The following is a 72,089-nucleotide window of genomic DNA, read 5'->3' as shown; positions in this document are numbered from 1 at the left end:
TTTGAAGTAATAGGAGGAACCCTGTCATTCAAAATGTGCATCAGCTGTGGCATTACTTATTACTACAGCAAAAAAAAATAAAAAAAATTCCATGAGAAAAACTATTCATCCCTGAACACCATACAGTTCTTGTAGACCTTATTATAATTATTGTTATTGTTACCATATAGACAGTTTTGACAAGCTGAGGATCTTAAATCGAGAACAGCAATATCATGCTACTCCTCTCTACAAGAGAACTGTCAAAAGACACTTCATCATGTAGTTTAGTGCCACTTAGGATGCCCCAATCAACGCAGAAAAAGGTAGAGTAAAATAACTTGGTTATAATAATAGTAAGAATAACTTGGTTAAACAGACATTGTTGCGGTGGACCGCTGCCACTTTCTGCTGTTTAATGTGTTTTACACTTATAGACACGTGTGTGTATATGGGCACACTATTCTCTCACTACTGTACTGTACTGTATCACTTAATGGCACAGATGTACTTGTCTAAATAATAACTAGGCTGCAACATTGCTAATTCCCATTAACAAGCATTATCTTAGCTGTCCACATGAATAGTTACTAACACACGAGAAAGTTATACAACACACCAAACATGAGCTCATTATTCAAAGTATGATGCACGTAACGAAATTACATCACTGAACATTAATTGCAGCCGACTACGGCCGTAGATGTTACATATTAGTGGCATCGATTGAGAGGATAATGTCCCAACTGACGGCAGACATGACGTGAAAAGAGAGACAAAACGAGCAAATAAGCACACGATACTTTAGTGCACTTCTCTACTAATGCCAAACATAAGAAAGAGAACACGTTCGTGTAGTTAAACGGTGTTTGAGACACTTAATTTGTTACGGAGCGGACTTTAACGAGGTGCACAACGAGCTGTCAATCAAATCGACGTCGAAGCTTAAGGCACACAATGGCAAACCAGTGCGACAAATAAACACAATATAAAGTAACTAAACGCTATTTAGTGTCACTGTGGCATCTCACTGCATAATAACCGCTATGCAACAAGTAGTGGACGTGACCCAGAATGCAATGTGTGCGTCACGAGAGGTAAATATAATGACATTACTCTACTCTTAACATGGAACTAGACAATATAATAATGACAACTGTTAATATTTGGAACCTTTCTAACAAACATTATTTACTTAATTAAGTGAAAATGTGTGTGATTCCCTCCCCGAGTAGTTCAAGTAGCGAATTAGCTACTGGGTGTTAGCCTACATGCTAAGCTGAACACACCACTGTTAGCTAGCGGGGATTCAATGCAAGGCAATGCAGCTCCATTCATATAGTGCATTTAATACACAACATAATTCAATGTGTTTAGCTTATCATGGTGAAACGATCGGCGGAGTCTCTTCTCTTTTAACTTACCTTCGAAGCATGTGTCTCTTGCGTTGTGTCCGTGGGCGCGTGTGTGTGACCGGCTACTGTGATACACGGCATACACTACTGATTGGTTCTGGCTCTTGCACGGCTAACCAATCAAATGCTGCTATGGGCGTTACATTGCTGGAGTTGGACTCCATAACAGACAGAGACGCTCTGGGCTGCATTCGAAGCGAAAAGACGGAGTTTTAAATGGATCGCTCATATCGGCCGTCAGATTAATAAAACAGACCGATACCGATATGTACCAATATGTCAAATATCGGCCCCGATTATCGGCCCGACCGATTATCGGTCTATCTCTACTTTCAAGTTTGGTTTTAATTGACAGCTAAAGCAAGCCAATGACAATCCGGATCGGGGTGGGTCGGGGGAGATGCACACTCTGAAGACGTGTACCAGACAAGTCTAGTTCCAGGTTAGCAAGCAGCACACGTTCGCCCGCCGGTCGACTGACCGAGCAGTGAGCATGTCATCCCGCTGTCTTTTTGTCAATTAAAAAAAGTGATGCAAAGCAACGTATTGTAATTTGTGGCACCAAATGCCAAACCTCGATTCAGGCTAACACAGTTGACATCGCTGGGAATTCTGAGTCCAATGTTCACAAGTGAGTGGCAAACTTATTTTAATCAGTCAAGCCACACAGCATACATGGACAAATTATAAGAGAACACACAGTAATAGTAAGTAAGTAAATAACATAATAAGAATATACAGCGCTTTTCACAGACACAAAGTCACAAAGCGCTTTACAGGGTTTAAAACCGCACACATTCACATCCATGCACCAGTGGTCGGATGCTGCCGCTGTAACAATCGGCAGTGTGGCACCGCGCCACGGGGTGGCGCTGCTTTATTTTTGTGGAGATAGGTAGTTTTGCTTTTTCCTTTTTTGGCGAGGAAATTTTTGTAGGCTGGGAAGGGCTATTGTAATGCACGGTTTTCTTCTTCTTTTTTTTTCTTTTTTTTCTTCTTTTTTTTCTTCTTTTTTTTTGTTTCTTTTAAATAAACGTTAAGTTGTGGACTTCAATAGGAAGATCCTGTGTGACGTATTGTTAATGTTTCGCGCGTTGCATCATGGGAAACGTGTGGCGAGAAACAACGTGTTTTGCATGGAGTTCGATGGTTTTGCACATTTGGAGGAGGATTAAGAGAAGCAGTTGGTTAATTCTTGTGCCAACAAGTGTACGGCTAGTCAGGGGCCTGATAAAAAAAAAGTTGTTGTTTTTTGTAATCGCTTTCCCACTGAAAGGGGCCGCGAAAAGGGAAAGAAATGGCTGCAAGCAGGGAGGGTATAACTTCACCCTGAAAGCCCGGATTCCGTCTGATGCTGACGGGTTTCTAACGCTCACTTTATTGCCGGTAAGTACTTGTGACTATATATTTGTTATTTTGATAGGATTAAATGATAATGATAATCGAGTTTGTGCATTATAAAAACCGCTGAGTCATATTGTTTTGCCGTCTTATAGGGCTGCACAATATATCGAAAAAATATCGATATCGCGATATTGGCCCTTGCAATATGCATATCGCAAAGGCATGCAATAAGTTTTATATGGAATTTTATGCTTTTTATATGAATTTGACCAGTCAGATGCTAACTAAAATGTGCATCGCCATTCAATAGTTGAAAATTATCAAGACATAATTACAATTAATTAACTAAGATTACGTTAAGGTTGCTTATTTTGCCACATGGAATGTGAATGGACTACCGGTCAATGCGTTTCCGATAAGCAGCATTGACAATCTATTCATTTGTAAGTCCGTGCGTGCTGTCGAGTCGCGCCGGGAGTGACGTCATGCAGCCGATAAATTCGCCCTTCGGAGGCCCCAGCCTTGTGAATTTGGACGCAGGCATAGACTCTCCTTCTCTTCGGTGTTACAAAGAACACTTCAATGAAGAAAAATTACCCAGCTTTGCACGGGGCTTTGTAATTTGTCCCCAAAGCAGATGTGTGGCCAGGAAACAGATGAGTCGGACAAAATTTTGTCATCATCCCACATCTCATATGCGCTTTCAATAGTTTCAAATTGTCGCCAATACATCTCCGTAAACCTCCTCCACCCTTCGGCCGTTAACGTGCTTAAATAGCGGCGATTTAGCCCGCTAACTTTCTTTGTGTTTGAAGTTTCTATACAGTCCGCCGTGTTTTCTGCCACACAGCCAACCGCTAAAAAATGTCAACAAAGGATCCTCCAATAGGTCGCTTGCACATCGTAATGCATCATGGGAGTTTTTCCTTCGGGCGCCATATTGGGTGTCCGCCGGTTCACAAGGTACACTCGCGAGTTACACGGTAGAGCTTATCAACCTGATGTAATTTTCGCAGTATTTTCACGATTTACCGGAAGATCAAAAACAACGATACAGGCAGAAGGTGTCTCTGTGTGGCGGGATTGATTCTAATTACGTCCTGACCAAGGGTGATTTTTTTTTTGACGGAGAAAGCTTGCTGGCCAAATGTGACATCTCTGGACATCTTTCCCTACCTCGTGTTGACAACATGCTCCATAACACGCCAACAAATCCCTGGAGGCTTACAATTATTTTGTAAGCGGGTGGATACAGAGTGTAAACTTTAACATCGCATCAGAAGAAACTGTTGCTGTTGCACGTAAGTAAACCACATGGTGTTGGTAATTCTGCACACAAAAATGTTTTGTTCTCAGGCTTCCTGTTATCATTGTGTTTACATGCACAGCTAGGTTTACCTGATGTGGTTTTTCTAACAATTTGATAACAGGCAAATATGGCAGAGCGTATAAGAATAAAAAGTAACTATGCACAGCCTCCCCGTGGCTTAATTAAATTTAATGCTACCCTTTCACTAGTTACATGTTACTTAATCAACTTATTCTAAATGGTTAAGGTTAACCACTCTCAGAGGACGTATTTTTAGTTTCAGTTTCCAGTACAATAAAACGTGTTCATGGTAACTACTGAGCATACTGACAGCTTTTCTTATGATCTCACGGTTAAGGAGGCTGTCACAACACCCAATTTCTGTCTGGTGCCAGATGGCAACAATTCCCATCACTTGTCACGACAACACCAATAGTATTACCAGGTATGTATGGCTTTACTTTTTGTAGTTTCTTATTTAATTCTATGTTTCATATTTTCATTACAATGTTTGTAATATTTTCAGATTCAGGCACAGATGAGTTTAACTGGACGGACTTCTGCGACTTTGTGGTGTGGACAAAGTGTGATTGAGCGAGTCCACCCATATCGCTCGTTTTGGCCAGCTGGAAAAGCCAGAGTTTTTTTTTTTCCCAAAATCCCCTCCTTACCTGAACTGCTCGGGAGAGCATTTACTAGATCAGTAGTGGACTTCCAGTGTTCCTGCTCAGCCGCTGTCACCTACCACTTGCTCATGTACTTCAAAGATGCGGAATAAAGTAGTTTTTTGTGCTGCAGCAGATTGTAAAATCAAATGATATCACTTGAAGTGTGCCAATCTAGACTGCCAAAAGGACAGTGGTTTTGTGACAAGTGTGAAACAAGGATTATTGGGAAAACTGAAACACAGTACTGGTACTTGTCTTACATTAAACAAATTTAAAAGAGAGCATCTTTTTCCTCTGTGCATAGTATAATGAAAGTCATTGCGTACCCCATCAACATTACATCATACCGTCATCTCAGGATGGTAGGCACCTGTGCTAAAATAAACTACATTAATTAACAGTTCAATTTTTAACCCTGAAATTACTACATCTAATCATTATTCACTTCATTTTTTGTGCTTTTAGAAATAATAGATTTATGCCATTACTTTAAGAGGGACCATATTGCACATTGAGTCAAATCCTGTCATTTGTATTATGTATAGCTTTGTAAACAAACCCAACAATAGAATTTGTATAAACGCTGCCTTTATTAGCGCCAAACAAACAGTCGCATGTTGTCCTCCTCCAATGCTTTGATGCTCGCCTTCGTTTCCATCATGTCATTGGCAATCAAGTCGGTGTGGCATGAGATCCCTAAAGAAAAAAATAAAGAAAAAATCACAAAAAATACGGTACCAGTAATAGGTTTAATATAGTACAGTAGTATAGTTTTTTTGTCAGTGTAAAAGAAATGTACACATTTTGTTGCATTTTTTAATGTATGAACATTGCTACAGGCAAATACTTATTTCTATAAACACTTCCAAATGTCTCTAAACTATAAGGTGCGTGTACACACACAAACAAACACATACATTCACTCATGCATACAATATATCATGTAATGAATTCTGAGTGGCATACCAGAGTCAATGATGTCAGCAGTACTTGAGGGTACAGGTTACTGGAGCCATCTGGCTGCATAACTGCAACAATATCTGCCACTTCGAGTCGTCTTTTCTTTGCTTGTCTCTCCTGTGCACGTTCATATCTTGGCACCGACTGGGCTGAGACATAGATGTTGTCACTTGGGACCCAACTTTAATGTTGGAGCCCAGTCGGGATGATTGGACAGAAAAACGGGCGCAGGGCGACCTGTTAACATAAACAAATATATAAACAAATAAAATATGGAAAGACTGGTTATTTTTGCCGCAGTAGGGTGGCCGTGAATAAGTTCTTTAGCATGATGTGTAGGTTACCGGGGGTCTGTTTTCTTGCATCAGCCCCTTCTGTCTCTTTTTTTCCAAGTTTACATTTTGCCACCAAAAAACATGTTATCGGCATTAAGAGCCCAAGACTAATCAATCCAATTTCAGCAGTAAACACTTTGCACTGGCACTACTTGGGTGAAAATGTTCGATGTTAGCTTTCGGCTAACGTCCGCTAGCCAGCTTGTACTACCGAACTTGCTTGCTCATGAATCCAAAACATAAGCAACTTGCCCATATATGGGCGGTCGAAACGTTATTAATCCTCATGCATTAAATAAAGGTAAACAAGCTTACCGCTCACAAAGTGATCGCTGCACACACGAGCCCAAAGTAACGACTTCCCTCCGGAGTCCGCACTCCTCTGTCTCCAGGCCCTGGTTCCTAATTATTTTCGGAATTCGGAAAAAAGACCGACCATTTTCCCCCTTGGCTTTGTTCGAACAGCCAACGACGCAGCAACAATGTACAATTTTAAACGCAGAAAACAAACGTGATAGATACGTGTTAGACCGAATCGCTACGTAAATGGAGGCCACCCAGCATGGCGACTACGAGAAATCCGAGGCGGAAGTGACGACATGTGCAAGCGACCTATTGCTCTCCTCTTTTTTTTTTTCTTTTTTTTTTGCTGTCCCGCTGCACTGTCCATGGCAGGTCAGCCTCATCACATTACACCGTGCAGAATGCTGTCAGATCCACTGGGAGCAAATATGGGTTAAGTGGCTTGGTCAAGGACACTTCGACATGGTCACCAGGGGTGAAGATCGAACCCACAACCTCACGGATGGGAGACGACCACTCTACCACTGAGCCATGACGCCCGCAATGCGATAACAAATCCACACAGGCACACAAACAACAACTTATTTTGCCGCATAAAATTATTTATCACTCAAGTTTATGGCAATAACCTCACCTTCACTGCATCACACAACAGCAGTGGAAGCGGCTCGCGTGTCAGTGCTCAACCCTTCCCTGCCTGCCTGCCGCCCTGTTTTGCTTTCCTGCACTCGGATAAAGGAGTGTAGAAATGATTAATGGGCCCCTATGAGGAGGTGTTGAGTGCCCTGCTTCCTGTTCCACAACACCAAGCTCAATTAGGCATAGCTTCATTAAGCGCATCATGAATAATCCATGTTCATTGATCTTCCAGCTAACTAATTAAGAGTCAACAAGAACACAATAGGGACAAGAGAAATGCATTTAACAGCAAAGTGTTGCACCATCTACATCTCATGGTACAGAAGCATCAGTGGCACTGCTAGGGATATGGGGGCCCTGTGAAAAAATATCACTTTGGTGATATTTCAATGCCTCCAAGTGAAAATATTATTTTCTAGGAGCCCTGTCAGTCATGAGCTCGCATTGTCAATATTTTCTCCCCTTTTCAGGGGCATGATGTTTGAGTCAAAACTTGAAATTGACCATTTATACTTGCATGTTCCAAGTTCACTGAAGTCAAGGTACAGAGAGGTACAGCGAGATGAGATTATCGTACCATGATTTGACCTTTTGAGATGGAGACGTTTTTGTTTTGAAATGATAAATTATCTTTCTTGCGACTGCGAGTGAGTAGCCCTGGGGCAGAGTGGCATGTTAACAAATGAAAGGGAGAAAGAGCACATCAAATGAACTTGTGCAGTTATTTATCATCACTGGCTCATTTGATTACATTTCAGTGCTTTAGTGAGATTAATGGTTTGACATAAATGTCGCAATGACAGTGAAAGAAAATCAAGAAAGAGAAAGTGGGAGACACGTTGACCAATTGCATTAACAGAAGTTTTAGGTTTTCAGCAAATGGATGAGTGCCCAGATTCTACGTATTTAAACACAATGCAGAAGACCTAGACACGATCTATAATTGATGGTCTGAAGAGTTGAATTGTGAAGTCACATCGCAACGTTACAACGTGCCAAACGATTCAAAAACTGAAGATTTGATGTAGTGATGTGTCGGTGGCGAACGAGCCGGTACGAAGTGAACGATGAGAGCCTGCATCCTCCCTCGAGAGCCGGCTCCGTCATTTTCCCTCACTCTCTCTCTCTCTCTCTCTCTCTCTCTCTCTCTCTCTCTCTCTCTCTCTCTCTCTCTCTCTCTCTCTCTCTCTCTACCTATGTCGCTCTCTTTTTCACGTGTCTGAAGCGAGGTTTGGCAGTGTCTCAGCTGCCATGCTCAGAGAGGGAGGGGGGTGGTCACTGCAGGTGGAGCACATGCTCCGCCTCGTCTGCGCAGCCGCAGACAGAGAGAGACAGGAGGAGGAGAAAACAGGAGAGGAAAGGACGACACACAAATGCGGTTTGTACAAGATGAGCCGAAAACGCAGTAACATTTGGAGACATTTTAATTGGTTAAAGTCAGATGAGAGAACGAGCCGGATCAGCCCGTCCACGTTGATATGTGTATTTTTTATTTTTATTTTTTAATGCAAATTTAAAATAAAGCAAAGTCTTTTATCCTGGACCTGGTGAGGAGCTGTTTGTTTTGTTCGCTGTTGCTGTTAAATTGCTACTCACTATTTTTGTTATTTGATTGTTATTTTGATTGTTGTTGGTTGAAGTTGTATTAATTTTGTTTCTTGGTTATTGTATGGAGCCTATTAGTTCAATAAAATGAAAAAAAATCATTTTCTTCGCTTGATAATTGTTGCTATTTGCACTCAGTAGAGTGCAATATTTAGTTCACCAAGTCATTTATCAAAATGTATGGTAAATTTGTCGTAAATATTTCAAATAAAAGCTCAAGTTAAAAGAGTCGTTTGAGAGCCAAAAAGAGCTCTCATCCAAATGAACCGGCTCACCGAAAACAGCCGAAAATCCCATCACTAATTTGATGAACATGCAATAGGCTACCTGTATAGTACAGTATATTTCCTCCATAGGGAGAAAAGGCAAACTCCTGAAAACTCCGGAACCAAATTCAAACCCTGAACCTCAGAACTGTGAGACAGACATGTAAAACAACTACTGTAGACCACCATGCTACCTACCTACTTAGTCTATGGCCATTCATACAACGGAATAAGTCATGTTTCCTGCGAATATATCAGCTTTGCGTTCACTCAAACAAGATATTTCAAACTGAGTGCATTTATTTGTGAGTATACTGAAACAAGATCATCATTTCAGTATTCATACTTTTTGTGACATTTTTGTTTGGTGGTGAGCCAGGAGATTAGATGGGTGTTTTGGTTCAATAAATGTTGGGAAAAATATAGCTTATGTAGCAATATAGTCATGACTCAAGGGCATCTCCACCTGTATTTGTTGAGGACTAACTGATTTGGTTGGAGTATTTTTAATAAAATTAGGAAGGATGAAAGCCGATATAGTGTATCAAATTATTGATTTAAATTTCAATATGGAAAAAAAAGGTTAGAGCACATAAAAGCTATACATCAGCCATGGACACATAAACCCTTTAAAATTATACATTTTAAATTGTCCATCAAACGTTCTACACCCTTTTTAAACAATCATCTGGGCTAACGAGTACAATGTTAGTTACTGTTGTTCGGTAACAATGGGTTCAAACATACTTAAACACACACACAATGACGCTAACTCGGTTCTCTCATCGCTCACTGGTAGCAAACAAATTAAAATAATAATCATTATCCCATCCTCACCTGAAGCGTCTGCTAAGAAGGGCAATCCCTTGACGACGAGAAGCAACCCTCCGAACAAACATATCTGGATGAGAAGCAACTCTTTCCGCCGTTTCCTCCTCGCTTTCGTCTTCTTCTGCTTGGCCATCACTTGCGCCGGACAATTCCGGAGTCGGATGCCCGGCGGAGACATGATCCCTTCCTCGGTTGTGACATCCATGCGTGTCACGAGTTGGAGAAGAGCGGCAACCTCCTTCACTTCCCGATGGAAATGGTTTCCCTCTCTCGTGTCGTCAGCAGAAGAAATGTTGCAGTCTCAGCGTGGCAAGCTGGATATTTGGAGGGAAATGGAAATGTCAACTGCGACGGCGTGTTGTGAGGGCGTCCAGCGAGAAAACAGCAACAACAACACGAGCAGTCGGCTCGTTTCTCTTGTAAATGTTCCACTGTCTGTGGTGCTTTGAGTCAGGTAGCACGGATGCGCGCACCCTCCCATGGATGCTCACAGCGGGAATAAGGAGCTCGAGAAGTTGGCACGTGCAGTGGGCACGCGCACTTAATTTAAAATCTCGAACATTTTGTGAAAGTGTACAAGAGCAGCTTTTAATATTTCAAACATTGGCAGAGAGCCTACCGTGTTTAACGAGCACCAACCTCCACACGGTTGACGAACAGCAGCCGAGCAAGCTTTTTGGATATCGACCCGATATCCTACCACTATTGCGCTGTACTGTCTAGTACAGGGGTGTCAAACTCGTGTTAGCCCAGGGGCCGCATGGAGGAAAATATATGACCAAGTGGGCCGCATCGGGAAAGTAACGGTATACAACTTAAAAACGATTTCCGTCATTTATGAGCAGATTTTCGCTATTTGTGGGTCAGCCCTAAATTACGTGTCAGGTCTGATGGGGACACGCCAGGGTTACGTTTGAGTTCATGACCTGTTAAGTTTGGGTTCACGACCGTGAGGTCAAGTGTCTATTATGTACTGATAAGTGTCTGTTTTGAACTGATGTAACCATCATCTGGTTTCAACTGGAAAAACGCTATGTGATGTTTCAACTGGTTTTATGCTATGTGATGTCATGAGCTTTGTGATGTCAATCTATAATCCTTTACTTAGTCACAACCAATCAGATTCATTCACTGTCTGTAGTAGTGTTCTGAGAAGTGTTTGTGTTTGTCGGATTATTACTTATGTTACCACTGTCTCTCTGTGCAACTCTTTGTTTCTCATCTAGTCAAGTTTGTTCTACGCCACTCGATGTGAATAAATAGTTAAAACCTAATTTGTGTCTGCGCTTTGGGATCCAACCTTCAGCACATGACATTACAGAGCTCAACTGTAATCATATTGTCCCGAAAAATAACACGAATGCAAATGGAACTCAGCAACACTTTGCTGATATAAATTCCGGATGTGTTAAATTGATCCGTTTTGCATATATATTGTTCCCAGAATGCATTGCATGGCGCAGTTAATGATGTTATAAGGACGTTAATCCTTGTCATATCTATTTGTGTTACGGGTGGGACGATATGGGTAAACCATGATTCGATACTGTGACGATACTTGGCTCACGTCATCGCCAATATCACGATACACGATATCTACGATTTTTTATATATTGTCAAAAAAAAATTAGCAATATATCACGATATGTGACTGAAAAAGCCAACAAATGCCCATAAAAAGGAAAATGTCTAATTATGCATTTATTCAATGCCAAAATTTTGTACAATGTACAAAGTTCTGCATAGTGCCTCACTGCCTCTTAGTCTTTTAACTGTAAACATTGTAAATTGAGACAAATTAATGTGCATAAACATTTATAACATAACACTGCACAACTGGACACATTACATCGATATCTACCGTCAGTGTGTCGAGCGCAACAATATATTGTGATATCGATTTTTTTCTCCCACACCTAGTTACCAGTAATTGAATTTGTGTCGTATTTAACACATTTATGTCGATGTATAATTAAAAAATAATAATAATAATTAAACAAACCTTAGTTTAAGTTGTTTGTAAAATCATGACATCCAGGACGACGATACCCCGTACAAGTTGCATCTGAGGACTGCTTGTGAAATTACAAATCTATATGTTTTGATTGTGGCCTGCTGATTAATTAGTCCGACGTTACAATTTTTTATATTTTTTTTTTTACCTTTACAAAATCATCTCACGGGCCGGATTAAATCCATTTGTGGGCCTGATCCGGCCCGCGGGCCGTATGTTTGACACCACTGGTCTAGTTGTATGCTCATTCTCATATACTAGTTTGCCAATTTAGCACACGAGTAAAACGGCAAAAGGGTGCAACGACAGTGATTCGGCAAAACGTTCACTTGACTGTTTTGACATATGTGCCTGCCTTACTATCACTGTAAACAAAAAAAAAAGGGGGGGGGGGGATTTGGGGCGCTATTTAAAAATAATAATAATAATAGTGAAATAACGGTAACTTATTATTTACTTCTCAGAAAAATATTTTTTCTATAACTGAAATAGTTAGTTGTATGCTGAAGGGTTGGATCCCAAAACGCACACAATTCTCAGACTGTACCTACAGACAGTGAATCGAACCGATTGGTTGTAGCAAGTAAAAGACTAAAGAATTACATCACAAACGTCTAACATCACCAAACTGTCACATAGTAAAAACCAGTTGAAACTGGATGCTGTTACATCAGATCCAAAACAGACGCGTAACGGGTCGTGAACTCTAACTTAACAGATCACTTAACGCTGGCATGACCCCAAACATGAGACAAGATCCAAATGTTATTCCTGCATGACCCGAGTCATGACAGTACCCTCCCCAAAGGACGCCTCCTGGCGGCCTCCTAAGTTAGATCACTTAACCCTGGCATGACCCCAAACATGAGACAAGATCCAAATGTTATTCCTGCATGACCCGAGTCATGACAGTACCCTCCCCAAAGGACGCCTCCTGGCGGCCTCCTAAGTTTAAACACAAAACCCTCACAAGACCCCACGCACGAAAATAACCCGTATGTGACCTTAGTCACAAAAGTAAGCATATCATAACGTGTACATGTGCCCAGTAATGACAGTAAACATAACCTAACTCTCACCTGGCCCTAGTCACGGTAGCAAACATAGCCTGTATATGAGTCAAGTTATGTGACTAAATAGTTAAAACCTTCTTTGTGTTTGCGTTTTGGGATCCAACCATTCAGCACACATCTAAACAGAATAATCCGGCAAAACACACACAATTCTTGGACTGTACCTACAGACAGTGAATCGAACTGATTGGTTGTAGTAAGTAAAAGACTAAAGAATTACATCACAAACGTCTAACATCACCAAACTGTCACATAGTAAAAACCAGTTGAAACTGGATGCTGTTACATCAGATCCAAAACAGACAAGTAACGGGTCTTGAACTCTGGCGCACGGTCATGAACTCTAACTTAACAGATCACTTAACCCTGGCGTGACCCCAGACATGAGACAAGACCCAGACCTTACTCCTGCATGACCCGAATCATGACACTTCATAGTTGTAATTTCAACAAGATTTTGCCTACTTTTCACATTGTTTTTAATGTTTAATTCGAAACATTATCACATTTTAAAACAAATTACCTATATATCATAAGTAAAGGTTGTAACAATAATGCTTACATTTACAGAAATGTGCTCTGTTATTTGTTGTTTTTAATGACATGATTTTATAGAAAGAGGCTGTATATTTAATTGTTTGATGTAATATAACAGTTTGACATTAAAAATTAATGTGACTCATCATTCAAAACAAAAAAAATGTTGAAATGTGAATATTGGGTTTAAAATTTGCAAGAATTTACTGTTATGGTAATTAATTTAGTGCTTTTCCACCTTGCGAGGTGATCAAACCGCTTTACATTTTGACTACTCATTCACCTTCTGATAATAAGTAGTAATTCCCCTCCATACCATCGGTGGCGATAGTCATTATTCCTAAAGGCAACTGGAAACCTCTTCACGGGGGCGGGATATAAAAACGTAAACAATGCATACCGGTTACTTTTTCTCTCACGACGTCCTCCCACGTGAATGAAACCCTCTGGCTTTTTGTACAGTTTCATATATAAAATTTCCTCCATGGCGGAAGTGGCGGCGCCGGGGTAAATGTGGCGGCCAGCTGGTGAAGCTAATACGGACGCTGGAACTTGCAGTTTCAATAACAGTTTGGGCGCACACTCAGTTGAACGTTGTCTCCGAACGCATGGATGTACTCTGTTGTAGCGTATCCTGGACCCTGTTGAATCCTGGCTGCAAATCTTGACAAAATCATGCTGAAATATGATCATATTTCTTTATGGGGTACTTTAACTCTTTGACCGCCAAAAACGTTTAATGACGATTAGTAAAATCAAGCCCCTCCAGCATTTTATTAAGAATTCTAAAATATATTTTAGGGATGGGTGAGTGCTGATACCAGGTAATGGGTTGAGGCCAACATCCGGCCTTATTTCAAAGTATCTTTAATAGAGGTGTGCAAAATTTCCGATTCTTAGATTATTCACGATTCGGCCGTGCAACAATCGAGAACGATTCACAAATGTCCAAATTCCGATTATATAAATATGCCAAGGGAAGCGAAACGAGCGAAAAGTACGCGGAACTGAAACGCAGTAGCGCGCGCGGTCTTCGGGACGCTTTTTGGGACGGACCGAGAGTACACATCCACAACTCACGCCTCGAGATTCAAAACAACAACAAGCATGGCTGAGCTGACCAACCCACCTCTTCGTGAGATCAGACCTGCTCCGAAAAGGCAAACAACTTCAGGCGGAAGTATCAGCTAGCTGGCTGCAGTGCGTCGGTTAGCGTTCTACAGGGCGCCGCGCAGTGATACGAACGAACGAACAGAAAAGTAGTGGCTGGCGGTAATGGCGTCTGACTTTATTCAGAAAAGAGTATTGTGGTGGAAATGTATCACGCTTTTGAAAACAAATAGTTTTTAGAAGAAAAACGCTTTATTTCCGAGACCCCAGCCAGCTTGCTGGACTATTTTCCTCTCGTCCAACGCCGAAGTCAGCGCTGATCGCACACACGGGAGGTGAGGATCAAATTGAGATTCATGTTAAAAAAGCCGAACGATCCCATTAATGTTTACACGTTCATGTTTACACAAGTTAAAAAGCAGAAAAGCACTTGAGGGTTTTTTTTTTTTTTGTACCTCTGAGAAACTTTAATGTTTACATGTTCATCTTTACACAACTTAAAAAGCAGGAAAGCACTTTTTTTTTTTAAAGGCATTTGTATTGAAGTAGTAGTTCACATTGTCTTTCATTTATACCTCAGTGCACTTTTGAGTGGATAAAAATAATATATTTTTGCTCAATGCTATGTTTTATTCTGTTGAAGACTGAATATACTTAAAAGCTATTGTTACAGAATGAGGACTTGAGTATTTTATTTACTGTTTTGAACTGTTAACTTGATACTGAAATAGTAGTTTATTTAGGCCTGAGAGGACTTTTGTACTATTTTTGTAACTAATGTACGAAACATTAAAAGCGCCAAAATACATTGTTTTTTTTCTGCTGCCTGGGGGGAAATCAATAATCGTTTTATAATCGAATCGTCGCCTCTGAATCGTAATCGCAATCGAATCGTGAGGTGCCCCAAGATTCCCACCTCTAATCTTTAACTCGCTACAGTGTTGTCTTGTTGCCATTTTACGGTCAGGAGATTGCCATTAATTTCATGCAATGGGCTCTTTGCACAGCTCGACTACTTCCTGAACTGAATACCACACCTTTGTTTCCCGTCTTTCATGAGTGGACAATCTGATTAGTCCAGGTGTGTCTGGCCAATGTTGTTGTAGTTACTGAGATCAGGCACACCTGGATTAATCAGATTGTCCACTCATGAAAGACAGGAAATGAAGGACTGGTGTTGAGATCAGGAAGTAGTGGATTTGTGCAAAGAGTCCATTAAAGAAAATGGCTATATTAAGATGAAGAGTTCTTTCTTTAAAATGATCTGTCATTGTTTTATTGGAGAAATTCAGTAATATCAGTGAATACTCAAGAGTTGAGTCCTCGTACTGGTATCTGAATAAAAATGGTATCGAACATCCTTAATTAAAAATTAGTTTCTCATCTCGCCTTTATCACCAGGACAGAAAAAAATCCTGGGGCTGTGCCTGCAGTTGTTCTACTGGTGTCCCCTACTAAAAGGTCACTGGTAAGACATGTCATTCTATTTACTCGCGTGACCTAGTGGTGCTACTCGTGCACTGAATGGCAGTGAGGAAGAACATTGTACTAATTTCCAATTGTCACCTGTTGACATTAAAATGGTGTTGTAATGTTTGTTTGTTTGTTTGTTTTAATTAAATGAGTAATAGTGTGTGTGTGTGTGTGTGGGGGGGGGGGGGGGGGTGTTGGTGTGTGTGTGTTGTGAAGTAAATACATAAATAAACAAACAAACAAACAAACAAATAAATGTGTAATCATGTTTTGTGTGTTGTATAAAAAATAAAATAAATAAATAAAATAAATTTGTAATAGTTTGTGTGTTGTTAAAAGAGTGTGTGTGTGTGTGTGTGTGTGAGAGAGAGAGAGAGAGAGAGAGAGAGAGAGAGAGAGAGAGAGAGAGAGAGAGAGAGCCACAGGCTAAAAAAAACCTGATGTGCCTTGACTGTAAAACCAAATAACTAATGTAGCCTACTATAAACTAGTCAAAAATAAACTTTGTTTACAGAAAAAGCTCGTACTCATTATTAGAGGTGTGCAAAATTTCCGATTCTTAGATTATTCACGATTCGGCCGTGGAACAATCGAGAACGATTCACAAAAGTCCAAATTCCGATTATATAAATATGCCAAGGGAACCGAAACTAAAAGTGGACCGGAGCGGAAAGTACGCGGAACTGAAACGCAGTAGCGCGCGCGGTCTTCGGGACGCTTAATGGGACGGACCGAGAGTACACATCCACAACTCACGCCTCGACATTCAAAACAACAACAAGCATGGCTGAGCTGACCAACCCACCTCTTCGTCAGATCAGACCTGCTCCGAAAAGGCAAACAACTTCAGGCGGAAGTATCAGCTAGCTGGCTGCAGTGCGTCGGTTAGCGTTCGACAGGGCGCCGCGCAGTGATACGAACGAACGAACAGAAAAGTAGTGGCTGGCGGTAATGGCGTCTGACTTTATTCAGAAAAGAGTATTGTGGTGGAAATGTATCACGCTTTTGAAAACAAATAGTTTTTAGAAGAAAAAGGCTTTATTTCCGAGACCCCAGCCAGCTTGCTGGACTATTTTCCTCTCGTCCAACGCCGAAGTCAGTGCTGATCGCACACACGGGAGGTGAGGATCAAATTGAGATTCATGTTAAAAAAGCCGAACGATCCCATTAATGTTTACACGTTCATGTTTACACAAGTTAAAAAGCAGAAAAGCACTTGAGGGTTTTTTTTTTGTACCTCTGAGAAACTTTAATGTTACATGTTCATCTTTACACAACGTAAAAAGCAGGAAAGCACTTTTTTTTTTTAGGCATTTGTATTGAAGTAGTAGTTCACATTGTCTTTCATTTATATCTCAGTGCACTTTTGAGTGGATAAAAATAATATATTTTTGCTCAATGCTATGTTTTATTCTGTTGAAGACTGAATATACTTAAAAGCTGTTGTTACAGAATGAGGACTTGAGTATTTTATTTACTGTTTTGAACTGTTAACTTGATACTGAAATAGTAGTTTATTTAGGCCTGAGAGGACTTTTGTACTATTTTTGTAACTAATGTACGAAACATTAAAAGCACCAAAATACATTGTTTTTTTTCTGCTGCCTGGGGGGAAATCAATAATCGTTTTATAATCGAATCGTAGCCTCTGAATCGTAATCGCAATCGAATCGTGAGGTGCCCCAAGATTCCCACCTCTACTCATTATGCATGTTGTAGTTACCGTCACTTCAATCTATGCCAATCAAGCAATCAAAACATGTTACTCACTCGTCACCCATGTCCTCAAACGTGGCTGTACCCGGTTTATTTTTCCTCATTTACTGCTAAAATAGTTTGGATTGTGCTTGAAAATGAGCCAAAAATATGACAATGTCATGAAACAATCCAAGAGAGACCATGTCATGAAACTTACCCGTGTCGTCGGTCACGGACGATGATGTCACAATTCACACGTCACTTCATGACGGGGAGGACTTTTGTGGGAAGAATGAAGACTCATGGGCATCAAAAGTCTTGAGTCAAGACATGCACAGTAAATGAGTATTTCTTTTATTATTATGTGTATTTGTATTATATGTAGTTATTGTGTTTAGTTTGATCTCGTTTCACTTTGTTACAGTACAATACAAGTGGATTGAGATGTATTCTCCTGGTTTTTTTCTAGCTTGAATGCATTGTAAACAATGCATATTCAATGTTTTTTCATTTTACACACAATTCGGTATTATTTGAAGCATCAAAAAACAGGGGAAACTTGGGAGCTGAAGGAAGGATGTGGTTTTTAGTGAGCTGAGCCAAAAAAAAAAAAATATATATATATATATATATATATATCAGCTATCAAAAAAGAGCCAAACTTCCCATCATTAATTCAGTAAGATTGGTGTTCAGTATTCATGTCCGCAGAATTTACGATGGAGAATGTGCCACTGTTGGTTGCAATCAACAGGTTGGCAAGTTTGATGAGGATAACAGCAATGGTACAGTTTGACTCATAAGTTTACATGCAGCGGCAGGAGAGCTGGACAATCAGTCCAAATTAAATAGGAAATTTTATTTTGGTTTCTAATAATCTTAAAAACATTATAAACAAATAAAAAAGATTAATGGTGCAAGGTGTTTGCGCGTTCCCAGGTTGTGATAGTAGGCTACACTGAATGCACCAAGTTGCAAGGGTTTGTAGAATACGAATTAAGCAAAAAATAATAATAAAATCCACCTGCTTTTATCCATCTCAGTGGGCTGCAATTTTGCCTTAATCTATTGCTCTGAAAATGACATCACAGTGCTGAAGGGCTGGCTTGCAACTGTCACATGACCAAACCTAGAAAAAAGGTTTGCTGTGATTCCAATAGTGCTCACATGCCTTAACTCACATATGAATTTAAATAACATTCCATTCTTAATCGAGAGGGCAGCCATTTTCCATTGTTCCTGACAACTTCTGTTTGTTTTTGCTCACAACATCTGTAATATTTTTCTGTTTGTGAATCGTGACTTACAGGGGTTAGCTTTACATTTCTTTCGGTTGGGCTTTGCTTTCCTTTCATTGTTGATGATTCTGACAAGACGCAGACTCTATAATCGTATTCTTACTAGTGTTGTTCCGATACCGTTTTTTGGCCCCCGATACCAATCCCGATACCCAGCTTTGCAGTATCGGCCGATACCGATACCTACGTTTTTTTTTTTTCCCCCTCAACATGAAAAAGCTGTCCTGACATTGGTTCAGAGCATTTAAGGGCCAATAGGATATCTTAGATCGGCATGCAGTGAACATGTCACATATCAGTGAATGTTGTGCACGAGCAAGACACAAGATGCTGCATCCAAAATCCTATATTAGCATTGGAATTAATGGTATCAGCATGTTACTTGTGAGTACTCACTGATACCGATACCACTGTTTTAATGCAGCATCGGCGCCTCTGCCGATACCAGTATTGGTATCGTAACAACACTAATTCTTACCGATTAAATGTACATGTAACACACTCCCAGACTTATTTGTACAACCGTACGAAACGCACTGTGGCATTTTTGCCATGGGGACAGAAAATAATGTGAAAGCACGATGGAGAAATCAGTGTATCCGAGTTAGGCGCACTTAGCGAGTGTCAATGCAAGATGGCCGCCGGTGGCTTCACATCGCTTTGCACACTGGTGCACCTCCATGATGGAAAAGATATGAGCCATTCCCAAACTGTTCCCTTGTAGACAGTAAACATTACCAATACTGCATACAATTTACTAGGGATGTAACGATAAGGGCAATATCGTGATATCGTGATATTAAAACTGCCACAATCGTCGCTGTCATGTTCACAAGATTTAAAAGGAACACATCTGTTAAAAAAGTCAGGTTGATTTCCATTTGTGCAGTTCTAGCACCCTCTACTGGCTAATTTATTAGTGCAATTTAATTTTCATTAGGGATGTTTTGGCCTTCTATGTTTAAAATCTATGCTAATTGTCAGATGAAGGGGAACCTAATTTGCTTGTGAAGCGATCAATGTGTGCATGCATTCGCAAGTATGTGCCTCAATATTGTTATTAGAGATTTCGGTGGTTTATATGCATTGCTGTTATGTACAAAAGCACAATATTGAGCTCTTTTTTTTACAATATTGTGATCTTTTTTAAATATCGCCAACACCCCCACAATATCGTGATAATTAACATATCGTGACGTTCATATCGTGATGTTTGGATATCGCTACATCCTTACAATTTACCATTATACATGTTCATTTATAACTTTCGGCTTATCTCAACAGGGAAATTTGAAAATAGCAATAATGTGTGCAATGTCAAAATATCATCCAATAGAGTATGATTTCTTCTGATTAATGTAATGTTGGCCCTTAAAATAGTTTCAATGCATAGGTTAGAATGGCCCCTGCCACAAAACACTCAAGTGGCAGATTCTACACAATAATAGCTAGTCATGTGTATTGATATCATTGGTCTGCATACAAGAGGAGCGATGGCCCACAGATTATTCTGCCATGGCCATTCCTCTTTTTCTGCACTGTTTTAAGTTGAGATATCCTCAGGAAAATGTATGGAATTCTATTGGCTTCTTGATTGCTAAGCTTGAGGTTTCATATAAACAGCAATGGAAAGTTTCCAGCAAGAGTGGAAAAAGTGATCAGGGCTCCCTCCAGGCAACTGGTTTCTGTAGCATGTTTTAAATCACAGTGGTGTGCGGAGCAGGAGCAATATGTGACAAAAAAAAAAAAAAAAGACGTGTCAGGAAAGTAAGAGTTATGAGATTCCACACATCAAAAATGTAAAAGCAACTAAAGAAACACAGACAACCCCAGTAAATCCCAGTGAGAATGCAATCATACCTGGAGGCCTTAAACCTGACATGAACCTAAGTGAACTCTGAATGGTCATGGAAGTTACAGAAAAAAAGATGCAAACTCTGAGGCACAAAGAAAGACAACAATGTAGGGAATGGAGGGAGGAGGAGGAGGGAGGGGCAACAAATTAAATCCGGTTAAATTGTTTTTCCATAGCCAGTGGGCTTGGCAAAGGACTCTCTTTTTCTCACAAGATGTAAGATAAGTAACAGAGAAGACAAACCAGAAACAGTGTCGCTCCAGGTGTAGAAGGCCTGGAATTGAACCCACTTTCCCATATACAGTGCTGTATACTCATTTGCTCCACTGCAATGGAATACTTTCACTTTTTTTCCTAACATATTTTCAGAATAGTGCTTTAATACATGCAAGGCCAATTTTTATTTTATTTTTAATCTTTATGCCTTCTATTAGAATCATAGGGCAGTCACTACAGTGGAAAATATCCTTCCAACTACATTTAAAGTGGTACAACAAAGCCTCGATCACGGCCAGACATATTTGGGTCATTCCAACAGCTCTCACGTCCAAGTTGCAAGAGCAACTTTACTTCTTGTCCTCCTGCTACTCCACCGCAGCACAAGGAAAGCTCAGCTGAGCATCATTTGAAAGGGAAAATGGGGGAAGGGTATCTTCTATCTATGTATGGTACAGTTTGGCATGCAGCAATAGCACACTGACCTAAAAAAAAGCAAAATGGGGACAATGCCAGGTGATGATGCTGTCTTGCAAATGATCCATGCTGTGAATCTCATTTAAAAAACACAATGCACATGTATACATTTCCTTAATATCTTGATTAAATAATACAAAGATCAACATTAAAAGTAACCCTGACTATAATGACAAGTTTGCTCCATATGATTTATTTGGTTGTTACTAACATAACTATGTGATTCATTTTTCAAAAATAATTTCCATTTTCATACATTTTGTAGAAACTGTATTCATAAGTATGCCACCATTGTTTATGGAAGTATATTAGTGATTCTTTGTGGGCCAATTTTGCCCATATAACAAGATTTGTGTCTCAATTGTAATAAGTAGGGGTGTTAAAAAAAAAAAAAAAATCGATTCGGCGATATATCGCGATACTACATCGCGCGATTCTCGAATCGATTCGATAAAAAAAAATCGATTATTTTTATTTATTTATTTTTTTTAAAAGAGCTCAGAATTGTTCATTCGGTAGTCTTACCGATTCAACGTCTTATCATCATTGCCTTTTTGTGTGTGTGTGTGTGTGTGTGTGAATCGATTTTTATTTTTAATGGAAAAATATTCAACAAAACGTCTGACTTCGGTTTAGGATTCACACCTTGAGCATGGAAGAATGTTATATGAACGGAACATTAAGCCTTAATATTTTATTTTAATGTTGTTCAAACATGAAACAGATTACAACCTCTATAAGACTGAAATTTCAGATAAATAAATAATAAATTTTCATATAAATCTTACACTCTACAAGCGTACTGATTAGTATTTTCTAAATTTGAATGAAAAAAAAATCGCAACAATCGACTTATAAATTCGTATCGGGATTAATCGGTATCGAATCGAATCGTGACCTGTGAATCGTGATACGAATCGAATCGTCAGGTACTAGGCAATTCACACCCCTAGTAATAAGTGTTCAATTTTTTATTTTATTTTTTCTTTTTTTTTTTTTTTTTTTTTTTTAAAGAGCTCAGAATTGTTCATTCGGTAGTCTTACCGATTCAACGTCTTGTCATCATTGCTCTTTTTTTTTTTTTTTTTTTTTTTGTGTGTATGTGTGCGTGCGTTTGCGTGCGTGCGTGCGTTTGCGTGTGTGCGTTTGCGTGCGTGCGCGTGCGTGCAAATACGTATAAATTTATACTCATTCATTCACCTAAAACCTTATAAATATCCCATTACCCTTCGCCTTAACCAGGTACTTCAGAATCTTGCCAGAGTCGTGAGGTTTAAATGGTCAGGAGACCAGAGAAAAGGTCAGAAAAAAAAAGAAATACAGAGAAAAGAAAGGTAAATCAAAGTGAAATCCAGCACCGACCAAACACTTCCTGCCTTCCCCATGGTTACAAAATCAAAGTCTTACGCCAACCCCGGAAGCCTCTAAATTCCAGCAAATTTAGCGAGATCTCAAGAGCCCAGAGGAAAAACTAAAGAGAGGAAGGAGGGAAGGATCGATAAGGCAGAGTGAGATCCATAGAAGCCAGTACATCCAATCCATCAAAGTGAAGTCCAGCACCAACAAGACCCCTCCTGCGTGGTTACAAAACCAGAGTCTTATGCCAACCCCAGAAACCTCATACTTCTAATAAATTAAGATCTCAAGTGACCAGAGGAAAAACTAAAGAGAGGAAGGAGGGTTCGCATTTAAAAGGAACCCTGACTGTAATGACAAGTATATAATTTACTTGGTTGTTACTAACATATGAGATTAATTTTTCAAAAATCATTTACAGTTGAATCCATCCATCCATTTTCTTGACCGCTTATTCCTCACAAGGGTCGCGGGGGGTGCTGGAGTCTATCTCAGCTGACTCTGGGCAGTAGGCAGGGTACACCCTGGACTGGTTGCCAGCCAATTGCAGCAGTTGAATACATTTTGTAGAAACTTTTTGTACATACCTGTATATTGTTATTTACGTCGCACTGTATTCATGCACTGCGTAGTGACGTAGAATGGCGGCTGGCTCTCTGCCGAGCACATCTTGATAAATGGTCAAAACTGGCCCACAAAGAATTGCGAATGTACTGAGTGGCGATTTGGTGTGTTTGAGCGATGGCTAAAAAGGGGTAGTTGAGAATGATACTCATACCTGTGCTTCATGTAGAAAAACTTATAATAGTGGTGATAATAGCCGGATCTATGACGCCGTATTAGGGCCACGTAGAAATATAAATATATAGGGATGGGCGAGTACCGATACCAGGTATCGGTATCGGGACGATACCAACCTTTTTTCAAGTACTCGTGACACAGGCGAGTACAAGCGACCGATGGCAGAGGGGGAAGACATTAAGTGAGTCCTCCTTGCCTGTAACTGGCGCTAGCTTGCAGCAGTTTTTCACCAAAACTTCACCGGTTTGGAAATACTCCAAAATTGTGAGTCTCAAACTAAAAAAGCATTTTTGTGTTTTATTTTGAGCGTTAAGACTATTGAAGAGTGACTGTGCTGTTTTTTTTTTTTTTTTTTGTCAAAATTAAAGGAAATATATTTGTTTAAAAATATCTTTTAGTGATTTTTTTTAATTTGTCAAAATGTACTACTGGTATCGGCAGTTGGTATCGGTATCGGTGAGTACTGAGAGTCTGAGTATCGGTATCGGTCTGAAAAAAAGTGGTATCGAACATCCCTATATGCATAGGCATGCACAGGTAGACCCCTAGTGGTGGTGACACCCTTGCCCCTCTGCCTGAAGTGCCCTTTGGAGAGTTTTTTTTTTTTTTTTAATAAACACTTTACTGAGGACAGGTCAGCGTTGACACAATCTTAGAAAAGCTACATGATTAATCGTGTGTGGGTGCGCGTGTGTGTGGTTGGTGGGGTTAGCACCGTCCGAGCGCTCTCTCTTGCTCTCCCTTTGTCACGTGACCTCTAGCCACCGTTGGTCGCAGTGGGACAGACACGAACACACGCACGCACGCACGCATCTCTTCCCCTGCTCCTCCACCAGCCAGGTAACTTATTATAAATCCAGTGAAATTGTAATGTTTGTTTGCCCTCTATTCCTTACCTTACCTTTAATCATTTTGTTGTGAAGTAGCATATGTCTCATACAGCACAAACACATGAGCATAAATTAGCCGAATGGCCACCTAATTAGCTAGTTTAAAACGCTATATTCTAATACAATAATAGATAACGTCATAACCACCACGTTTTTTAGAGGGCGGGGCAATATGACAAGAAAAAAAAGTGGCAAATTAATATGTCGAGAAAAAAGTGGCAAATTTGCCACTTTTTAATATGATGACAAAAAAGTGGCACATTTGCCACTTTTTAACATGTCGAGAAAAAAAGTGGCAAATTTGCCACTTTTTAATATGATGACAAAAAAGGAATTTGCCACTTTTTAATGTCGAGGAAAAAAGTGGCAAATTTGCCACTTTAATGATGACAAAAAAGTGGCAAATTTGCCACTTTTTAATATGATGTCAAAAAAGCCACTTTTTTTCTCGACATGTTAGAAAGTGGCAAATTTGCCACTTTTTAATGATGACAAAAATGTAATTTGCCACCTTTTAATATGACGAGAAAAAAAAGTGGCAAATTTGCCACTTTTTAATATGACACAAAAAAAGTGGCAAATTTGCCACTTTTTTTCTATCCCGCCCTCTTAAGAAAAAAAATAAAAATAATAATTCTACCTGACCCTAATATACCGTCGTACGGATCAACAACAACTAATCGATGTCTTTTTTTTTTTTCCAGCTTCAACTGGGTGTGCGCTCAAAACACAAGCTCGCTCACGCAATCTCACCTCTAAACTAAGAAGTAAACTTTTAACTAAGGATCAAAAGAAAATGTGCACTTAACATCAGGTGCACCTGTGACAATTTAGAGATGATATGATTTAGATGATTGTGTAGGGGTGTTCATGAGTCTTACAGAAGAGGAGAGGAAGCTGTTCATGTGTCGGGAGGCTGTGGTCCGAATGGACCGTAGCCTCCTGTTTGAGGGTAGCGGGTCAAACAGGCGGTTGGTGAGGAAGGTCAGCTGTAATCAGACCAGTCTGATCATCTACCTGTAGATGGAGTCAGGCACTTTGAGCTAGGACATCTTGTCCTGCATTAGAGTTGGGTGGATGGAGTTGAAGGCAGAGCTGAAGTCCACAAACATGACTCTGGTGTAGTTTCCTCAGGAATTTAGATGTTGCCGTATTGAGTGGAGAGCCAAGTGGATTACATCATCAGTGAACCCGTTGGCTCTGTAGGTAAACTGCAGTGGGTCCAGGAGGGGGTGGCGATTGACTTGAGTTGTTTGTGTGTGCGTGTGTGTGTGTGTGTGTGTGTGTGTGTGTGTGTGTTGTTCTTGTACATAATACATAGTGAGGACCAAAATACGTCTTTATCCAACAGAATGAGAACATTTTTGTGAAGTGAGGACATTTTGGCCCGTCCTCACTTTGCAAGACCTCTTTTTGAAGGTCAAGACTTGGTTTTAGAGTTTAGGTTTGAATTGGGTTATGGTTGGGGTTAGGGTAAGGGTTAGGCAATCATTTTTGATGGTTGCGGTTAGGGTAAGGCTCTAGGAAATGCATTATGTCAATGGATGTCCTCACAAAGATTATGTACAAGGATGTGTGTGTGTGTGTGTGTGTGTGTGTGTGTGTGTGTGTGGGTGTGTGGGTCCAAAGGCCTGCCTGTCACCACCCGGAATGGTCAATGTCTGACCAATCTAACCTACTGTATGTATGTATGTATGTATGTATATATATATATATATATATATATATATATATATATATATATATATATATATATATATATATATATATATATATATACATATATAAGGGGTGTGAATTGCCTAGTACCTGACGATTCGATTCGTATCACGATTCACAGGTCACGATTCGATTCGATACCGATTAATCCCGATACGAATTTATAAGTCGATTGTTGCGATTTTTTTTCATTCAAATTTAGAAAATACTAATCAGTAAGCTTGTAGAGTGTAAGATTTATATGAAAATGTATTATTTATTTATCTGAAATTTCAGTCTTATAGAGGTTGTAATCTGTTTCATGTTTGAACAGCATTAAAATAAAATATTAAGGCTTAATGTTCCGTTCATATAACATTCTTCCATGCTCAAGGTGTGAATCCTAACCCGAAGTCAGACGTTTTGTTGAATATTTTTCCATTAAAAATGGAAGTTTAAAAATCGATTCACACACACAAAAAAAGGCAATGATGATAAGACGTTGAATCGGTAAGACTACCGAATAAACAATTCTGAGCTCTTAAAAAATAAAAAAAAAATAAAAAAAATAAAAAAAAAATCGATTTTTTTTATTGAATCGATTCGAGAATCGCGCGATGTAGTATCGCGATATATCGCCGAATCTATTTTTTTTAGCACCCCTAATATATATATATATATATATATATATATATATATATATATATATATATATATATATATATATATATATATATATATATATATATTAGGGGTGTGAATTGCCTAGTACCTAGTACCTGACGATTCGATCTGTATCCCGATTCATAGGTCACGATTCGATTCGATACCGATTAATCCCGATATGAATTTACAAGTGGATTGGTGCGATTTTTTTAACTCAGATTTTGGAAATATCATTCAGTAAACTTATACATGTACACTGTAAGATTTGTATGAAAATGTATTATTTATTGATCTGAAACTTCAGTCTTATAACTGTAAGCTACTGTATTTAACAAACAGGTTGTAACATTTTTCATGTTTGAACAGCGTTGAAATAAAATATTAAGGCTTAATGTTCCATTAAAATAACATGCTTAAGGTGTGAAAGTTAGACGTTTTGTTGAATATTTTTTCCATCAAAAATGGATGTTAAAAAATCGATTCGGCTGCCTATTGAATCGATTTGAGAATTGCGTGCTGTAGTATCGCGATATATTGCCGAATCGATTTTTTTAACACCCCTAATATACATACATATATATATATATATATATATATATATATATATATATATATATATATATATATATATATATATATATATATATATATATTTATTATTATTATTTTATTTATTTTTTTACCAATCCATTTTTAGAGTGCAAATGTCTGTAGTCGTTAAATTCTGTTAATGCATGTTTTTTTTTTTTTTTTGGGACGGAGACAAAAGTGGAGGACTTGAATCAGGCTGCAACATGGGATGACTCCAATCTGATGGGATCACAAATCAAAGTAATGCTGCACAGGTTGATTACTTGAAATTCTCCAGAAAACGATTAAATCTGATCTTGGTATACCCTTAACGTTGTGTTCACATCAGTGCTCTGGCTCACATGGGATAAGATCTGAATAGGGGCATAATGAGGCAAACTTGTGCAGCTGTCACAACTGAAAACCATGTTTGCAGTGGTAATAAATAATAAGGATACAAGCAGACAAATGTTGATGATGTTAATGCAAGTCTTTGAGTAGCTCAATGTGCTCCAGATGACTAGTTCATTACTGTGGCCAACTAGCATGCAAAATCACATTAGTGCTTAAGAGTCCTGGAGGAAATTTGTGTCACTTACTCACATGGTAATGCATGTATTAGCCAATGGGACTTTGAGTCAGACATTTTGAGAATGACATTTACTAAGTAATTGCAGGCCTTAAAAGTGCAAAAGTAAATATTGAGGTTTTATTCTTTTTTGACAGGAAATATAATTTTTGTGCATTTCTGTGGAGGCTCACATACTCTATGGGTTCCTTGAGCTGTGCCATGTGTTTATTATATTAATTAAATCATTAAGTGTTGAATGTGTCAGACCTCAGATGTACAATGTGGCTCATTTGAGTTCACAAAATTAAGCATCCTAACAGCAATTTCACAGACTTATGAAGTAGCTCAGTTCAGGCAAAAATAAACATTCAAGAAAGATTTAAAATTTATGATACTGAGACATTACACATTTGTTAAAGATCTAACATTAAGTATAGTAATCATGTACAACAAATGAAGCACTTTCAATTGAATTACAGGCTGTCCACAAAACCACACCCTGATCTGATGTTATGATATCCAAAGCAGTCTTATTGATAGTGATGAGGTCCATACATATGTCAATGTCTTATTGCCATTAAAACCTTAATAGACTTTGCTTTCTTCTTTGAGTGATGAACTAGTCAAACTGGTCAAAGTTACCTGGTTTGCACAACATGTGGCGAATTGCAGTGCCAGTAACAAGAGGCATTTGTCAATGAGAACCTGCCAAACGGATTGATGTGCCGTGCTGGAAAAGACGAAACGGTGTTCTGCATGTAGCCTGCAACGTCACCAGATCTAATGGCTTGTGTCTTGTTTATCGAGTAGGTGGTAAGGTTTAGGTCAAACCTGGATGAGGTAAAGAGTAGCACTGAAGCACAACATGAGCACTCCAGATGTGCTGCACAGAGTGGACAGAGCTAGACTCCTGTATTAACGTTAGCGGAGTAACAAGTGGCATTCATTGAGTGTTTGTAATGCTAGCTACAGTATTTTAAAATCATGCATAATCATAAATCATGCATCTATAGATATCAGGGAGCATTTTTGTGGACACCTTGAATTCTGCTATAAATCAGGTAGAAAACAAAGTTAAGTTAAACAAAATTAAATGGACAAAAAGGTAGTCCATTACGTAATTATTTCACATTTATTCCCACCTGATGCCCAAACAATCTTTCATGAAAAAGCCAAGGAAACTGTGCCAATATAAACGGGTCATGGACATCTTTGTGACTTTGTTGCTGAGGTTTGGTCGATCTGATTATGAAGGACGTTTGTAGGAGATCGACCATCATCGGTGGAAGGGATGACTGCTGATTTCCAAACAAAAAGGACAGTCCTGATCAGTTTTGGCCTCATGAAGCAAGTCCTTCCTGAGCAAACTGAATTTGATGCCTTTTTGTTATCTGCATGAGAGAACGCAAAACATTACAATTGAACAAAATATATGAAACAAAATAACATGCTTGGTTTTAAATAATCCATGTAATGTTAAAAAAAATGTTTTTACAACCTATTTGTTTTGATTTAAACAAAAATAAAACACAAAAATACTGTTGCGATCATGTTGGTTTTCTATCCATCCATTATCTGTAAAGCTTATCCTCCTCACTAGGGTTGCAGGTGTGCTGGCTTTTGAACCCTGAACTGGACACCAGCCAATCACAGGGCACGCACCCTCACATTCACACCTACGGACAATTTATTCAAGCACCTACCATGCACGTTTTCAGAATGTTGGGGGAAATGGGAGTACCCGGAGAAAAGCCACGCAGGTACAGGGGGAACATGCAAACTCCACACAGGAAGGCAGGATTCGAACCCAAGATCTCTGAACCGTGAGGAGGATATGCTAACCACTCATTCAGCATGCCACCCATGGTAGTTTTGCTCAATAATCATAAAATCCCTGTTATTATAATTATAATTACTGACTATTTTGGAAAACGAACATGGATTGCAGTCAATAATTGACACAGGTGGGAAAATTGCATCTGATTTCATCTAAATGACAACGCTGCAGATTCAAGAAAATATTGGACAAGTGTCAAGGAAAGTTCACCTTGCTCATGACTGAAAGAAATACAAGACTTATGAAAAACTAACCAGCTAGCTATTCTGTGAAATAATTCATTTCAACACTTCCCTGAAAAGAAAATGTCAATTTATGTTGAGCGTTTATGATTTTATAGCACTTTTTTTTTTTTTTTTTTAAAGAACATTTTTTGCATTAAATACAGTATCGGCCATTTTGGACAGTCATGTGATCATCATACACATTTAAAGGAACACAAGACTGATGAAAAACTAACCAGCTATTCTGTGAAAAGATTAATTTCAACACTTTGCCAATTTATGTTGAGCAATTGTGATTTTATAGCACTTTTTAGGAATAATTTTACGTTAAGTACTATATCGTTCATTTTGGACAGTCACGTGATCATCGTGACGTATCGCGTGCGTAAAATACACAATGGCTGCCAGTGGCAGCATTGAACTCACGAGGAATGATGGTGTCCCACAGAGGACATTAAAAGGTGGAATTACGCCCTTATAGCAAAGAAGCACTTCTTCAAAAGCACTACAGTCATGGAGGACTCACCAAATCTTATCGAGCCGAAAAACGGGAGGAAACTGGCCAACTCAATCAGCCGGCCTGCTCATAGCGAGTCGAAGTTGGGGAGCATCGACAAGTTGCGTGTTACAGCGGCTCAAATTACCAGTCAAATCACCATTGACATTGGTCACTCTAGAAATGTAATTTATGGGTGATCCCTAACCTGAACGGTAAACATCCGAGTGACAGGCCATGCTATATGTTGTGTGCCAAGCACGCTTTAGCCCACATTAGAGAGAGGCCACCACCCCACGGGTCCACCCCCTCACGGAATGACATGAAACAGGACGTGTTGAGGATTTTACTCTGATCAATATTTGGAGAATTAATTGGGATAGAAGACTGCCTTTTTCATGCCCATCAAGTCAGCAAACTCATGGGGGAGCCTCCACAGTGAGAGGGAAGGCTGGTCTTCAACCATCTCACTGTGGATGAACTCCTCCTGGGTGTCTTTCCTTACAGGGTACTTCTGTGCCCACCATGTTGTGGTTTTCGTGTGTCTGTGGTGTTTTGGGTGTGTCTGTGGGTATGATCATGGGGATGTGTGGGATGTGTGTGTGGGGGGGAAGGGCTTTTTCTTTTCTTTTTACTTTGTATTGTATTATGGACGTCTAGGACTTTGAGTTGCATTTTGAATGTATGACAGGTGCTATATAAATAGTTTGATTGATTCAAGTGAACAATGGCAGCTGTTTTATGTACGGGATACGTCATCATGGTCATGTGACCAGGATAATGGCGTTTGCCATGGTATGTTCTTATTTTGATACTTAATCTGTGTCAAAGAAAATTCAGGGAATAAGTTGCCAGTGGGTAGGCTCCAGCACCCCCCGCAACCATTGTGAGGAGCAAGTGGTTAAGAAAATGAATGGATGGATGAATGCAATCCTTTGAAAGACCACCTTCCTTTTCAGGTTCGTATTTTTTTTATTTAAGGAATCTGTAAAATTCAAAATGTCCACAGTCCTTCCACAAGGCAGACATTTCAACAAGTTATTTGTGTGTACTCGCCTGCTTGCACACCAAGAGACTGAGTTTTCTTCTTCACCCCCCCCAAAGACTCTCTCTTGCCTGTTCTGCTGTCCGACAAAAAGGCCTTATGTAACTGAATGCTCCGTGTCTTGGGGCACATATGAACCCAACATGTACTTGAGAATTACAGGGTGCCCTGCTTTCAAAGTCTGAGGCTTAGAGGCACAACTTGTGCACAACCGTGTGGGATTGCATGGAATCAAAGTTTTGTGGGAGGAGGAAGGAGGCTACTGCTTGAGAGCGGCTACAGTGCCAGTTTGATGGTGTATTCCTTAATGTGCGTGCCTGCCACAGAGTTCACACAGGGAGAAAGAGCTGCGCCACAACAGCCAGCAGCGTCACACAGGAACATGACTCAATGCCTACCAGTCGCTTTTCTCCTCCAAATCGTCTGTTTGGGAACAAAAACTACAGGCAAATTACAACGAGAACTCCTTCCTCATCTCTAAGACACAAAACATGAAACATGGAATAAGAAACAAATGTTTTGTTTGCGCGTTGCTTAATTTCACCAGCAGGGTCAATGTCAACCTTTAGTTCAGTTGAAGTTCAGTATTTGTCACGCCGCCACCGGCGTGGCGATCCATGCTTTTATTGTTGTGTCCTTGTTTCCTGTTTTACCCTGAAAATCTAAATCTCCTCTCACCCCAGGTCACTTGCCCTTCCTGCCGCTCCCTAATTACCGGTCCCCGCCCATGATTATCACCACCTGCCACCAATCAAGCCACACATAAAAGCCATCTGGACTCTCCCCTCCGTTGCCGAAGTGTCACATCTCAGTGCATGGAAGCGTCCCACAGTCCTCATGTCCTTGTTCCCGTTGCCTTGTCATTTTGCCTTGTTTTTGTGCCTTTTCCTCCCCAGCGGAGCGCCTTGTGCCTGGAGCCCTTTTTCCGCCCTAGCGGAGTGCTTTTTGTTGTCCCCTGTACCTTTTGCCTGTTTTTTCCTCTCCAGTGGAGCGCTTTTTGTTCTCCACTTTTTTGACTCCCCGTTCTCCTCTCAGTTTGAGAGGAGACAGCTGTTGGCCGGAAATAAACCTGTTGCCTTGGTGGCCTACCTTTATCCTGCGTCTGAGTCCTACCTCTCCTTGTCGTGTCAGTACACTTCGGCCAGCATGGACCCAGCAGGCAAGGTCGAGGCTACACTGCAGAGCCAGGAGGCCCGGCTTGACAACCAGGACCGGATCCAGCAAGCCATGATGTCCCAGCTGGGGGAGCTGTCCAGCCAGGTCCACGAGCTGGTGAGCCACACGCGGCGTCGAGCTCCAGCCCCCACCGGACAACTTTCACATCCTGAACTCTCCGTCCCGACCACGTCTTTCACCGGGGTAGGATTAAGACTGGCCTCCCCAGAACGATACTCCGGTGAACCCGGACGCTGTCAGACTTTCCTCACGTAATGTGATATCCACTTCGAACATTTACCACAGGCATTCTCCACAGCCCGGTCTCGGGTGGCCTTCATGATTTCTCACCTGACTGGACGGGCCAAAACCTGGGCAACCGCGGAATGGGCTAGGGGTTCCTCGGTCTGTCAGAGCGTACAGGACTTTCAAGCCGCCTTGCGCCAAGTCTTCGATCCCGAGAACAACGACCGAGAGAAGGCACGAGCGTTGAGCCGGCTCCAACAAGGCAGAGAACCCGTGAGCGATTACGCAATCCGCTTCCGCACATTGGCAACGAACAGTGGCTGGAACTCCACAGCACTACATGATCACTTCATAAAAGGACTCTCACCCGCCATTCAAAAACTCCTGATCCCTGTGGAACTTCCCACGGACTTGGACGCTTTAATCTCCCTCGCGATCCGCACAGATCATCGTCGCCAAGAACTGACCCAGATCAGTGGACTCCGAAGGAGGGAGGAATCCACCTCCCGGTCGCAGCCACTGATGACAGGGAGGCCGCAGCCCATCTTCCCCCCCGACCGGCACCAGGGGAAGTGGGCTACGCCGAAGAGGAACCCATGCAACTTGGACGGGCTCGGCTAACGCCCGAGGAGCGACAGCGTCGCCGCCGAGAGGGCCGCTGTTACCACTGTGGTGAACTTGGCCACCTGGTGGGGGCCTGCACCGCTAAAGGAGGCTCACCGGTGAGTTCCCCGTCACCTCGACCCGCCAAGGACCAAAGGCTCACGCAAATCCAGATAACTCACCGCAATCTCATCACAGATCTGTCAGCCCTCATCGACTCCGGTTCCGACGAGAGCCTCATGGACTGGGGTCTCGTAAAGCAAATACGAGCCACAACCGAACCCCTTCCCCTGACCATCCAGGCTAGAGCGCTGAATGGCAAGGAGCTCTTCAGTATCACCCACATCACCGAACCCCTGGAAGTACGGATCGGACAGCACATCGAGAATCTCCGATTCCATGTTTTCCATGCTTCTTCCCCCATTTTGGTTTTGGGTCACCCTTGGTTGCGTTTACACAACCCCAGGATCGACTGGAACTCTGGAGTCGTTCTGGAGTGGGGAAAAGACTGTATGACTCACGTATTGGAACAACCAGCACCCAGGACCACCACAGCCAAGGTTCACCAGGTGTCCCTTGCCTCGTCCGCTCAAGAGGAGTACCCGAATCTACACACTGTTCCCTCCTGCTACCACCACCTGTGGGAGGTATTCAATAAAACCAAGGCCATGACTCTTCCGCCACATCGACCGTATGACTGCCCGATTGATCTGATCCCAGGATCAACCATCCCTAAGGGGAGACTGTACTCGGTCTCAGGACCCGAACGCCAGGCCATGAACACTTACATTGACGACTCCTTGAAAGCCGGCCTCATCCGACCGTCTTCCTCGCCTGCGGGGGCAGGCTTTTTCTTTGTGAGCAAAAAGGATGGATCCCTACGCCCCTGCATTGACTACAGCCCCTTGAATGACATCACGATTAAGAACCGGTACCCACTGCCATTGATGTCCTCGGTGTTCGACCAGCTGCAACAAGCTAAGATATTCACGAAGCTCGATCTCCGAAACGCCTATCACCTCATCCGAATCCGCGAGGGGGATGAATGGAAGACTGGATTCAACACTCCCCGGGGACATTACGAGTACCTGGTCATGCCTTTCGGCCTCACGAACGCTCCAGCAGTCTTCCAGGCCATGATTAATGAAGTACTGAAGGATTTCATTGACCATTTTGTGTAAGTCTACCTGGATGATATCCTGATCTACTCCCCTGACCAAGTAAGCCATCAAAGCCATGTGAACCGAGTCTTGCAACGCCTGCTGGATCATCAGCTGTACGTGAAAGCGGGAAAAAGCCTGTTCCACGTCAACACAATCTCCTTCCTGGGATTTGTCGTTTCACCCGGGAGGGTGGAGATGGACACCGACAAGGTCAGCGCCGTGCGAGAGTGGCCCACGCCGGACTCGCGAAAGAAGGTTCAGCAGTTCCTCGGGTTCGTGAACTTTTACCGTCGATTCATTAGGAACTTCAGCACCATTGCCGCTCCCCTACACGTCTTGACCTCCCCGCAAGTTCGATTCAAGTGGACCCCGGAAGCCGAAAGAGCATTCCAGGACTTGAAAATCCGATTTACCAACGCCCCAATCCTCAAAGTTCCTGACCCTAAACGCCAGTTCGTGGTTGAAGTCGACGCCTCGAATATTGGGATTGGGGCAGTGTTGTCCCAGCGCTGCCAAGAGGACGACAAGACGCATCCCTGCGCGTTTCTCTCACGGAAACTATCGAAAGCAGAACGCAACTACTTTGTTGGAGATCGGGAGCTGCTAGCAGTTAAAGTAGCTCTCGAAGAGTGGAGGCACTGGTTAGAAGGAGCTGAACACCCCTTTGTGATCTGGACCGACCATCGAAACCTGGAGTATTTACGCCAGGCCAAGAGACTCAACCCTCGACAGGCCAGATGGTCCTTGTTTTTTAATCGCTTTTCATTTTCTCTGACCTACAGGCCAGGCAGTAAAAACGTCAAAGCTGACGCCTTATCAAGAGTCCACGAGTCCGAGCTATTGGAGACCGAGCCTGAGACAATTCTGCCCCGTGACTGCATAGTCGGGGCTATGAGATGGCAAATCGAAGACGATGTCAAAGAGGCGCTGCTAAACGTTACTCCTCCCACGACATGCCCTCCACGTCGGCTCTTCGTGCCTGAGGAGCTGAGGTCACAGGTAATACACTGGGCTCACACATCACGGCTATTTTGTCATCCTGGAGTCCACAGGACCATGTATGCTGTTGCCCGGAGATTCTGGTGGCCGGCAATGGAAATCACGATAAAAGAGTACGTCGCTGCCTGTCCGACTTGTGCCCGCAACAAGACTTCAAATCAGTCCCGGATGGGCCTTCTCCAACCGCTACCAATCCCATCCAGACCATGGGCAGAAATATCATTGGACTTTGTGACCGGACTACCCCCATCCCATGGTAAAACCACAATCCTCACCGTTGTCGACAGATTCTCCAAAATGGTTCGCTTCATTCCACTATCCAAGCTCACATCCGCCAAATCTACCGCAGACGTCATGATCCACCACATTTTCCGGTTTTATGGATTTCCACTGCACATCGTCTCCGACCGTGGACCACAGTTCGTCTCCCGATTCTGGACACAATTTTGCAAAGCCCTAGGGGCCAAGGCCAACCTGACTTCGGGGTACCACCCGGAGGCCAATGGGCAGGCTGAAAGATTAAACCAGCAGCTCGAAACCGGTCTCCGATGCCTCGTCTCCCAGAACCCGACTACCTGGAGCAATTATCTGGTATGGGTCGAGCTCGCACACAACTCTCTGCCGACTTCTGCCACAGGTCTCACCCTATTTAAATGCGTCCATGGCTACGACCCCCCTTTCTTCGCCGAGTTGGAGAAGGAGGAGACGGTACCCTCGGTCCAGGCCATGATCCGTCGGTGCCACAAAGTCTGGTCGGCGGCCCGGATGGCACTTCAACGCCAGGGAGACCGGGTGAAGAGGGCCGCCGACCGGAGAAGGAGACCGGCGCCCGAATACCGCCCAGGCCAACGGGTGTGGCTGTCAGCCAAACACCTCCGACTCAAGGTACCATGTCCAAAGCTGGCCCCGCGATTTGTGGGGCCTTTCCCTGTAACCAAGACTTTAGGTCCAGCCACCGTTCGACTCCGCCTGCCAAGATCCCTCAGAGTTCATCCAACATTCCACGTCAGTGAAGTCAAACCGGTCCACGAAAGCCCACTTGTTCCCTCCGAACCCGAAGAGAGATGATTGAAGGCGGCCCCATTTACAAGGTCAGAAAACTTTTGGACGTTTGTAATCGGGGCCGCGGAAGACAATACCTAGTGGACTGGGAGGGATACGGCCCGGAGGAAAGGCAATGGGTTCCCTCCCGGTTCATCGTAGATCCCTCCCTCATCGATGATTTTTATGCGGAACACCCTGATATTCCTGGGCCGTCAAGAGCCGGCCGTTGAGGGGGGGGTACTGTCACGCCGCCACCGGCGTGGCGATCCATGCTTTTATTGTTGTGTCCTTGTTTCCTGTTTTACCCTGAAAATCTAACTCTCCTCTCACCCCAGGTCACTTGCCCTTCCTGCTGCTCCCTAATTACCGGTCCCCGCCCATGATTATCACCACCTGCCACCAATCAAGCCACACATAAAAGCCATCTGCACTCTCCCCTCCGTTGCCGAAGTGTCACATCTCAGTGCATTGAAGCGTCCCACAGTCCTCATGTCCTTGTTCCCGTTGCCTTGTCATTTTGCCTTGTTTTTGTGCTTTTTCCTCCCCAGCGGAGCGCCTTTAGTTACCCCTTGTGCCTTGAGCCCTTTTTCCGCCCTAGCGGAGCGCTTTTTGTTGTCCCCTGTACCTTTTGCCTGTTTTTTCCTCCCCAGTGGAGCGCTTTTTGTTCTCCACTTTTTTGACTCCCCGTTCTCCTCTCAGTTTGAGAGGAGACAGCTGTTGGCCAGAAATAAACCTGTTGCCTTGGTGGCCTACCTCTATCCTGCGTCTGAGTCCTACCTCTCCTTGTCGTGTCAGTTTTTAAGTCTTTCAGCCATGAATCCTTTCAGCCAAACGAAATAAAAAAAATAAAAACATAAAAAAAGTCTGTCATCTTGCTATACAGTGTATGGCCAGGTTGTGTTCAGACACTTCTGCAATTAATAATAATGTATTTTTTTCCCCTTTCTTTCTTGAAGGAAAAATGTGAAACCTGAGATTGTTTGAAGTACTTGAAGTGCTAAATTATGGCAATATTTGATAACACCATACATCGTTATTACAGCACAATAGACCAGGAATCAAGTCCAAAATGTACAGTGCCATGTTGATGCACGCGATATGTCACAGCAACAACGTGGGCTGGACAAAAGATGTCCAATATGGCAGCATACAGAGTATGTATTAGTTTGTGGGTTAATTGACTAAAAACTTATTTTTTTCAGGGAATCAGATGCAGTTCTTAGGACTCGGGTTTGAGTCCAGGCTCCAGCCTTCCTGGGTGGAGTTTGCATGTTCTCTCCGTGCCTGCGTGGGTCTTCTCCGGGTACTCCGGTCTCCTCACACATTCCAAAGACATGCATGGCAGGTTGATTGGGCGCTCCGAATTGTCCCTAGGTGTGCGTGTGAGTGTGGATGGTTGTTCGTCTCTGTGTGCCCTGCGATTGGCTGGCAACCAGTCCAGGGTGTGCCCTGCCTACTGCCCAGAGCCAGCTGAGATAGGCTCCAGCAGGGGGTGCTGGACCCTTGTGAGGAATAAACGGTCAAGAAAATGGATGGATGGATGGATGGAATCAGATGCCATTGATATTTACACTTTTAATGTTCATACACACGACCTCATAGAATGAAGAAAAAGGAACATTGAGTCTTATGCTCCTTTAGCTTTATTTTATTTTATTTCTTAAACAAAAAATGTTTTATTTTATTTTATTCCTGGATCGGATAAATAGCTTTTCAATTCATTTTAATGGGGAATACTGATTTGGCATATGAGCAAATGGAGCTACAAACTGGAACATATTATGCTTGTATGTCAAGGTACCACGTAAAATACATACTCTGCCATTGCTCTTCGTGGCTTTAGTTACTCAGCTGATTAGTTTGCTGTTGTTAATTCTAAGACATATGTGTCCAATAACAACCAAACAAGACAAGATATTATTTTTCTCGTGTTTCATGTCATTCCATCTTAATACTTTGGTAGAGCCTGCATGTGGTCATGGTTTAAATGAGCCCGCATTGGATGAAAACTTCAAACCAAACCTGATGAGAGTGATGGTCTGATGATATTGTGTTTTTCCAAAGGGATCATTTTTGGATTTCACAGAAAAAAACTTACAATAGAAAGGATAACAAATGTGACCGGCGCAATTCCAATGAAGTTGGGACGCTACGTAAAACGTAAGTAAAAATTATGCAAATCCTTTCCCACCTCTATTCAATTGAAGACACTACAAAGACAAGATATTTCATTGCAAATTTTGATACCTGCAAAATGGGAAGGTTGAGGAATCCTGCTTCCTTCCAAGCGACATCTTTTTCAGGGACTTGCCTGCTTATTTCAGCAAGACAATGCCAAGCCACATCCTGCACATCTTACAACAGCATGGCGTCGTAGTGAAACAGTGCTAGACTGGTCTGCCAGCAGTCCAGACCCTTCTCCCGTTGAAAATGTGTGGCACATTATGAAGTACAAACTACGACAACTGAGACCCCTGATTGCTGAATAACTGAAGTTGTACACCGAGAATAAGCTAGTGGAATTCCACCTACTAGATCTCCAATGCTTAGTGTTGCTAAAAGGGAAGGTGATGTAAAAGTGGTAAATATGAACCTTCCACAGCTTTTTTTGGAACGTACTGTTGGCAACAAATTCAAAACGAGTAGCCTAATTAAAAATAAATACATAAACAAATCAGTTTTTAACACTAAACATATTTCCTTTGACGCATATTTAATTGAATATAGGTTGAAAAAGTTTGGCAAGTCATTGTATTTTGTTTTTATTTATCTTTAACGCAGCGTCCCAACTTCATTGGAATTGAGCTTTGTAAATTCGTGCCCGATGTGTTTGCTTTAGTGAATTAAAGGTGTACTCAAGGATCTTCTCAAAAAGTAGAAGCCAAACATCCGTTTGTCACTTCTTTTTTTTTTTAAATGCGCATGGCAGACACCCTATCAGCTCTCCTGCTCGTCCGTGGGGGTGGGGCCGGGGGCGGGTGCGCATGCTCAGCTAAGAACGTGCACGCACAAGGTCGTTACGGCAGATTGATTGACGGGATCGAGAACCAATTGTTAAGATGATCCACCCGGAAGACGGAGAGACAAAAGATCCTTGAATACACCTTTAATATCTTCATCTGTACAACACGTGCATGAGATTGTCACCATCCTGATGGAAAACCTGTACAGTGGTACCTCTGCCTACGAAATTCATTTGTTCTGGAAGAAAGTTCTTAAGTAGAAAATTTTGTAAGTAGAGACGCATTTTCCATGTAAATGCCTTAATCCGTTCCAAGCCTCCCAAAATTAAGACATAAATGTTTTATAAAGCATAAAAATGCATCAAAACATGCAACAAATGCATGTTACAATTAGATTATTGCACAATAAATGAGAGTTGTGCATAATGTAAAAAACAAAGAATAGAGTAAAGAACAAAAATGGTCATTTACCTTTTAACTGCTGTCCTCTTCGTTTTGTTTTTTTTTGCCTTCTTTTTGGTTCATGTTCTCTCTGAGAAGTGTTTTTGCCTGGTGTTTTGTCAAGAACTGATCCAAGGATGTTTGTTTTTTTAACAATCATCTTCTTATTATTATTTTTTAATCACTCACTCACTCACTCACTCACTCACTCACTCACTCACTCACGCTTACATCATGTAAGCCGCACATGATCTCCCAGGTGGATAAGTGAACCTCCGCCATCTGGAACCGAAGGCAAGTGACGGTTCCACTCCTCCACCTGGAGACCTTGTTTTTTCGTTTGTTTTTTTTAACAATCCTTCGAAATTGTCCAAGGCAAACATCATTATAGTGAGCGATCGCCCGAATCGTGAACACATTTTCTGAGTGATTCTTTTCAATAAATTCTAAAACTTGATAGAAACTTCAGGTACGGCGAGGCATCTTTTTCCAAGAAAGGCCCATCTCGTCGCAATTAAAAACTTACTGTGCAACGTAGCCTTCATCAATCACCAATTGTTTGAATTTTTGCACAAATTCGTCGGCCGTTAGTTAATACTTACGTAAAACTATCTAAACACCTCATGGCCCGAGGGCGCATGACGAGGACACTACATAGACACATTCTATTTTATATCTATGGTAAAATACTCTTAGTCAATGGGATGCCAGGTAGACACATTCTATTATGTATCTATGGTCAAATACGGTACAGGTCCCTCTTGCCAATGGGATGCCAGGAAGATGCCAGTAATAGCCATTGGCAGAGCAGCTGTAAGTATGTTGCGTTCAGGAAACTTTGGGAGTTGCGAGTAGCGTATCCTGTAGTTTTACCTTTCGTATCCTGAAACTTATTTTGTAACTAGAGGCAATATTTTCCTATTGAGGAGTTTTTTTTTTAAACTTGAAACTTTCATATGAAGAGGTACCACTGTACTCCACTTTACTAAGATTTTGAATCATAAGTATATCCTGAAGCAAACAAACAATGAAAATGTGTTTACACTGCCATGTTCATAACAACTAGCATAATTGGAAAAGGCAAAAATAAGGAAAATCTCGTCATTTTCCTTATTTAAGCTTTACAGTAACTATACAGTGATATGTTTTAGTGTTTGCGTACCACACTCAGCCAGGATTTCTAGGGTTCTCTTTCTGAAGACACGTCACCCTCCGCCCCACTACTGGCATTGGTGTCCTGTCGGGAACGCAGGGCGCTCTTCTCCCTACTTGACTCAGAGGGTCCCTTCAAGCGTGTCTTTTCTTTCCTTTGCTGCTGCTTCTCTTGCTTGGACAACTGTGGGGGAAGAAAAAAAAAAATAGGAGTAATCAGTTCACTTAAATAAATAAAACAACCATCCAAAGGATAGATTTTTGTGCCAATAAAGAGCAAGAAGACATCCAGCTGTTTTAAGTACAGTATTACAAAAATTAAATGAGCAGAAAAATTGATGCAAAAACTGCGTCTTGTTTTAATTCTTTGTATTGTATTTAATTGTCATTGCTGTATGTTTTTATGCTATGATATCAAGTACCATTTCACTTGTTTCTTTCATTTCAAAACATTTTTTAAACATTTCTTTGGAGGCTCAAATGATTCATGCCTTTTATATTTATTTCAATGAGGAAAGATGTTTTGAGATATACGTTTTAAATTAACAGCTGTTTAAGGAACAAATCAGATGTGTATATCAAGGCATCACTTTACAAACACAAAAAAATACATACTATCCATCCATTTTCTTGACTGCTTACTCCTCACAAGGGTCGCGGGGGGTGCTGGTGCCTATCTCAGCTGGCTCTGGGCAGTAGGCGGGGTACACCATGGACTGGTTGCCAGCCAATCGCAGGGCACACAGAGACGAACAACCATCCACACTCACAAGCACACCTAGGGACAATTCGGAGCGCCCAATTAACCTGCCATGCATGTCTTTGGAATGTGGGAGGAGACCGGAGTACCCGGAGAAGACCCACGCGGGCACGGGGAGAACATGCAAACTCCACCCAGGAAGGCCGGAGCCTGGACTCGAACCTGAGTCCTCAGAACTGGGAGGTGGACGTGCTAACAAAAATACATACTATGCCATACCAAATTTCGATATATATATTTTTTTAAGTGTGGTGTTTTTTTCCTTTTTAATTCATTCTAACTTGTGGATGTTTTAAAGCTGTAGGCAAGAATTGCTGAAAACATAACTCAGAGTTTGAGAGTCCAGTACAGTGTCTATTCTTGGTTGTTGAAATATCACAATAATGCAGTGCATTGTTGTGACAGTGAGCATTGTTGTGACTGTGCACAGCTCTGACTAACACTTTGCATTTTGCACACATACAGTACTAATGAATGCTGTGCTTTTTGCTTTCCGCAAAACTCAAAACCATTAATGACGAAGTTGAGCATGCTACCCGTGAAATGAAAAAGCCTAGCAAACCGTCTTGCATAAGATATTACATTATTTAAAGAGACAGTTAAGGTATTTCATATTAAAAAAAGTTATTTCCATTTGAATGCATCAACATGCGGCATGACTTGCTGTAATTGTGGTGGAATGAAACATGGTACCACCATTCAAACATCACTTGTTTAAATCACAATTTAAACCAAAATATTACAAAATAAATAAAAAAATAAAAAAATTAATGAATAAATAAATTTAAAAAACAAAACAAAACAGAATTTAAATCAAGCCCCAAAAATGATTCAATTCATGTAAGACTGCATATTCCAAAAAATCTTATTGAAATCTATAAATGACCACAATTAACGAGAATATTCTGTGGTTTGTTTAAGAATTGCTTCCGGCCGTGTCCAAAAGTTGTCAATTGTCAACATAACATTTTACTTTGTACTTTTGATTACATCTTTATTTTTTTTGTACATAAAGTCTGTTTCCCAAATCCAGTTTCTTGTTTGCCGTTTGAGTCCGAAGTCCACACCTCACGTCATGGGTCATAGTAGCTTTTACATGTAGGAAACGTGGAGGGAGGAACGGGGTGAGTGGGATGTGAAGGCACCCGGCTGGCCAGCAGCGTCAGAGAGTGCTCCGCAACGCAGGTGACGTTCACAGGGGAGGAATTTTGCAATTATGATTTAAAATATTACTTTTTCAAGGTCCTGTTTTCTTAGCTTTTTTTTTTTTCAACAAACACAAGCAATAATGTATATTATACCGAAGCGTATTGCATTCACTTGAAAAAAGGAAAAAAAACAAAACAAAATTCTCACTCATTTTTGGGGGAGCTTTGTTTGTTTTGTTTTTTTTATATTTTTTTCTGTCATAAAAAAATATTCAGAAAAACAGGGAAAACAAATCAGAAAAACAGGGGGAAAACAAAAACACAAAAAACAAAAAACAAAAAAACAGAGCACCAACTTGTTTTTGAGAGTAATTTTTATTTTTTTCTTTAACCTCTAAACTCCAAGTGACTTGTTGCAGACCACTGACCTGTACATGTGACTGGATAGCCGAACGCCCATACACGTCAGTGCAAGCCGATGAAGTCACAGGGCGGCCATCTTGTTGCTCCCACCTCGCAAGCAGACTACTGTATAAACTATACGGTAGACGTAGCGATGACATATACAGCTCATAGGCAGTTAGTATAAGGCTGGAAGCGGGGGGGGTGACGGTGCGCCTAGAGCGTTATACTAACTGCCTACAAGCTGCTCGCGATGTGGGAGTAACAAGATGGCTCCCCTGTGACTTCAATGGCTTGGACTAGCGTGTATGGGCTATCCAGTCACATCACATATACTGGTCATTTAAAAAAAAAAAAAAAAATACTCAGAAAAACATAAGTTGGTGCTGTTTTTTGGAATAGTTTTTTTTTTTTTAATTATGTTTTTCCCTGTTTTTGTGAGAAAAATAAATTCTGCTGTTTTTCTGAATATTTTTTTCCATTTTTTTTTTGAACGACAGAAAAAAAAAAAAAAAAAAAAAAAAAAAAAACAAAGCGCCCCAAAAAATTAGTCAGAAAAACAGGATTTTTTTTTTTTTTAAGTCAATGCAATTCGCTTCCGTAATATTACAATAAATATTAAGATTTAATAGAAATATTTTGGTCTTATAGCAAATTAGCTTCACTGACGTTTTTCATTCTTTAGGCTATATCAACCTGTGGAGCACTGGAATACAATATCCAAAATAAGCCATGTTTTGCATCGCGTATACTTATGTAATTTAGAAACCTTCTTGAGTAATCACCTTGACAGTTAAGATAGCATAACTGGGATGTGCACTAATGTACTATAGAGAGTTAATGATTGTATTCCAGGGTAACTTTTACACCATTTCAAACTTATTCACCCACTCTGGGCCTCCAACTACACACATGTGCCTCTTCCAGTCTCTGGCCTGTTACAATTGTTCTCCTAAACATGAAAAAAGGAAAGGGAGGAAGATGGCGCTGCAGTACTTCTTTACTTCAAACTATGATGGTCATTGACACGCTCTGCCAAACTTAGCATATTGGCTGGTCCTTTGTGGCAAAGCGGAGGGGGAATGGCGAAAGGCCAAGGTTGCCCATAGCTAAACATCCCAAGCGACAAGATTAAAATTCTGAGGACTGTATAACATCCCTTCCTTTGCAAGCCCACTATGGTGGAGCAGGGGATTGGAGCAGCCAAGGTTGGTTGTTTAAACCAACTAGTAAACTGCAGAGATTCTTTAGAAGTGACCTAAATATATGAAGAACAGTTCAACCTAAGATTTATTACAGCTGATCAATATGGGAAAAATCTACTACATTATAGACCATGAGATATTTATGACTGCTTAATTTTCTCACTTTATTTTGAAGTGACTTGGATGAAATAAGAAATGCACCCAGTATTGCTGCTATATACAGGCAGAGTAGCCTACTTGTTTTTGCAATAATGTAGATGTCAATCTACACTTGTAAGAGGCATAAAAAATAAATAAATAAATAAATGTTTCTGGCAGGAAAAAAAAAAAAGTTGAGATGCACCATATGTGATTTGAAGACCGTTTATTGTGCAAATCTCAAAAGTCAAAATCTCAGGACTGGATTGTGAAAACAAGTTAAATCACTTGGTATGCATTCGTAATACTTATCCATACATTCATTTCTGAACCGCTGATCCTCAATATTAAGGATTATCTGACATGAGCTTTGCAGCAATGACATCAACCATCCTCTGGACACCCTCATACTGTATCAAAACAATTTTTTCACAAAATTCCACCTTGAATTACAGGCCCCACTAGGAAGGTCGGCTGTAACCCTAGCATTATATGAGTGGATTTTGGTGGGAGTGGCCAAGGCTCGCCTGACATGTGACAGTCAACCACAGTGAAAAACTAAAGTTCATAATTTATTTTAGTCGTTTCAGGTATCTGGCGTAATGTTCTTTTGTGAGTTGTAGGAGACTCCTTGGTCGCACAGTCGAGGTGGTAATACCAGCGCGTGTGGTCCAACGCATCCACGCAGAGTTTCCAGAGGACTAAACTGGCCCCCATCTGAACTTTGACACATAGCTGGCAACAACCGTGTCCTTGTCGGGCCTCTCATCCTGGGCTGAGGTTTTTAGGGACAGGGATGGCCAACATTGTGTCAATGTATAGGACGGGATTGGCAATGACTTCTTCAAAAATGAGGTCCATCAAGTCTGCCACATAGCCTGTAAAATACAAGGGCAAATATCTTTGGTTGAATTGTATGCATTTTTGTGTTATTGTGTCTTTGTACATTTTCATGTAATGTATATATAAATATATTTGAACCAAAAAACAAATGTTTAAATTGAATGAATCCTTACCAAACGTTGACTGTGTCTCGGGGGGTTTGGCTTTGCACTCCCCATGATTTGCTTTCGGAAAGGAAAGTTTGTAGCGTGGCACATCTTCCCTTGTCCTTGTCTCAGCCTTTAGTCGCTCAGCATTTTCATTGTAATGTATTGCAGCCAGATATAGTCTAAAAGATGAAGAAAATGTGAATAATAATTATAATGTATACAATTGGAATCACAACAAGTGTCAAATAGACTTGCTTTTAACTTGTTTTTTACCTGCACAGCATTCCAATGAACGGAAAGACGACATTTTGGGGGGCAAAACGAAAGATGAGGGAATGAAAAGATTCCAAAGATGAAGTTTGCCGATGAGGGTTTAGTTTTGCAACATCCTTTAGCATTCGTTTATTTCTAAGCACCCTATCCAACTTATTGAAAGCTGGCGTGTCTGTGAACGACATGGGAAGATCATTTAGGTAAACAAAATCTTTTATAGTACAATATGCTCTTGGGTGAAATCCACTGTAGCTGCGTAGTCGTCTGTATTGGTCAAATACCTGCTTGGAGCCATTTGCTCTTGTCTGTTGTCTTGCGGATCTCATGCTCACAGGTTGGATAAAGAGGCTCCTCATGTGTATGAATGTCTTGCACGTGGTTCAGAATCGCGTTCCACCTGGCAATTCTCTCTGGACCAGATGCACAGGAAGCTGCAGTCCAGTAGATGTGGTTGTTGATGCTCTTTATCCACAGCTTGAGTTTTTCGCATCCCTTCGTCTTGCTGATCGCATCCAATTTCTTCACAATTCCTACAGTGAGAAGCAACACATAATCCATTTAATATATACATCTTTGTACTAGGATGTAGTTTGGGAAAGGATATGAGCGGCAAGAGTTCTGGACCATTTTGGGGAAAAAAAGTAAATACAGTGGTACCTCTACTTACGAACGTCTCTTCATATGAAATTTTCGAGTTACGAAACGCCTCAACGGGAAAATATTGCCTCTTGTTACGAAAGAAATTTCTAGATACGAAAGGTAAAAATACATTACCGAACGCAACATACATTCAGCTATGGCTATTACCTGCCATAGGTATCTATGAACGTAGATACTAGATCGGTGTTTATACAGCGTCCTCATCATTCATCCTGTGGCCCATGAGGTGTCCCGATAGTTTTTCGTAAATGTATTAACTAACGGCCAACAAATCTGTGCAAAAATTCAAACAATTGGTGATTGATGAAGGCACAGTAAGTTTTTGATTGCGACGAGACGGGCCTTTTTTTTTTTTTAAAAAGATGCCTCGTCATACCGGAAGTTTCCATGAAGTTTCAGAATTTGTTTAAAAAAAAAAAAAAAAAAAAAAATCACCCAGAAAAAGTATTCACCAGTTGGGTGTTTATTCACTAAGATGATGTTTGCCTTGGACATTTTCGAAGGATTGTTTGCTTTATAAAATATTTATGTCTGAATTTTGGGAGGCTTGGAACGGATTAGGGCATTTACATGGAAAATGCGTCTCTGCTTACAAAATATTCTACTTAAGAACTTTCTTCCAGAACCAATTAATTTCGTAAGTAGAGGTACCACTGTAGTTACAATAAACAGGATATGACACAGCTGTTCACAAGGAAATACAGTACAGACCAAAGGTTTAGACACACCTCATTCAATGTGGCATCAAAACCAAGAATGAACCCGCGGAGTTATGTACAGGTACTTACAAATAAAGTTGAAATAACTGAAAGCGTTTTAAATTCTAGTTTCTTTAAAATAGCCTCTCTTTGCTCTGATGACTGCTTTGCACACTCTTGGCATTCTCACCTCTGGGAACTCCTTCAATACTGTTGGAAAACCATTTCAGGTGACTACTCTTAAAGATCATCAAGGGAATCATCAAGTGTGCAAAATAAATACAAAAATCAGAGCAAAGTGATTATTTTGAAGAAACTAGATATAAAACATTTTCAGTTATTTCACCTTTAATAAGTACATAACGCCACGTGTTCATTCATAGTTTTGGTTCCTTCAATAAGAATCTACAATGTAAATAGTCATGAAAATAAAGAAAGTACATTGCATGAGAAGGTGTGTCCAAAACTTTTGGCCTGTACTGTAGGTTGTATATGAAAGTGAAGTAAGGAGTAAAAATGATTACTGTTGCACATGTATGCACAAGTGGGCTGAGTGGGTAATAATGTCTTATTGTAATGACAAAGTGCTATCTAGGATAATCACCAGACATTGAACCTGAGAGGAGGGGGAAACTGAAGTGTTATCAACAGACGGAAAATGTAAATCCATACCTTTTGCAATGTGACAGACATCATAGTAGTGCGTTATGTTTTGCTCCCTGAGAAACTTTCGCACTTGTGGTTGACGATCTGTGACAACGCAGTCAATGGAGATGCCACGCGACTCCATCAGTGCCAGGCTCCTCTTAAGGCCCTCTTTCTGCATATGGTCGCTACTACCAACCTCATTGCTCTGGCAACATAGAAAAAAAGATTATGAGAAAATACAAAACAGAATTTGATTTTCAAAAGACAATTAATTACCAATTTACAAGGTTAACAAATTTCTAGAGATGGGCGGGTGAAGCTTCTTGAACCTTTGAGGCTTTCCTTCAAATTGTGCTGAAACAGATTCAGAGCTTTGGCACTGCAGTGAAAGCAACTAAAGGGACATCTAGTGGACGAAAGAAGTAAAAACAACCTATGTCACTAAAGAATCAAACATTCACTCACTCATCTTTCAGCAATAAAAGTCCAAATAAATATATAGAGCAAAGTATTAGAGTATTTACATAAGAGTGAGTGCTAATTAAAAAAAAAAAAAAAAAAAAAAAGTATTTTCATAAATAAAATATGATGGACGTGTGCATTTTTATGAAAAACAAAACACGGGGCAGGGCGGTATTCACAAATTTGTATGTCTAAATTTTTATTTTTTTTTTAAATCTCCACAATTGAAGGATTTAGGCGGTTCCTCTTCATGTTCACTATTTTTGCATCCTTGAAAATATGTCGTTCACAAGTTGGATGACATATTTGCAAGCCTCTTCCAATAAACGGTCTCAAACGTCGCCTTTTCACTGGTGACCATTACTAACCCACAGAAGAAAAAAAAACAAAAACAAAAAACACATTGTTCAATAGTTCTTACACAATTTAGAGCCCAAGCAAAACTGTCAAAATGATGACAGCCACCAAAGCACTTTGATCCGTCAATACGCATTGTGACGTATGAAGCTTGGAACGTCATCAATCACGTGATATTTGCAGAACGATACAAGCTTCAAAGCACCAGTTCGAAGCAGTGTGATTCAGGAAGCCCGAAACAAGCTTCGAGGTATCGGTTACATTTTGACCATCACTACAAATTTCAAAATCTCACCTGGACCAGTTGCAAGTCCACAACGGTGTTTGTCTTGAGATCCATCATGGTATAACTCCCATAGTTTGCTGAGTGACCTGTTAAAATAGTTTGTTCAATTAGTGGTCACTTTTTCACTTAGTTCTCTGGACTTTGTACATCGGTATGTAACAGCAATACTTCTGGAACATCATACCTGGAGATTCAGTTCTCATGCCACCGCCAAGTATGACTTTGCCTTCCTCAGACAGCCGCTGCAGAATTTCATTCTGCTGGACTTTCCAGTGGTGAATAACTGCCGGCTCAATAAAACATCTGACATGATGGCGAAACGTTTCATACTTAAACATCTGGAGCTTCATTGCTTTGAAGACCTGTTGGTGTGGAGGAGAAAAAAAATAAATGTAAGTTGATGAAAATATATAAGCCATTCAAATTTGTATTACCACCAAATTTGTTCCTGGTTGTGTTTGTGAACAATAACTTGAGAAGCTATCAAGGATTCTAGATGGCAAAACTGTTTTGCTTAGCGGAGGTCTGAGCTTTCTTCTAGTGTAAGTTTAATTTGAAATCATTTACCTTTTCAAGTTGAATGAAAGAAGCACCACTCAGGTACACAGCTGCAGACAAGTGAACATTTCCAGCCGGCGTGCTCCCCAGGACAGGCTGGCTACTCCACTGTCTGCCATATGTGCAATGTGGGCAGGACTGCTTCACCGACAGATATGTTCCAAGCCGCTGGGGCCTCACATCACATTTCTTCGTGCAGACCGGACACTTATTGAAAAGCTCCAGGATGCAGTCCTCATAAACTATATACTTATTGATCTGATGTGCTGGGGTGGGTAATACCTTTCTATATAAAAAAAAAAAAAAAAAAAAAAAAAAAAATAACAGAAGAAGAAGACAAAAAAAGCAGATGAAACATTCTATACATATTAAATTCACCCACTGCATTTTAAGGCAGCTGTGCTTACAATTTTTTTGCACCACAAACGCAATACTAAAAACCACACAAGTAACGCTATAAATAACCAAACTCTCAATGCAACCGCTCCATGTTTGTATGCCAACACAATCCAAACTTCACTCATTCACAAATAATAGTGGACTTACGACTGCAGTGTAGAGTCAAATGAACCTGTGACCGATTGGGCTGGATCATAAGTGTAATGATGTGGCTTTGAACGGTCAAATAAAGAACTGTTCTCCAGTGGGCCATCCTCAAGCTCTTCTTCAAATTCCAGACGTGGCCTTTTTGTAGGTCTTTTTATTTGTGTTGAGGACAAACACAAAGGGTCTGTGTTAGAAGTTCCAACACCAAAATCCTTACACAGAACAGTTGCCTTGACCCCTGCAATGACAACTGATCAACACATGCACTTAAGAACAAAAAAAAAAAAAAAACTTGCTTAATAATGTGAACATTCTAAGGGTGGGTACCTTCACTTCTGATGTGAGGCCGCAGTGTTCTGTAAGACAGCTGAGTCCCTACAGTACGGGTGGGTATTACGTCCGTCTGGCAGGTAACACTCGGTGAGAGGGGGTTAACATTGACCTGCTGAACCACTGCTACTTGAATGCGGGATTCCGGAACAATGGTTTGACGATTAGATGATTGGACTGACTGAGATGTGCTGGGCTGTAACAGAACAAACAATAAAAAAATAAAAAATACAATAAAAATATTCACTAATAGCTACGAATACAAAAAAAAACATAAAAACTGTTGATCATTAAACTGTCTTCTTTGATTTGGAGCAATATATATAGACTGATTTTTGGGCGCTTTAGACATGCAACATGTTAGTGTCCCAACTTTGTTTCGGATTAATTATTACCTATTTCAGACAATAGAACTTTAAAGTGACACACAAGAGAAGTGCTTGTTTTCGATCGTAATTAAGGGGTAAGTATCAATCTCACACACAAAATAATAAGCAATAATGCCTGTAAAAGAGTGGAATGGAAAAAAATGCTGCTTTCTCATAACTATTGTCCCAAGAAGCATCTTTGGTGCTTCTTGGTAACTAATGGGGTATATGCCACGGAAGAAGGCGGGACGTGATTTTGCACATCAGTTTGATTCCGGTCCGGGCTGCGAACGTGCAACCGAGGGGCACAAAGTCGGAAGCACAAGAATTTTGACGCAGCCCACACGTTGCAAACCGAACCGGAACCAAACTGATGTACAAAAACAGCCCCGCCTCTTCCGTGGCATATACCCTTACACATTTTGACCTCCATACAGTTCAATCATGGAAATGGTTTAGACTAGAGACTAAAACGTCCAAGTCTTGTCATGGTTATGTGTTAAAAATAAAAATCATTCACTTGTACTTAGCTAGCTACTAGAGTATTAAGTTGCACACAAAGAAAATCCAGAATGAATGAAAACACACAAATGCAAAAAGCAGCACGAGATCATAAAAAAAATACATTGGCAAAGAAGCATCTAATTTCTCTCATTTCAAGGATAGCAACAAGACATTGATAACGTACGAAGATTTGTTTAACTGTAGAGAGTTACACGTGTACTCACATGCTGAGTTGAGCTAGCATTCGATGCTACATCAAATCGGCTGTTAGCTACGAGGCTAACGATTCAAAGAAGGGCATCACGATACTGAAGGAAAATACTGAGACGGGGAAAAAGAAAAAAAAAAAGACTTACTTGGCCCGGTTTACGTGCTGTTCCACAAAGAGTTGGTATCGATCCCGGGATAAGTGAAAGATGTCCAGCTAATCCAAATTTGTATTGCCCCAAATTGCTGAAGCAGTCGTCAGTAAAATGTTTGCCACAAACTACCACCCGTTTTGGGAGTTGTTTGGGCATATTCGATGCATAAATAAAGTCCAACCACAAGCCTTTCTGTGGCTCGGATGACGGGAGAAGAAAAAGGTTTTTGTTGTCCCTTGTACACTCTCGTACATTGCAGTTCCTATGAGTTTTTTTGGCTGCCATGCTGTCTTGCTGCGGTTTCTTGTTTGTTGTCGGTTGAAATCTCCGCTTGGGGGAGGGGTTCAAAATTGTGAGGGTAGAGTTCGCGCTGAGCTCGTGACGCAAGCGAAAAAGGTGGGGTTAGTGAGGTATAAGCGATCTGCTGAAACAGGCCATTAGATAGTCATGTAAAATATAAATAAACATTTTTGTTTCTGTGTGCCATAATCATAAAAATTGAAACAAATAAAGTCTTGAAATAGTTCACTGTGTGTGAACTAATATAACATGTTTCAATTTTTGTAAAAAATTATTAAAATAAATTGACTTCCCCTTGATATTCTAAATTTCTGGGCTAAACCTGTATGTACCATTGTTTTGTTTTGTTTCTTCTTCTGACACATATTAAATTTCCTGCTATTTTAATGTTCCAGCCAGACTTCTGGGAAAAACAGACTTGGTCATACAAGCATATATGAGCTATATATCGTCAACTAACGCAGTTCTACATGTAATCTGATAAGCGGCATGGATTTATTATTATTTTTAAATAAAGCCCAATGCTAGCCAACCAGAACGCGTGTGTACAACCCAGCTCAGTGGTACAACCATAGCTCAGCCTCTTGAGTTAAGAAAATGAAATAATAACACTACCATGTGTTTTCGTGGCTCAAAGCTTAAAAAAAAAAATACCACGGTAACGTGGATTCGCATTTCGCAGGCTGATACAGCACAGACGTAATCAATAACCTGGGCTGCTCATGCTGAAGCGAGAAGTGAAGTCAGCGGCAACCATTTTGCGTTGCCAAACCAACAGTAAGTTAAATACTGTACGTTGACTTTATATGAACGGAACATTAAGCCTTAATATTTTATTTTAATGCTGTTCAAACATGAAACAGATTACAACCTCTATAAGACTGAAATTTCAGATAAATAAATAATACATTTTCATATAAATCTTACACTCTACAAGCTTACTGATTAGTATTTTCTAAATTTGAATGAAAAAAAATCGCAACAATCGACTTATAAATTCGTATCGGGATTAATCGGTATCGAATCGAATTGTGACCTGTGAATCGTGATACGAATCGAATCGTCAGGTACTAGAGCTATGGTTGTACCACTATATATATATATATATATATATATATATATATATATATATATATATATATATATATATATATATATATATATATATATATATATGTATATATATATATATATGTATATATATGTATGTATATATATGTATATGTATATATATGTATATATATATACATGTATATGTATATATATGTATATATATATACATGTATATATATATACATATACATATATATACATATATATATATATATATACATATATATATACATATATATATATATATATATATATATATACACATACATATATATACATACATATATATACATACATATATATACATACATATATATACATACATATATATACATACATATATATATACACATATATATATACATACATATATATATACACATATATATATACATACATATATATATACACATATATATATACATACATATATATATACACATATATATATACATACATATATATATATATATATATATATATATATATATATATATATATATATATATATATATAGTGGTACAACCATAGCTCTAGTACCTGACGATTCGATTCGTATCACGATTCACAGGTCACAATTCGATTCGATACCGATTAATCCCGATACGAATTTATAAGTCGATTGTTGCGATTTTTTTTCATTCAAATTTGGAAAATACTAATCAGTAAGCTTGTAGAGTGTAAGATTTATATGAAAATGTATTATTTATTTATCTGAAATTTCAGTCTTATAGAGGTTGTAATCTGTTTCATGTTTGAACAGCATTAAAATAAAATATTAAGGCTTAATGTTCCGTTCATATAACATTCTTCCATGCTCAAGGTGTGAATCCTAACCCGAAGTCAGACGTTTTGTTGAATATTTTTCCATTAAAAATGGAAGTTTAAAAATCGATTCACACACACACACAAAAAAAAAGGCAATGATGATAAGACGTTGAATCGGTAAGACTACCGAATGAACAATTCTGAGCTCTTAAAAAAAAATAAAAAAAAATCGATTTTTTTTAATTGAATCGATTCGAGAATCGCGCGATGTAGTATCGCGATATATCGACGAATCGATTTTTTTTACCACCCCTAATATATATATATATATATATATATATATATATATATATATATATATATATATATATATATATATATATATATATATATATATATATATATTAGGGGACTACCGGTACTTATAATTTTCCACTTAAATGGTTGCATGGAAAAAATAAAAAACTAGGTGGTGATAGACAGATAGATATCTGTCTATCACCACCTAGTGGTTCAAAACGAGGCATGAAAAAGTGGTGAGCATGATTGACTTTCTTGAAGTAGCATTTTGGACCTATAAAAACAGTAAATGTGTAGCTTCAAACATTCGGTACCTGCCGGGGGTCAGATGAAGGAGGTGACGTCAGTTCAATGGTAACAGGACCATCGTTTTGAATGTGTAATTTCATGAAGGCCCCAAACTTTCCATCTAAAATGCAAGGCAAATATGTGAACATGTAAAGGAGACCAACATAAAATAAATAAATAAAATGCTAGTTATAGGAATTTACAGATGGATGGTCACAACAATAATTTTAAATGTAATTTATTTTCAGGCTTGTCAAAATTTAGTGCAAATACTGACTTATCTTTCAAACTATCAATTATCATTTAACTAATTTTAAGCAACACTTTCCCGAAAAATATTGTATTTTATTTTTTAAAGCCCACGTGGATGATATTACGTTTGTTGCAAGTTGCAGTGCACTGATGGACACGTGATGTAACAAACAATGATTACGATCCAGACACTTTAAACTTTAGAGCAAAACTTTCACTGACATTGTGGATGAAGTTCATATTGTATGGCTTTCATGGAGTTCAAACCTCAAGATATCAGATAAGATAAATAGTGTTGCATGTTTTAAAAAGATGTACTATAGAGTAGGCCAGTAGTTGTTAAGTGGAGCCCACAAATATTTGGGGCAAGTAAAGATTCAGACACCTCCAGTATAGTGTGAAAACAGCCTAAATGATCTTCCACTGGGTCAGACAGATTAATGACCCTACCTGCACATTAAGGATTTGGTCCATGCTAGAAGAATGCTACATAATCATATTTCCTCTCTGAAAACTAATTAGAAGACTTTACTCATACGTGGCCGAGGCGTTCGTTCTATCTGCTCCCTAGTGGTCAGACCCAGTTCAGTGTCACCATTAAAGCGTCTAACAATCCACACTTTGCAGCCCCCAAAGCTGCTTTAACTTGCAGGAAAACACACTATTGATCCAAAATTTCCCACAACCTGTTTGAGGCGAACTCTACTCTCTCGGCTCATATTTTGATTAATAGCACTGTGGTGCACTGTGATGAGTGGATGAATGTTAATTGTTCTCCACAGTGGGGACAAAGCAAGTTGAACACACCTTCAAACAACAGTGGTTGTTAGTTAGTGGGGGCGGCGATGATACGTGTGGGGCGGTGGGCGAAAGTTCTAGGAGCGCCTTCCAACCGACAAACTCGATTATGTCACAGCCGTTGAAATGGAATGCCTTTATATATATATATATATATATATATATATATATATATATATATATATATATATATATTTTTTTTTTTATTTTTTTCAACAGAAATGAAATAAAAGTCATCATGAACCCAGGGATCCCTGTCCACGACTATGTAAGAAAACAATGCAACAGAAGAAATTGATGGGTTTTCTTTTTTTGGCCCATGGTGAGCTCTCAAGTACTATTACAAACACACAATTTGGGTTTGAAGAAAATATTGATACGGCAGTGAATGAACAACTAAGAATCCAGGTTTCCTCCAGTGGAATGGAGCGGAATAGCTAGTTTGCTATGGTGTTGATTAGGGCCTGGCCGCTCTTAATCTTTTCCCAAATATTATGTAATGTTAAACTGCATCAGAACATACCGAGCGAAGGTGTCATTAACTGACCCACCTTGAACCAGCTCAGGCTTGTAGGCACTCCTCATGTTCTCCAGGATGCTGGCATAGAAAGGTTGGGCCAATTCTGCCGGCATAGCCAAGTGGAAGTCCGGCTTGTTGCCCTTCAGTATGCACTGTAATGTAAACTGGCTCACACACAGCACCTCAAAGTCTCGGTCCATGACGCATTTGCTCCATGGCCGACCATTCTCATCTTCAAACAGACGCAGGTTCAGGATCTTGCGTATTCTGTAGGCAAGAACATGAATGTAGTAAAATCTGTGAAACGTGTGCCACGAAACAACCTGATGTGGTCAAGGAAACAAGATATCAACCAAGCTTGAAAGGAAACCACTGGAGCACTGGAGTCATCCATGGAAAATAGGTTACATCCTGATTTCAACAGTTAAATAAAAATGCCTTGGATATATTCAAGAAATAGTGGTAGCTCTCGTAAAAATATTTTTATGTGATGATTTAAGTCTGCCAAATATACACACTTCTTTAACAGTATTTTTCCCTCTCATATATTTTTTTGTCCCCGAATAAAAGTTGTTGTTTTTTTAAATCACACTTTAGGTAATGTTTCATTCACATTGCTTTTTGTTTTTGTTTTTTTTTTAAATATTGTTGTTATTATTATTATTGTGATTTTATTTATTATTTTAGTACATAAACAGTGTCAATTAAGTGACCCGTGAAGTCTTTTTTTATACTGTCAATGTCTTGGTCACAAATTCAACTATGAACTAAAAACGTACCCATTAGAATCAAATGGGGACAACGGATAACTTTACTAGCTGGTCATATGTGATATCGCGAAGTTTTTCCTTAATGTTACAACATTTGCAGATAGAAAACATTTAAATTGCTCACTTGATGTAAAAGTATTGTTCTTTAGTTAAAAACACAAATACAATACATAAAAGCCAGGTATGCTTGGTGTCATTTTGAGAACAATTTTTACTTGAGGAACTTACATGTACTCAGCATCTGTGTGTGTGTCCTCCACAGATATTCCGAGCAGCACACACAAGCCCCTTCCTATCGAACTGATCTGATCGTCTCCCACTGCAGAAAAAAAGGAGAAAAAGTTGATGAGTGGGTCAAGTGTCGATGTATCACTCAGTGCTGACGAGTAAGCATGAAGGTGTAGCAGCCGATCAGCTCATCTCTCAGCTTCCAAACGATACATTACTTCTGCAGTTGTATTCTCCTTTTGTGACGCCCACACGAAGGTCACATCACTCCTAACTTGAACTTGTAAAGACGGGTCTACGGTTTATTTTAAGTGCAGTACTATGAGGTCGTCTCATGCTAACATAGCTATTGTTAGCTTAACGTGCACCCAACAGTAAACGATACTCCGGCACACCCACAATACCGAAGCACAGTACAGTCTTTCAATTCAAGGGAAGTGTTCACCTGTCACAGACGCCCTGGTAACTCTCTGGATGATCGCTTTCATTGTTTTGGCGATGTTTCACGGTACATTGACACATCTAGTACATACACACACACACACACGGCGTAAAATGGAAGGAACTTTGTTCCCCTCTAGCGGGTTCTTCCGGAGTTTCACTTTCGCTTACGTTACAGTACAGTACAGTAACTTACTAGTACAGTAATAACTTGGTTTAATTGCGGAGTAGTATGACAAAAATTACAAGTAAAAGTCTGCCCGGGACATCAAATGCTTAAAATCATTGCCATATGACCCCTTGAGTGGAAAAGTGTGTGTTTTGGGGGGTGGAAAATAAAAGTTTTACCGTCATTCCAGGACTGGAGGACATTTGGGCTTCAAAATTCTTGAAATATGAATCTTCCCTTTTCTGATGTTCTGCTACATATATCAATATAGATACTAACTACTAAACTATCAAAGGCTTGATTAGCTTATTTTACAGATTTGAATTTTTTTAAAGCACAACCCCCTGATAGAAGCTGATCCGTAACCCTGTCACTCAAATCACAGCAAGGTTACAGGTTGCAAATCTGTAAAAAATGATAGCTTCTCTGTTATTGCCGACCAAGAACAAGAAGACACACTTATATGTTAGAAAGAAAGAAAGAAAGAAAGAAAGAAAGAAAGAAAGAAAGAAAGAAAGAAAGAAAGAAAGAAAGAAAAAGAATTGTCGTATTCTGATCATATGCAAAACAGGACTGCATGTGGTAGAGTGAGACGTTCAATCAAGGCTAACTATTTTATATTAAAAAAAATATGTAAAATAGAAGAGTGGGTAATACATTCGCTCTACCCATTCTTTTGGAAAACTCATTGATGATGTCAAGTCCAGGTATAGTCTGATTCACAGCTTTCTTCTTCTACCATGCTAAAAAAAAAAAGTTATGGTAACAGCTGGCTGCGAGCATGTTGTGGGACACACGCCCATGAACAATAATTATTTGGAAATGTGTTTATTAAAACAACATTCCAACAGTTACAAAAGACAGCAATGAAACAAAGATGTAAAAAAAAAATGAAATTCTAATTGTAACTGTTTTATTTTAGATTGAATTTGGTCAGTAGGGACAATAGGAAAATGGCATTTTAGGGGGTACGCCAGTCTTATTTAGTATTTTCAAAACTGTTTTCAAGCATTATTTTATTTTATTTATTTTTATTTCTTTAAGATTTGTCTCAGGACAAGTAATTTTACTCAAAATGCACGTTTTAGTATTTTGTATTGTTATTTCAAATTTGATGAGTGGGGCATAAAATGTCCTCCAATTCTTGAATGACTTTTTATCTTTATCTGTTTATCTTTTAAACAGGAAGAGTTATTCACATTTAAATCAGCCATGACATCTGCTCACCAAAAGATGAGCTGCATTGTATTTGTTTATGGACTCATGTAGTGTGTGGCTAGAGCAGGATGAATGCAATATTACAATTGGCTTGCACAGCACCTACATCAGGGCATGTGTGGCACTACACTGGTGCGAGGGAGTGCTTTTGCCTTATCAGAAGTTTGTGTAGACCCATTTATGCCACTCCAGCATTTTATTTGATATTCTTTTTTTTTTTTAAATAAATGTTTTGTTTTTTCTTCTTTGTCTTGCCCCTTTTTAGCATGCCTCAGGTTAGGGCACAGGAACAATGGGAGAATGGTACAAGCTTGCAGTATTTGGCACTGTTGCTATAACCTTTTCATCATGGTATTGACATACTGTAAATTACACAGCTTAAAAAAAATAAAATAAAGTAATCAGGCGTGTCGGTGAGATATAACTTCCGAAAGACCGCTTTGAGGTGTACTTCCGGCTGAGCATAGAGAAGTTTGACAGCCTGTGGAGAGAGTTTGCACAAGCTTCAGGAGGTTATTTATATATGCATCGTGAAGTTTGTCACTTTTACTCGTGATTGCCATCTCTGGCCTAAAGCGTAACTGCAGCCTATTCTGTGTAAAGGTCACAATGGAGCCACTACAATTGAACTGATATCAAAGAAAAAACGTGTGACAAATTTTCACAGACCACATACATTGACATGGATGGATCATGACTGATATCTATGTTGGAGAAAATTATGATGAAGATTATTGTAGAGTGGCCAAACATTGATTGAACCATGTAATTTCTAAACTTTGATTAATCAAAAGACTGAATGTAATCAAAATTACATTTTTATCCATCCATCCATCTTCTACCCTTTATCCGAGGTCGGGTCGCGGGGGCAGCAGCTTCAGAGGGAAACCCAGACTTCCCTCTCCCCAGCCACTTCAACCAGCTCCTCCAGCGGGATTCCAAGGCGTTCCCAAGCCAGCCGAGGGATATAGTCTCTCCAGCGTGTCCTGGGTCGTCCCCGGAGCCTCCCGCCGGTGGTACATGCCCAGGACCACCACCCCAGGGAGACGTCCAGGAGGCATCCCAACCAGATGCCTGAGCCACCTCAGCTCCTCTCAACATGGAGGACCGACGGCTTGGCTCTGAGTCCCTCCCGGATGACCGAGCTTCTCACCCATTACATTTTTAGTACAAATTTAAATGTAACCATTTTCCTAAACAACAACAACACACCAATGACTGGTTGCTAAGGTATAACAAGAAAACTTGTCTTTCTCTCTCTTTTTTTTTTTTTTAATTGATGCCAGAAGCACAGTATTTGCCAGCGCATATTTGACATCAATTTATTTCACAACTGTTGGTGAACAAAGGTGTGGACGCAAATATTCCTTTCTAAGTCCTATTTTTTAGCAGATGGCAGGCAACCCAAAAGCAGATGATAGGTTACTTTGGAGATGTACAGGATGTACCAGTTGATTTGATTTCATCATCACACAAGTGTATTTATTTGGACTGAATCTGCTTGCCCATACAAGTCCACAGTGCTCATTTTTAATGTCAACTCTTTCCAGTGCCAGGACTACCAGTGAATGACTCGAAAAATTTGCACATCCTTGTTGTGTAAGGTACAAAGTCTTTCTTGTAAATGACGACGGTTTTGCTGTGAGCAGTCTTGTAGACGATTTCATTTGCATTCTTCGGCACTTCTGTTCTTTCTTCTTCATTTTGAGCCGAGTCTGATGGAGCAAAAATAAAGGGATTTAGCAAGGCTGAAGAACCACAGAACGCCTTCACACAAAAATGAATTTTATCTCCATAGTACAAATTACACAGTAAACCGTCACTTATCAAAGATCCTCAGATTTGTTTTCGATAAGGCCACGATGGTCTACCATAAACGCGGAACAGTGTGCCACTAAATTTAACTATGAAGCAAAACGAACACATTAGCCCAAAATTAGCCCAGCAAGCAGAGGCCGCTCCAACTAATGGCAACTTTTAATTTGCACATACACGGAGAAACAAAGAGAAAAACAAACAAAAACGTAAAGCTATGTTGCTCTCATCACATCTACTTACCTGTGCTGTTTTTGTCATGACTCGTGGAATAAAAATATCCAAGGGAGCCAATCATAGTCCACACACCGAAAAAATAAACCGTAGATGCGATTTTGTTCCACTTTGTAAAATCTTTCAACGTCATTTCAGGACTCGAAAGTTGTGTTGTGGGAATGTGTTCAGCTCGGAGCTAGCTTGACCTAACCCGAATAGGACGCAGCCATGACAGTTTAAACCGGAAGTAAACATAGCCAGTAAGTAAGTAGGGATAGATAGATAGCTAGATAGCTAGATAGATAGCTAGATAGATAGATAGATAGATAGATAGATAGATAGATAGATAGATAGATAGATAGATAGATAGATAGATAGACTGTGTGTATGTATATGTATATATATATATATATATATATATATATATATATATATATATATATATATATATATATATATATATATTATTATTATTATTAATATTTTGTTTTGTTTTTAATAATGCTCTATTGAACAAACTTGCAAATTTACAATAAATATCAACAAGAAGATCAAACCAATGCAACAATCAAACAAAAAAAAAGAACAAAAAAACAATTAAAATGCCAGGGGAATACAATATTCGAAACAAAAATACATTAATGAAAATAAAATGTCACTTTTTAACCATATAACTCATTATACATTTGAAATAAAATTATACAAACATATAGACAACACAAGCAGAAATTGTCATTATTGCTTTTTTTTTTCCATACAATGTCTAATTGACAAAACATAAACTAAAGCCAGAGTTCGTTAATGAAAATAAAAAAAGAAAGATTCTCATTTCCATTAATTTTACATTTATGTGGAATTTCGCCAAAATGATAAATACATTAAAAAAAAAAATATAACCTTCCAAAACGAAATGAAATCGTTATTAATATAAATTCTTACAAAAAAGTACATATTTTAGACCAGAAACATTTTTACTTGATGACATTGCCAAAATGAATTAACCATAGTTAATGGAGAGTCAAAGAGGAAGCTACAGCATGCATCAATGTTTTTGTTAAACCTTTATACAATATAAACTTTAGTAGGGTATCCATCCATCCAATCCATCCATCCATGTTCTTGACCGCTTATTCTTCACAAGTGTCGCGGGGGTGCTGGCTCCCAACTCAGCTGGCTATGGGCAGTAGGCGGGGGACACTCTGGACTGGTTGCCAGCCAATCGCAGGGCAGGTAAATACAATGAATTATTTTAATCTTATTTGTTACCAAATAATATCATCCACATGACCAGTCAACAGACCAATAGACCCTTCCAGTGTGATGTCACGTTGAAGTGCGCCCCTAGCGGTGGTGGCCAGGGAGTCAATGCAAGTGAATTTGATAACAATCAATGTGAAGTCAAACAGTTGATAAATCAGCGACCAATGCTATGGTGAACTTGTGCGCGGCCAAAGGATGCTCTAATAGCTCAAATAGAGATGAGAGTATTGTTTCTGCTGCCGGCACCGCACCTTTTTTTTTTTTTTTTTTTTTTGTAGTTAGCGGTTTCAAACGACTGTTTGCCCTCCGGGAGGCGCCGTGGGAGCTAAGCAGTAACGTCAGCTGGAAGGGTCTACATCAGGGGTGTCAAACTCGTGTTAGCCCAGGGGCCGCATGGAGGAAAATATATGACCAAGTGGGCCGCATCGGGAAAGTAACGGTATACAACTTAAAAACGATTTCCGTCATTTCTGAGCAGATTTTCGCTATTTGTGGGTCAGCCCTAAATTACGTGTCAGGTCTGATGGGGACACGCCAGGGTTACGTTTGAGTTCATGACCTGTTAAGTTTGGGTTCACGACCGTGAGGTCAAGTGTCTATTATGTACTGATAAGTGTCTGTTTTGAACTGATGTAACCATCATCTGGTTTCAACTGGAAAAACGCTATGTGATGTTTCAACTGGTTTTATGCTATGTGATGTCATGAGCTTTGTGATGTCAATCTATAATCCTTTACTTAGTCACAACCAATCAGATTCATTCACTGTCTGTAGTAGTGTTCTGAGAAGTGTTTGTGTTTGTCGGATTATTACTTATGTTACCACTGTCTCTCTGTGCAACTCTTTGTTTCTCATCTAGTCAAGTTTGTTCTACGCCACTCGATGTGAATAAATAGTTAAAACCTAATTTGTGTCTGCGCTTTGGGATCCAACCTTCAGCACATGACATTACAGAGCTCAACTGTAATCATATTGTCCCGAAAAATAACACGAATGCAAATGGAACTCAGCAACACTTTGCTGATATAAATTCCGGATGTGTTAAATTGATCCGTTTTGCATATATATTGTTCCCAGAATGCATTGCATGGCGCAGTTAATGATGTTATAAGGACGTTAATCCTTGTCATATCTATTTGTGTTACGGGTGGGACGATATGGGTAAACCATGATTCGATACTGTGACGATACTTGGCTCACGACATCGCCAATATCACGATACACGATATCTACGATTTTTTATATATTGTCAAAAAAAAATTAGCAATATATCACGATATGTGACTGAAAAAGCCAACAAATGCCCATAAAAAGGAAAATGTCTAATTATGCATTTATTCAATGCCAAAATTTTGTACAATGTACAAAGTTCTGCATAGTGCCTCACTGCCTCTTAGTCTTTTAACTGTAAACATTGTAAATTGAGACAAATTAATGTGCATAAACATTTATAACATAACACTGCACAACTGGACACATTACATCGATATCTACCGTCAGTGTGTCGAGCGCAACAATATATTGTGATATCGATTTTTTTCTCCCACACCTAGTTACCAGTAATTGAATTTGTGTCGTATTTAACACATTTATGTCGATGTATAATTAAAAAATAATAATAATAATTAAACAAACCTTAGTTTAAGTTGTTTGTAAAATCATGACATCCAGGACGACGATACCCCGTACAAGTTGCATCTGAGGACTGCTTGTGAAATTACAAATCTATATGTTTTGATTGTGGCCTGCTGATTAATTAGTCCGACGTTACAATTTTTTATATTTTTTTTTTTACCTTTACAAAATCATCTCACGGGCCGGATTAAATCCATTTGTGGGCCTGATCCGGCCCGCGGGCCGTATGTTTGACACCACTGGTCTACATGGAAAGACTTGAGGTAACAACGTAATATCTCTCTGAAAAAGCATTCTTATTTTGTTTATCGAAGAGAATTTGGAAAAAACATTCTTTACCTATAAATGTACGTGTTGGCGATAACAAGGACAATCTCTGGACATCAAGCCTGGGTTGGTATTTTAAAAGCATACTACAGATGGTATAGCACCAAATATTTTAGCATAATCCCCAGGCGTTACACGTAGGCGATATTCTGACAGAAAATCTTCATAAGAAAAAAAAAAAAAAAAAAAGAGTACCCTGCTTATTAAATAAATGATCAATCCATATACTATTATTTGAAAACCAGTTTTCTATAAAAAAGAGTTTTGCGTTTATAGAGAATGTCCTTGTTATTCCATATGTAGTAATTGTGTGGTGAAAATTGTGTTTGTAAATAAGAGACCATGAAAAAGACAATGAAAGTTAGCCATCTTCACAGGTGCCTTATTATCATAATTACAAACTAGAAAGAAGTTCAACCCACTCATACGAGAAAGAAGGTGTTGATTAATAATATTCCATTTGGAGGTGAGATTTGTTTAAAAAAATAAAATAAAATTCAACAAGTTTAGCTTGAGTTCAAGCCAGGTATAGAAATCCAACAAATTAAGACCACCATTTTCATATGAATTCATCACATCCCCACTTTTTCAAGTAATGAGTTTATAGTTTTTCCCCACAAAAAAAATAAATAATTAAGAACGTCTCGGATGAATGCAAAACAAGTCTGTTACTACAGAAAGAATAATTAACATCTAATATTGACAAGTGAAAACGTAATCATACTTCTTGCTATTTGCATTGTGCCGCTTTGCATGCTGGGAATTACAGCATCAACTTCCTCTTTTGTTGGAGTGTTTTAAGCATGTTTTGTGCCCACGAAAATGGGGGTTTTATTTTTTTTTTGTGCAAGATTGTAGAATTATATTTTGTGCAAGGTTATTCTTTTGTCCATTTTTTTTCTCCATAAGCTCATTCATACCCACAACAGATAGACACGACTTCTTTTGAGCTGCGTGCAGAGTGGCTGCCATCATGATTCATTGGGTTAATTCGACTTAAAATCAAGGGGTTTCTATGCACAATAATAATAATAATAATAATAATAATAATAATAATAATAATAATAATAATAATAATAATAATAATAATAATAGGTTTGGTACATGTACACATTTTAATCAGTATAAGTTGGTCTATTATGTGGAGAGAGGTGGCTATTTGCACATCTGTGCTGCCTGTTTGGTTATTGAAATGTCAGTGTTGTATTCTCTTCAATTCATCATGGTGGCAAGGATCACTGGATCACAGAGTTTGTGAGTTCAATCCCCAGACCTTGTGAACACATCCCAAGTGTCTTCAACCAAGGAAAATAACCTCCAGTTCCTGATTCTATGTCATCAGATTCAAGTAGAATTGAAGAAAAAAAAAGTGACTATATGGAGTAGTTCTTGCATAGTTAAAATTATGTTGGTTCAACTTAATTAAGCTTGTAGAATACAAAACAAATCATGTTCTCTACACTGAAGAATTACATTTTCCTAATTATAGAAGTTTTGTTGCATTTCCACAATGTCCAAGTTGGAATAACTTAAAAAGATACAAATTGTTACCTCACTTTATTAAGTTGGTCCAGTACAATTTTTTTTTACAGTATATGTTATGAGTAGTACCACACAATGAAAATTAAGATTGTACCATGCAAAACAAATGAAGTGGTTTGTATTAAAGTCATCTTGTGGCAGCTGAGTTGAAAGAACTTAAAAAGATAAACGCAAATTGTATCTCAATTTTTCAAGTTGAGTTTTTAGAGTGTAATGCCTTGGTTTTTGATGAACGCTTTAAACACCATTTTTAAATTTAGTCTCACTTTTAGTCCAGTTTCAATCATGCTTGTTAGTTTTTATCATAGTCAACCTCCTCCCGTTTTTATTTAGCCAATTTTTAGTCAACTATAAATCCATCATTTTAGTCTTTATTTCAATCCAAGAAAACAACATTTTATTCGTCTTGTTTTAGTTAACAAAAACTGTCAACATTTTAGTCTAGTTTTAGTCAGGACACTCATTTAACTTCTGTATTTTTTTTAATCAGCAGATTATGAAACATTTCTGATCAAAAACTATTTCATATAAAATTTTTCTCTCATCTTTTTGATGAAAAACAACTTCTCACACAATTATAGTATATCAACAGCTCCATGCTGTGAGCTAGTAAATTAGCCAGCATTAGTTAGAGGTCGGATTAACATTATTGTTGGGACTTTGTTAGATTAATGTTATGTTATAACCTTTCACCAATAATCCACCTCCTGTCTGTCCCATGTTTTTGCTGCAGTTTTGAAAGGGGGTGTGTAGCTGTGTCACATGATAGTGTCACAGTGAGAGATTAGTAGAGACCCAATTATTATTTATTAATGGGGGTTTTAGTTTATTCTAGTCTAGTTTTAGTCCGACGAAAATTGTGTGTTGATGAAATAATTTAGTTTAGTTTCCGTTGATGTAATTAATACTAATCATATGATGGTGGTACTCTGAGAATTAAGTATTTATATAGGTGGTACTTTGTGTCAAAAGTTTGAGAACGACTGCTATTGAACATTCATTTTACCTGCTAAAGAAGAGATTGAATGGAGTAAGCCCCCCTAAACAAACAGTAAGTGAAACAGGCTGCAATGAAAGCACATGTTAGTGAAAGTCCAAGTCATGAGATTACCTCTTCTGACTTAAACAGATGAGCTTGTTTGTTTAGTTGGGCACATTATCAGATAGGTTATTTCATAAAATGTATGTATTTATTTTATTTTATTTCATTTTAAGGCAAACTAATGGCTATACAGTACCTAAACACCTATAGAAATTGAAGTCGGTTAGGTTTTTTGTGTAGCGATAGGGAGTGGCTCCACATCAATCAACTAAATCCCCTAAGGCGTGTGTCTAGCAAGGCACGCTTGTGAATCAACACCATCTCACATGCATGTTACTCATCAATAGTGAGCTGGAGTTGCTGAAAGGCAGACTCATCCTCATCCATTCACCTGGAAATGATGAGCCAGGGCCCCAACAGGCAGGACAACACCCTCATCAACCACACCCAAGCACCCGGGGCGGACCACAGTGGGAAGACGCAGGGACACCGCCGCTAAACTCTCAGCTAAGGAAGAGGCCTCACCCCGCCCTGTTGCCTGTCCATGCCGCAAAAAAACTGCCCGCAACCGATGAGACGCTGGAAAAGAGGAAATGCGGGGTCACCATAGTGAGGACTACGATATGGACCAGATTTAAAAAATAAATAAATAAATAAATGTAATCATAAATTGCACAAACAAAGTGGCCAATGTGTCATGATCTATGTTTTTGTTTACATTTGTATTTGGTTTTGTTATATTATGTACTTCATATCTTGTCCTTTTCATTCCCCTACCTGTTCTCATCAACCCGGACCCTTGTGTATACCAGTCAGCTCACTCAGTAGCTCAGCCTTTCTCTGCTGGTGTTCCTCTGTCTCCGAACTTTGCTTATGCTGCATTCGAGGACAGTGGGAAGTTGGACTTTTCTGACTTCATACCAGGAATTGTTCATGGGAACTCGGAGAGCCGAGCTGCGAAGTTGGAGGGGAAAAATCTTCAATCTGATGTCACTCAACAATGACGACCCCAACCCCATATACAAAGATACAAAAACTGTGAATGACAAAACATAATTTTCCCGATTATAAACAGAACTATCTATTTATTATAACTAGTGCTGTCAAAGTTAAAGCGGTAACTCATTGATTAATCACAAAAAATGATCGCATTAATCATGTATTAATGCAGATTAATCACACTATTATTTTTGACCGCAGATGATCCTTTAGCTTGACGGATGGTTACGTTAAAAGTATCACAGGCTGTGTTTGAGCAATAAACGTAATGAAATGCATTACAGTAAAGCATTTAAAAAATGTTTCCATATGACATTCAGAATATTTGTTCATGTCAAACATTTGGGGTCTTTTATTTTATTTTTTTATTTTATGCTAGTAATTAACTGATTAGAAAAAGAGGATGAGAGAGTGTGCAGTGGATTAAAAAAAATGTTAGACATCCTTATAACATCCATGCATCCATTTTCTTAACCGCTTGCTCCTCACAAAGGTTGCGGGGGTGCTGGAGCCTATCCCAGCTGGCTTCGGGCAGTAGGCGGGGTGCACTCTGAACTGGTTGCCAGCCAATCGCAGGGCACGCAGAGACAAACATCCATCCACACACACAAGCACATCCTCATAACATTAAACGTCAAAACAATTAACAGGTGCCCTTCAAATTTGGTGGGTAAAAGTTGTTGATAAAAAGCCTTTTTGATTGATTAATTGTCACAGAGGGAGGGGGAGTGCAAGGATATGATAGTTGGACCCAGGTGCAGACACATGACAAGGTTAGAACTGTGGATAATTTTATTAATCTTGAACAAGTAAAAGACGGGACATGAGGACTGGTTGCCAAACCCTGACCGGACAAGGGGAGGCTGGTTAGCATGACTGGGACGAGATGAAAATTACACCGTGGGGTGGCTTGGCTTGGACATGGAGGAGACTTGACTTGACGTGAGGAGACTAACAGACACAAGTTTTCCAAGACTTGGCTTAAAGGTGTATTCAAGGATCTTTGGTCGCTGCGTGTTCCGGGTAGATCATTTTAACGATTGGTTCTCGATCCCGTCAATCAATCTGCCGTAACGACATCGTGCATGCTCGTCCCTAGCTGCGCATGCGCATGAGTGTTTGTAGCATGTAGCCGCTAAGCTTCAGATTCAGCCTTTCATCGTTGTAGCTCCCCCTACTACAACGCAAACTTTGAAAATGGCTGTAAGCCGCAAGAGGACATCCGTCTATGAAGTGAGCCGGCTGCAGAGACTGATGAAGATGATGATGAAGATAAACTCGCACACTAGGTCATAATAGTTCTAACATTTATATATATATATATATATATATATATATATATATATATATATATATATATATATATATTAGAAATTATTTAAAAAAAATAAAATAAAATAATGATAAACCATTGAAAAGGAAATATATGAATATGCGAATTCAGAGGTGCCAGTATGCGGGGGTCAACTTGGTAGAATTCCACTGTTTGCAAGGGATAGGACCTCAAATAGTGAAAATTTGCATATATTTGACGCCCATTGAAATGCATTAAATAAGTTATTTATTTTTATAAACCCCAAAAAAATCCTTCACAAAATGCCAATGATCCTCCAATATACTTGTCACGCCGCCACCAGCGTGGCGGTTCACGCTTTTATTTTTATAGTCATGTTCCCGTTTTATTTTGAAAGTGTTAACTGTACTCTCACCCCAGGTCACTTGCCCTTCCTGCAGTTCACTGATTTCCGGTCCCCGCCCATGATCATCACCACCTGCTACCAATCAACCCAGACAATAAAAGCCACCTGCATTTTCCCCTCAATGCCGAAGTGTCACATCTCAGAGCATGGAAGCGTCCTCAAAGTCCTCGTACCACAGTCCTTGTTTGATGCCTTGCCTTGCCTTGCCTTGCCTTGCCTTGCCTTGCCTTGCTTTGTCTTGCGCCCTTAGTTTGCCCCTTGTTTTCCTCCCTAACGGAGCGCCTTTTGTTGTCCCTGTTTTTGAGTGCCCTTTTTGTATCTCCAGTTTGGAGCTCTTTTTGTTCAGCCTTTTTTCCCTCGTTAAGAGGTGTTTTGAGTTTCGTGATATTAAAGCTGCAGCCTTGTTGGCCAACTTTAATTCTGCGTCTGAGTCCTACCTCCTCTCGTCGTGTCAATACTTTGTCCACAACAAAACATGGATTTGCTCCCCCCAAAATTCAAGGACGCATATGTTGAGGAAGGACGCATCTGTACTTACTCTTGCACTCGCTCGTGAATCTAACTACTTGTTGATTTTTGCATTGGGATTTTCTAACTACATTGTTGCAGAATGCCTGGCGGAAAAAGAGCTGACGAGAATGAGGAGATAAAATCTTCTCTTAAAAAACTCAGTGGAATGGTTGCCGAATTACTTGAAATGAAGAAGAGCATTGAGCCACTTCTTTAAGAAATACAGCAATTGAAGACAGAGAAACAGGAAAAAGATCGACGCATTGTTGCCTTGGAACAAAAAGTCGATGATTTGGAACAAAATCTTCGTATCAACGATGTGATAGTCACCGGTATCAAGATCAAGCCGCGCCGTGGCCCTTTGAAAGTTGCGGCTAGCATGAGCACGGAAGATTCTGACCAATCTTCAGGGAATGAGACTGTGGAACAGCAAGTGACACTTCAACTCAGAGATTTGGGATTAACTGTTGATCCTGCGCACATTCAGATGTGCTTTTCGCTTCCAACTGGAGGGACACGACCACCGGCAGTTCTGATCAGGTTTGTTGAGAGAAAGAAAAAGATTGCTCTTCTGAGAGACCGTCACAAGCTTCGTGGGAAACATGTCTACATCAACGAAAACCTCACCAAACGAAATGCTGACATCGCCAAACAGGCACGACAAATGAGAAAGAATGGACTTATCGAAAGCATGTGGACAAAAGACTGCCAAATTTGTATTCAAACTAAAGATAACTCTGGTCAACTAAAAGCACGAATCGTGAAAGGAGCTGAGGAATTGGCAGCGCTTGAGAGACAACAGTAATTCACAATATCACAACAACAACAACAACATCACTAATTACCCAAAGCTGGAGTTGTATATGATTACTTGCTGACTTTGCCAAGGCTAACTCTTGTTTATACACCTGCATTGATAACATGTATTGCTGTTCCCGTTTGAATCTAAATATTGTCTGGCTCGAATTCCGTTTGGACATTTGTTCTAACAGTCAAGGCTACATGATAAGGCTGTATTGTGGCTACAATGAAACTGCTGTCAATACGCAAAATGGGGGTTGGTGGTCTGGTGTCTGGAATGCGGCTGTCGTGGGCCGCTCTGCTGGGTGAGCTAGGCTGGGCAGCGCACAGGAGTCATCAGATCTACAACGTGCTAGCAATCAGTGGTGCTACCTGACCTGACCAGAATCGAGGCAGAAATTGCTTGAACCGCAATGGGCAGAATGCAAGCCGATCTACTCTTCTGGAAAGCACAACATGTGTGAAAGCTGATCTGAGGTCAGCGAAGACCCTACTGGTGAAAGAGAAGAATTGCGCTTGCCTTGGCTGCTCGCCTGGCGGGGTGGGCCTGCTGGTGGCGTCTGGGAACTGAGTCCCCAGTTCCAAATGACTGGGACTAGCTACAATCTACACACGGACATTCAAGATGAACTGAGTGAGCAGTGTCCGGGATAGTATGGGATGGATAACGATAAAAAATAATGACTATTCTAAATAATGTATATGATTGATGCGTTATAGTAATGGGTCGATGGGGACGGGTCTCGAATAAGCTTCGGCTTCTACCCGTCACCCCTTCTTTCGGATGTCAATGTTGCAAATGATGTGATGTGATTGATGTAAGCTGTAATTTGTCCGAAAGGAAAAAATTGAAAAAAAAAAAAAAAACAATTAAAAAAAAATGTGAAAATAACATTTGGGTAATACATTAATAAGCAAATTTGTGGGTGCCTATAGCCACAAGTATAAGGGTGTCCACTGTAGAAGAGTAAACGTTCATAGTTCCCCTACCACATTTTACTTTCTTTTTTAAAATTGTCTGTTTTTTTTTTTAAACTTCAACAAAGGGCCACTCA

General features: G+C 39.8%; 3 protein-coding genes and 1 long non-coding RNA gene across 13 annotated transcripts in view; all 4 read right to left on the bottom strand.

Moving 5' to 3' along the window:
- The window catches only part of LOC144020187 (sodium/potassium/calcium exchanger 3-like), a 91,471-nt gene extending 73,746 nt beyond the window's left edge, over nucleotides 1-17,725 (bottom strand). Inside the window, exons 1-2 of one of the 3 annotated variants that reach the window (XM_077523395.1) lie at nucleotides 17,632-17,725; nucleotides 9,661-9,968 (exon numbers count right to left, since the gene is read on the bottom strand). In XM_077523395.1, coding sequence (XP_077379521.1) covers nucleotides 9,661-9,859 — 199 coding nt within the window. In that variant the 5' untranslated portion in view covers nucleotides 9,860-9,968; nucleotides 17,632-17,725. Of the gene's footprint in view, nucleotides 1-9,660; nucleotides 9,969-10,273; nucleotides 10,647-12,747; nucleotides 12,878-17,631 lie in introns of those variants that run through there. The other 2 variants (XM_077523394.1, XM_077523393.1) reach the window with 2 other exon arrangements.
- Nucleotides 5,287-6,623, bottom strand: LOC144020863 (uncharacterized). The gene is made up of 3 exons (XR_013283989.1): nucleotides 6,326-6,623; nucleotides 5,682-5,912; nucleotides 5,287-5,411 (listed from the first exon to the last, which is right to left on the bottom strand). It is a non-coding gene; the product is annotated as an uncharacterized LOC144020863 (long non-coding RNA).
- A 10,435-nt stretch (nucleotides 17,726-28,160) lies between the features above and the next one.
- Nucleotides 28,161-57,932, bottom strand: LOC144020186 (D-aminoacyl-tRNA deacylase 1-like). 8 transcript variants are annotated; one of them, XM_077523384.1, is made up of 14 exons: nucleotides 57,805-57,932; nucleotides 57,360-57,450; nucleotides 56,393-56,628; nucleotides 54,818-54,912; nucleotides 50,786-50,984; nucleotides 50,459-50,708; nucleotides 49,922-50,198; nucleotides 49,539-49,716; nucleotides 49,364-49,440; nucleotides 48,274-48,454; nucleotides 46,525-46,773; nucleotides 46,244-46,415; nucleotides 45,995-46,149; nucleotides 45,190-45,856 (listed from the first exon to the last, which is right to left on the bottom strand). In XM_077523384.1, the coding sequence occupies exons 1-14, from the start codon at nucleotides 57,845-57,847 to the stop codon at nucleotides 45,744-45,746; spliced, it is 2,316 nt and encodes a 771-aa protein (XP_077379510.1). In that variant the 5' UTR covers nucleotides 57,848-57,932; the 3' UTR covers nucleotides 45,190-45,743. The 8 variants fall into 8 exon arrangements, 7 of the variants coding, with proteins under 7 accessions (XP_077379518.1, XP_077379510.1, XP_077379511.1 ...); XM_077523385.1 differs by having other exon boundaries at nucleotides 50,459-50,696; XM_077523387.1 differs by lacking the exon at nucleotides 57,805-57,932 and adding an exon at nucleotides 57,578-57,769.
- Nucleotides 57,933-60,493: 2,561 nt separating this feature from the next.
- LOC144020873 (small integral membrane protein 26-like) lies at nucleotides 60,494-61,482 on the bottom strand. The gene is made up of 2 exons (XM_077524740.1): nucleotides 61,246-61,482; nucleotides 60,494-60,902 (listed from the first exon to the last, which is right to left on the bottom strand). The coding sequence occupies exons 1-2, from the start codon at nucleotides 61,367-61,369 to the stop codon at nucleotides 60,724-60,726; spliced, it is 303 nt and encodes a 100-aa protein (XP_077380866.1). The 5' UTR covers nucleotides 61,370-61,482; the 3' UTR covers nucleotides 60,494-60,723.
- Nucleotides 61,483-72,089: the final 10,607 nt, after the last annotated feature.

This window comes from Festucalex cinctus, chromosome 6 (genome assembly GCF_051991245.1).
Source record: "Festucalex cinctus isolate MCC-2025b chromosome 6, RoL_Fcin_1.0, whole genome shotgun sequence".
Classification (NCBI taxonomy): Eukaryota; Metazoa; Chordata; class Actinopteri; order Syngnathiformes; family Syngnathidae; genus Festucalex; species Festucalex cinctus.
This window is presented reverse-complemented; position numbering and strand designations above follow the sequence as displayed.

Excerpts from the sequence above, each read along its gene's own strand:
- LOC144020186 (XM_077523384.1), bottom strand. The coding sequence starts at position 57,847 with ATGAAAGCGATCATCCAGAGAGTTACCAGGGCGTCTGTGACAG. Across the intron at positions 49,717-49,921 it reads CTTTCATTCAACTTGAAAAG|GTCTTCAAAGCAATGAAGCT; the intron begins GTAAATGATTTC and ends CCACACCAACAG. Across the intron at positions 46,150-46,243 it reads TTCATTGGAATGCTGTGCAG|ACTATATCTGGCTGCAATAC; the intron begins GTAAAAAACAAG and ends TTCATCTTTTAG.
- LOC144020873 (XM_077524740.1), bottom strand. The coding sequence starts at position 61,369 with ATGACGTTGAAAGATTTTACAAAGTGGAACAAAATCGCATCTACGGTT. Across the intron at positions 60,903-61,245 it reads TCATGACAAAAACAGCACAG|ACTCGGCTCAAAATGAAGAA; the intron begins GTAAGTAGATGT and ends TTGCTCCATCAG.